We start from the raw sequence: 72089 nt of genomic DNA, 5'->3' as shown, positions 1-72089 counted from the left end.
TTCAATTTTAAGGGACTTTTAGTTGGCTGACCCACTAGACGTCTTAGGCGTCGAGTTGGACGCTTAACTCTGCCTAGTTGGGCACAACTAAGTTAAGTCAATGCCCAACTAGGTCCAATGATATTTTTTGTATGTTCAATAGTTTATTTTCTATATTCCTCCAGTTATATACTCAATTAACCAACTAACAGGTCTAGTCTCTGTGGTTCATATTCAGTTGAGTTACCATGATTTACATCCTCTCAAATGTTCTGTCAGGTCGGGGTGTGGGAGCCCTTAAGGTTGGGGTTCAACCTTTTGGAAGAATTAACCAACTAACATATATAATTGATTAATTTGTGTTATTATAATAGTCTAACAATTGATAACCTTGAATGAGAAAAGTTGGGATCATATACTCAATTACACTGTCTAAGAGGCGCCTAGGCACTCGACTAGTGCCTAGCGCCTTATCCCTTCTGCAACATTGCTTTCTGCTATTATTATTATTGTTTCGTGTTCATGTTAATTTCAACAGGTACTTAAAAGACCCAGAAGGAACCTCAAAATGCATGAAAGAAGATGGGTGGTTCTATACCGGCGATGTTGGAGTAATCCACCCTGACGGGTATATAGAAGTGAAAGATAGATTGAAAGATGTAATCATTTCCGGGGGCGAAAATTTGAGCAGCGTGGAGGTGGAGTCCGTTCTGTACATGCATCCGGCGGTTGACGAGGCGGCGGTGGTGGCGCGGCCGGACAAGTTCTGGGGGGAAACGCCGTGCGCTTTTGTGAGTTTAAAGAAAGGGATCATAGCGAAACCGACGGAGAAAGAGATGAGGGAATTCTGCAAGGAGCGTCTGCCGCTTTTCATGGTGCCAAGAAAGGTGGTTTTCATGGCGGCGCTTCCGAAGACGTCAACCGGCAAGATTCAGAAGTTTTTGCTTAGGGATATAGCGAGGGATTTAAGCTCGGCAGACGCCATCAATGCTAATCAGAATGGCATTGGGCATGAAATAAATCAAGCTTAGACATCATTTCCATTAATTCCGGCCTCCGAGTTTGTTTTATTTAGACCTTGTAATAATATACTCAGTAATAATAATAATGTGAACAATCACTTATAATCGTTTGGTTGTATATAGATTAGAGAGTGATTCATTGTGCGCAAAGTCAATGATAAGGACTAACTGAGAGGTTATTTGCAGCAATTCTTGGGTAGGGGTTTTGATTTACCTCTCCTAACTATTCTTGGGTAGGGGTTCTGAGGGCCGGGTTTAAGATTAGTCTGGCATAAGTTGAGAAACTCAATTTATCTAAAAAAAAAAAAAACTAAAGGTTATCATTTTGAATCATGCTACAATGCAAGGTGAACTCTAGTCTAAGATATAATTTACTCTCTGCCAGAGAGTAGGGCTTTGAAATTGTACTAGATTTTGATTTATGACCTTCCTTCAAGGGGAGCTACAGAGGTGCCATCCGCTTGGGGTATCTTAATAACTTAATTAAGTGCATATGAATATTTCAAATTGAATGTAATACTATGAAGGCCATATAAATATTATTCCATATAAAAAGTATAATTAACCAGGTTTCCAAAAAAAAAAAACCAGGTTTAATTTACACAAATAATGTCACACTACATTGATACGGTGGCGTATCTTAACAACTTAATTAAGTGCATATGAATATTTCAAATTGAATGTAATACTATGAAGGCCATATAAATATTATTCAATATAAAAAGTATAATTAACCAGGTTTAATTAACACAAATAATGTCACACTACACTGATACCAACGATGTGTCTAATACAATACCGGGACAACACTATAAACTTTGCAAGCATTATTTTATAGACCATGGATAAAACGTACATTTCTACACCACCCGAGAGCTAGCGCAAAGAGAATCTTCACTTGTGGAGATCGAACTCGAGTTATTCCAAAATTCTTCCCCATAAAGAGAGTTTGTTTTCCACTTGAGCTACCCTATTAGGTTACATGAGTTTTGTTATGCATATTTCCAAATGAGCAAATTTCAATTTTGGTCCACATGTTTAATTCATACTAATTTTCATTCACGACTATTATTTCAGTACCAAATTAAATCCACGACTATTATTTTAGTGCCAAAATTCATCATGCCGGTCACCCATCCATTTAAGACATGCCAAAATCTAAAAATTTTAAGGGTATTTTCATCCTTTTCAACTTAAGATCCAAATTTGAGCATGAATAAAGATATTTAAGTCCTAAGATCCATCCCAATTCGCAATTTTCCTCATCATCCTACCTCAATTTGAGAAGGGGAACTGCGAATTGAGATCAATCTTAGGGCTGAAATTAATTTATTCATGCTCAAATTGAGATCTTAATTTGAAAATGACGAAAATACCCGTCATAATTTCATATTTTGACATGTCTTAAACGAAGTGGTGACTGGCGTGATGAATTTTGGCACTAAAACAATAGTCGTGAATGAAAATTGGTAGTAAAACAATAGTCGTGGATGAAAATTGGTAGGAATTAAACATGTAGATCACCAAAACTGTCATTTTACTAATACTCGCGGGACCAAAATTGGTATTTGCTAATTTCCAAATTCTAATCCCTTATTTTTACTCCCTAATGTGAGAAGGAGTAAAAGTTTGGAGTATAAAGGAAAATTATACATGTACTCTCATGGAGTATAACTCTTGCCACGTGTATGAATTTTATTGGGTAAATAAAAGTGCATGAATTAAAACAATGATCAACTTTGTTATTTAAATCAATCAAAGGATGACACCTCAGCAGTGTAACAAAAAAATGGAGTAGAAAGTGAGAGTACATCTACAAAAAAAATGGAGTGTAAAATGGAGTCCATCAAGTATTTTCCTTTCTACATCTACATCTGCATCTACAAACCTACATCTACAAACCTAATAAGAGCCAAGAAAGTTAGACCCCTAACGGGAACTAAAAAAATATTGGTCTAATTGTTTGTTGAAATTAATGGTTCATATTATTTTGATTTTAGTTTTTTTTTTTAAATTATTTTTCCTACTTTACCCTTTATTATATCATTTACTTTTCCTAAACACCCTTGCATTCCGTCAGTCTAAACTTTAGTAATCGAATATTTCATTAACTATTTATATGGAATGTCTTATGTTACGTTCAAACCTCATCCTAATCAAAATTGACATAATTTTTAAACATAACTATGAATATGTTAGAGTATAGTGTATTAAAAAAATACAACATAATAGCCAATGTGATTGCTCACTCTTTGACCAGAGCTTCTTGCTCGTATACTGGTCGGGAGGTATGGGACGCAGATATCCCTCATTGTATTCGTGATTTGATTTTGCAATAATAGTTCGCTTTTATAGTTGTTTTCAAAAAAAAAAATACAATTTAAAATTTAATATGAACTTTGGTCAATTATGGGCATTTATGAAATGGTACACCTAATTTATAATATATAATCAACACAGATGAGAAACTTTGTCTATTATCATTGTCTTTTTGGGGAGGAGGATTTGATTTTTTTTTTTTTTTTTTTTTTGGAATGTGCATTGCGCCAAAGCACTAAAATTGCAATGAAGCACACCAGGAGACTATATCAAATCAAGAATTCATTTCTGGCGGAATTGGCAACTAGAGGAAGCATGGATCACACCAATTAATAGAGTTTTGTGTTGCAAAAACTATGTTTAGAGTACTATCCAGTGAGAGTGCTTCCCTCTAAAATTGTTATTGTACCAATTAATCCAACATTTCTGCAACATGGCATTGTTATGCATTTTTGAAATGTTTACTTTTATGAAAAACTTGATAATCTTGCATTAATATACTTGACCGAATGATACTTTGATAAATTCTGAAACACTAATTTAAAAGTATGCATTGGACTATTCGCACAATGCGCGCGTGGTAACTAGTTTTTAATATACTAAAGGTATATTATTTATGTATTGAATGTACATTTTTTTTAAAGGAAACGTACATTATTTGAGTACTGAATGTACATTATTTTGTACACTATCAAATATGTATATAGTATATAAATAATATATATTTATTATATTAAAAATGTACCATTTTATTCATGGTTCATACGTGCACCGTGGTCCACTAAAAAAAAAAATTGCCATAAGACTTGACATACCAAGTGATGTCAATCGTTATATTGTGCATTGTGCGCCCCGCCCTGCACAAAACGACGTCGTTTTGTTAAGTTGTGTGGGGAGTTGACACGACGGAATTTATGTATATTCTGTTATACAATTATGTACATTCGAAATAGAGGATTTTTTTTTAAGAGTTAAGAGTTTATGTGTATTATGTATTATGTAAGATGATGTGTATTATCCTTTTAAAAAAGACTGTGTATTCTGTTATATAATTATGTATATTCCATTATACAATTATGTACATTCGAAACATGTGCTTTTTTTTTTTAAAGAAGTTAACAGAAGACACGAGAATTTTTTTTTTTTTTTAAAAGTACAAAACGACGTCGTTTTGGCCCAGTGCGCAAAATGCATTGTTCACCCTGGTGCACGATATAATTTGCCAAGTGATGTGAAGTGGGCCAATTTAGTCTAGCCTAACTCAAGCCTACATGGGCTTGAGACTATTTTGGGTTATTTATCGTTGGCCCATATTAGAATGTAGATGGGTCAACCCAATCTAAACCTTCGTAATGTTGGTTTGGCTTGACCTACATAATTTATTAAAAATATTTAAAAACTGTTTAAATTTAAAAAACATTATATATATATATATATATATATATATATATATATATATATATATATACTTTTAAAATTTTTAACTAAAATTATTAATTCTTATTTTTATTGTGTATTTTTACAATGGTTAAATGGTACGGACTACGGAGTATATTATTTATACATTTATTATTTTTTTAAAAAAAAATAAAGAGCTAATTTATTAATCATAAGTTGAAACAGTTACAATAAAGATTCATAGAATCATAAAACATTCTTTACAGTCAGACATAGAAATAACTTTCTTAGCAATGTTAAAAGAAACTTGAATCGCAAACTGTGTTACAAGATTGAAACTAAATTCATTGGAGGAACCTGAAGCTTCTTTGATGTTGTTAATAATCTGGCTATCCAAGACTGACTCTGTTTGAGAAATCTTGCATACCACCTGAGTAACTATTGCAGCTCTTATGTCCGTAGATAATATCTTCATTAATCTGAACTGCATATCATGGTTCAGATCTTCTTCGTCGCTCAGTATGAGATAAACATACGCCATGATCAATTAAATCGTTTCACCTTAAGAAAAAAGAACTCGCCAAAGAAACGAGAGGGAATAACTTGCCAAAGAAGCGAGAGGAAATAACTTGTCAAAATAACTGATGGAAAAAGTGAAAAACACAGATCTTTAGATAAAAAAACAGAACTCCACGCCTTATTTTGTCAAGAAAACACCACGCCTTCTTGTCCTTGATCAAAGCACAGAACTTCTTGACCTTTTTCAGAACTCAAAGCCTTCCTTACCTAGATTCAAGAAAAGAACACTGACACAACCTTCTTTTCCCTTTTTGTTGAAAAATAAGCGTTGACAATGGTGAGGGGCTTCTTGATTAGATTTGATGGTGAAAGTTGTGAAACTAAAAAACAAATTACAAAGGAACTACGAAAGTATGAAATCGCCGGCCAAAGACAGAATCGGCGTTTATAAAATTAAAATTTACTTTAAAAATTAGAAATTTACAATATTAATTTTAAAATTTTCAACTTTGGAAGTTAAAAACAATTACAACTTGCAGACTCACACGTTAAAACATGAAATTTTAAATTACTACATTAAGAACAATGTTGTTCAAGACATAAGTGTAACTGTCTCTTTTCTATAATTGGTTGCAGGGTCATGTGCCCTTTAAATGTGTTTTCTTTTTAAACAGGTCATACTTGTGTAAGATCGTATCACGAATTTTTTAACTTACAATTTTAGCTTACAAGTAAAAAAAAAAAAAAAAAAAAAAAAAAAAAAGTTGATGTGGCCTAGGTTGGAGTGGTATCAAATTCATTTATCACATTATATATTAAAAAAATTTAAAGCAATTAAATAGTATTAACGTGATCCTTGTGTATATGAGCTGAGATTAATGCGAATCGTCAAAACACATGGATACAACTGTGTATGTTCAATTTAAAATTGCTGATCGAGGAGAATCACACCTTAATTTTTCAATTATATTTAATTTGGGGTTCCAATACATGTTTGGGCACGTAATCTGTGTTTAACTCTGAATATATAGGTAGATTAATATACAGTGTGATACACACCTAATAAAATATCAAACCAAATAATCTTATATATAAATGGTTGGTTGACTGCCTTACAATAATGTCATCAGTTTTGTGGCATATTATTGTATAGTGCGTGGGAGACACATCTGTGAGATTTGTCTCACAGATCCTTATTCCTGAGACGGGTAGAGTCGCGTCAATATGAAAATGTAATACTTTTACAGAAAAATGTAATACTAATCAAGAATAAAATGTTTATTACATATAAGGAAAAGTGTAATACTTTTGAGTAAAAATGTAATACATTATTGGATGTTGGATGGAAATTTCAACTAACTTTCAGTCCATTTCTCATTAGTAATGGAAAATTGTGATTTTTAACAAATTAAAGTACCGACCAGACTTTTTGTTGTACGGAAATGTTGGTTAGAAATGGCGAGCATTCCCGCAATGAAGTGGAAAGGAGAAGAGTGAAATAATTGAGAAATCACATCATCCTCAAACTGCTATAAAAATTCTTATTTACTTTATACATTTCAATTTATTAATATCATACTTTTTTTTTTTTAACAGAGTGAGTCTTTTGTGAGATCATATCACGGATCATTATCTGCGAGACGAGTCGGGTAATGATAGAAATGTAATACTTATGTTGGAAAATCTAATACTAATCAAGAATAAATTGTTTGTTACTTATAAGAAAAAATATAATATTTTTGAGAAAAAATGTAATACTTTAAAATCAAAATGTAATATTTAGGGTTGAATAGTTCTTTTAAAAAAAATGTAATACTTATGATGAAATTAAAATGTGATACTTTTGATAAAAAAAAAATGTAATACTTTTAAATCAAAGTAATATTAAGAGTTGAAGGGTTACTTATGATGAAAAATTATAATATTTATGTGGAAAAATGTAATACTTATAAAAAACAAGACCTTATCGTCTCATGAATAAGTTAAGGTTATGTGAGATGGTCTCATAAAAGAAGTTTTCTTTTGAACATTTTCAAGTTTTTATTTTTTAAGGTGTACCCTCACGGAATCGTAGGTACTTCTCTTTGATGAGATAGCTGGCATGGAGATTTTCAAGTTGTTATAAGTACTAAGCGTGCTAACAAATATTTCCAACCTGCAACCAAAAGTTTTCTTGACTAATTAGTTAAACTTTCAACATAGCTTTTCAGATAATGTTGAGAAATTAACTTGTGAAGTCAACCTATGAACTTTTGGTTTACTTTATTTTGAAAATTTTTTAATATCCAAATAAGTCAATTCACACTCTCCACCACTACCACAACCACACAACCACTAATAATAATAATAATAATAATAATAATAATAATAATAATAATAATAATAATAATAATAATAACAATAATAAAAATAATAATAATAATAATAATAATAATAATAATAGGGAAAATGGCACTTTTTCCCCCTATGTTGTTTACTAATAGCACATTTTCCCCCTGTGTTGTTTATGTAACCACTTTATCCCCCTCAATTGTTTTTGAAGTGGCTATTTTTCTCCCTCTCCGTTAAGTAAGTGTTAGGGCTGTTAAATATGAGGGTAAAAATGACATTTCACTTATTATTATTATTATTATTATTATTATCATTATAATAATAATAATAATAATAATAATAATAATAATAATAATAATAATAATAAGTCACACCCAACGCCCGAATATATTGCAGTACTCCACGTCTAAAATGCACATTTATATTGCAAACCAAATTCATTACTAATAATAATAATAATAATAATAATAATAATAATAATAATAATAATAATAATAATAATAATAATAATAATAAGTGAAATGCCATTTTTACCCTCATATTTAACATCCCTAACACTTATTTAATGGAGAGGGGAGAAAATAGCCACTTCAAAAACAATTGAGGGGGATAAAGTGATTACATAAACAACACAGGGGGGAAAAGTGCTATTAGTAAACAACACAGGGGAAAAAGTGCCATTTTCCCATAATAATAATAATAATAATAATAATAATAATAATAATAATAATAATAATAATAATAATAATAATTATTATTATTATTATTATTATTATTATTATTATTATTATTATTATTATTATTATTACCAGGAAAATAAATCAAACAGAAAAAATGAATAAAATTTCTTAACTTTCAACTAAACAGAAAAATATAGTTTTCTGACATTCAACTAAACATTAGAAAATAAAATTATTTTTCAGATAAGAAGTCATTCTCTGAAAATCATTTTCCAAAAAATATTTTTTAAATTTTTTAAACGGACCATAAGTATTGTTTAAAGTAGCAAGATCTAGTCATTCAAAAACTCAAAAGCTTCATATATAGCTAATCCAATTCATTCATAGTCTTTAGTTGGAGGAAAATTCAACATTGGGTTGATTATTGTAGTATATCTCTACAAGGAGTTGTAGAAAGAGACATAATAGTAAGCTTGTTGAAGTGTTGCATGCGAAAACATTGCAAACTATGTGCTATCTTTGTCGTTAAAGCATAAATTTGTTTTCACTTGTGTTATAAGGCGAACAAAGTTACTAGTGAAAGATACTCCTAATGGTAAGGAGAAGAGTGGGATACAGAAATTATACCATCATCAAACCACTATAAAAATTCTTTATCTAATTTTCTTTATGCATTTCAATTTATCACATATCATACTTATTACTCCATCGTCCGTCCTATTTTGTTTATCTTATTCAGTTAATGATACTTGATTAAAGTTATTTTTAATTCAATTTTTTATAATATTAAATTTATAAGTATTAGTATATAATTAAAATTTATATATTTTGAAACTACATAAAAATAACTATTAAACACAAAAAAAAAAAATTTAAAAATAATTAAAAATTACTAAAGAAAATAAGCAATGAAGAAAGAGTTGATTTAATCAATGAATAGTAAACATGATATGCAAAATGTGACAAAGGGAATATTTTTTTAACATTTTCAAATTTTTATAAGCGCTAAGTGTGATAACAAATATTTCTGATGTGCATTAATTTTGACCAAATTTTGTCTTGACTAATTAGTTAAACTTTCACTATAGCCTTTCTAGGTATTGTTAAGAAATTAACTTGTGAAGTCAACCTATAAACTTTTAGCTTACTTTATTTCATAAAGTCTTTAAAATCCAAATCATCCCCTCCCCCCTCCCCTTCTTCGCACGTACTCAATTTAACCGGGACCATCAATATCCCATTCTCTTTTTTAAAAATATATTAAACGGGTTTTAGGATGATTTTGAGCTAGTACCATATGAGTTGTGTCAAATGTGTTTGAAATAAGTTTAATTGGGTAATATTTATTTATGTTTGGTAATAATTCTAAATTTATTTAGTAGGTTTGGATTCCGAAATAGCGAAATAAGCAACAACCTACTTTTTATTATCCCTAATAACGTGCAAGGTAAGAAAATATTATATTTTATGTAATTATAGTAGTGTCAAAAAAAAAAAAAAAAACTTGGCATTTAGCAACTTATAATAGTTAGTGGTGGTTATTTTAACAAATGAAACTTAAATCATGATATGTTAGCGACGGTTGTGTCAAATAAACTGTATTAAACAAAATCATATAATACAAAGATATTATAGGCAATTTAACCTACATTATTTTTTTTAATCAAAAAAAAGTCCGAGTTGACCCAGGAAGCCTAAGAGAGCGTGGCTCCACCCTAATAGACACGATTCTTCGAAAAAATTTTGAGTCACATTGATCTTTCCACATCATATTCTAAATATTTGCGGAGACATTCATCAAGATCCTGAGCCTCGTACCATGTGAAAGGGAGCAAGTAGCCAAAAAATTTGCTGCCTTGGTTTACATTTTTTTGAATGCTACTGACTCTGATCTATTACATTGTAGTACACTTTGGTTTACATTAATTTTATTCAAAACCATAAATTTATGGGGGTAGAGTATAAAATAATCTTTAACACAAATAATTATTTTTGATATTAATTACCCGATAGCATAACAATTTTTATTTTTTTTTAAAAAAGAATTTGATTAGTAAGGCCTAAACTTGGGAGGATCCTCTCCAAGCAAAAGTGCCCTGAATATGGCTTCACAAACATCGCCGTCGTAGACAAGACAGTGGCCGCCTTCTGGGACTTCATAGTACCGAATCCAACGTAGTTTTCTTGCAACATATCTCTGTAAATCCACGCTTATGAACCTGTCCTGGCAACCCTGCCATATCTGTACCGACCCTTTCTTCTCCGGGAACGGATCGCTCATCTCCAATGGATCAAATTCCCATTTACTGAAAAACGCCAAGAAATCCGAGCATAGGTTGTCAAAAACTCTTTTGTCCTTCAGCTTTTCCTGCATTTTTCAATTCAATTATATTCTATTCAATTATATATATTATGTTAAGAGTATGTATGTATATATTACTGCAGTGGGGGTTTCATGGCCGTTGGGTGAATTCTTGATAAGTTCCAGATCCCTGTCGCTATAATTCTTGTTATTTCTTGAAGGGTTTAGAGTTGCCCACCATTGCCCCAAACTGGGAACATATTTTCCGATCCAGATTATGGCCCGGTAGATCATCTTCTTCCTCTGCTCGTTCTTGGTGAGGATGTCATCGGGGATGGAGGGCCACTGGTAGTTCACCGGTGGAACCACCATGGCCACCCCTAGTAGCTTCTGGGGAATCCGTTTAAGGCAGCCCCATGTGGGGTAAGATCCCATGGAATTGCTGATCAGATAAAACTTGGGTCCTAAGTTTAGCAGCTCCGCTACTTCCTCCACATCCAAACATTCTCTGCTCTGCGTGCGTTTGGGGTTGGGGTCACTCTCTCCATATCCGGCTCTATCGAATAGGACTAAGTACACCCCCAGCTCCTTCATCAACTCCTACTTCAATCAAACAATAAGATTAGATTATATTAGACTAGATTTGTTGGGCAGAGACCGCTGAAGCACTGCTGAAAATCTCGCTATTTCCGTCCAACAAAAGTATTGGTCGGAAATTTGTAAAAAATCACATGGAATGACGGAAAGTTGGACGGAATTTCCGTCCAACGCGCGAGTGTTTGGACGGAAATTTCATCCAATGCGAGTGTTTGGACAGAATTTTTTAACCGATACTAAAATATTCGACGGAGACTGAAAGGGTCAAGTGTATCATGCCATTAAAAAATGTGACTGTATAAAGAAATAAAGTGACCTAATGGTACGTGTTTGATCTAACAAATTGTATCGGAAACAGGACAAATTGTGTTAGAAAAATTATTGAGTAGATGTTTGAAAGACCTGTAAATCCACTAAATTGGATCTTCCCTATATTTTTGGTGCAGTAATAAGTGCTTGATTCTAACAGAAATACAAAACAAAATATACTAACTTGAGGTGCCATGAAGTTCATGTCTTTGGAGCTGTCGAAGCCATGAACCACAAGAACTTTGTAGCTGGCCTCATCTCTGGGAACACCTTTTTCTATGTAAGCTATACATCTTCCGTCGCTCAATCTCAACTTTTTTGATGAACCATGAAGCTTCCGGTTGTCATCGGCGGCACGTTCCGGCTGGTGGTCGGAGGAGTTGCAGCTCGGAGCTTCGGAAGCCGACATCACCTGATTTCTTGGAACCCTTAAATTAGCTTTATTTACTCCACCTCAATTAAAAGATTGGTTGCTTTTGTAGTTGTCTATTACACCCAACCAAAATAAATAAATGAATTAATTAAATAATAAACGTGAATCACAATCGACAATTTCACATTTCTTTCTTGTTTTTGGCTACAAATTGGACTTAAAAAATTTGTCATGTACATCAAGCTTTCTGTAAATGAAAATGCATTGATTATTCAAGTTTTTTTTTTCTTTTTAAATTATAGTATTTAAGGTAGAGATTTTAAAACGTGGGGTGATTGAGTAGAAGAGACTTATTCATCATTAACTAAAATTTAAGGATTCAATCTTTGACTTTAAGTATGAAACAACCCTAAAAGAGGTGACTACAATTTAGGGAAGAGATTAGTTGGATGGTGAAAACCTTGGGTTCACTCAACCAGGGCATACTATATATATACATATACATGTAATTAATTGTACGTAAAGCCAAACTGGCAATATGTTTAAAATAAAATTTGACATTATACACGAAAAAAGTAAAAAGTTTTTACGATCATCACTATCCCCTTCTCCTTTTCTGTTTTCTTTGTTTCTCTATTTTGTTTTTCTCTCTTCTTTGGCTTCTCTTCATTTTGTTGTTTCTTCATTTCTTTCTATTGTTTCTCCCTGTTCCTCTTTGTTCTCTGATTTCTCCTCTTTGTTGTTTCTCCTTTCTTTCTCTGTTCCTTGTTTAAATTTCTGTCACTTCCCTCTTTGCTATTCCCCTTTCTTTGTCTGATTTCTTGTGACGGATGATGCATCTTTTAGCAGACTTAATTGAGGTTTTGGTTGTGAAAGCTAAGGTTGGAGTTTCAGTTGAGTAGACGTCAAAGGAAGAGCACGCTTATGTGAGTGCTGGCAGTGTTCCAAAATGAACAAGGGTATTTGCATTCGGGCCTTTATTGGTTTGGGTTAATTTAATGGTCAACCATTATATCGTACACCAGGACAATGCATTATGCGTCCGCGTTGGGACGTTGTTTTGTTAAGTTGTGTAGGGAGTTGACTCAACCAACACAGTTTTAGGTGTATTATGTTAAGAGTTGATGTGTAATATGTTAATGGCCCGTTTGGTTCACCGAATATGTCGGGAATGGCATAACATTCCCAGTAATGGGCCTATTCATTTGTTTGGTAACCGTTTCTATTACCAGGAATAATATTCCTAGTAATAGCCCATTTCTCCAAATAAGGTAATAGTTATTACCTGGTGCGGATAGTTATGTTGTGCATCCGTATGCACCATGCATGGTGCATACAGATGCCAAAACGACGTCGTTTTATTAAAAAACGCGCGTCCCCCCTTTAAAAAAAATTCAGGTTCGATTCCCAGCAACAACATTATATTGTTCATTCATTCTGGAATTTTAGTTCATAGATTATAGAATTATAGTTCATTGATTATGGAATTATAGTTCATCGATTATGGAATTGTAGTTCGTCGATTCTGAAATTTTAGTTTATAGATTATGGAATTTTAGTTCGTTCATTCTGGAATTTTTAGTTCATAGATTAGATTATGGAATTATAGTTCATCGATTATGGAATTATAGTTCATCGATTATGGAATTTTAGTTCATATGTTGTTGCTGGGAATCGAACCTGATTTTTTTTTTTAAGGGGAGACGCGCGTTTTATTAAAACGACGTCGTTTTTGCATCCGTATGCACCATGCATGGTGCATACGGATGCACAGCATAATTTGTCACCTGGTGCCCCCTGGAATAGCCTAAAGTTTCTATTTCCTATTTTACTTCCCAAATAAATTTATTTCTTATTTCACCATCATCACCACCGCCATCCCACCACCCCATTGCCACCAACACCACCACCCCACCAGCACCGCCGCCACCACCACCGCCACCATTGCCACCACCACATATTTTTATAAAGGTATTTATGTGTTTTAAAAAATATTTCATTTCTATTCCTTAAACCAACCAAACACTGTAATATAATTCCTAAAGTCTATTCCTTTCGCGAACCAAACAATAGAATACAATTCTTATTCTATTCCTTGCCTATTCCATTCCTTATGGAATAGCATTCCTACTACCTCAAAATTCATTCCGTGAACTAAACGTGCTGTATGAGTTAAGAGTTTGGCTATGTTTGGCAAACCTAGCTGAAAAGGTAGCTGAAAACTTAAAAGGAGCTAAAAGCTGAAAAGCTATAAGCTAGGAGCTGAAAAGTGAAGATCAACTGTTAAACTAGTTATGCTTGAAAGTGTTTGGTAAAATTAGCTTTTTGATAAGTTGATAAATATAAAAAGACAAAAAAGGACATCTTCATAAAATTTAAATTAATTTGTTTACATATTAAAATTTAACATTTTGTCTTCAAAATAAAATTAACATTATTTTGAAATAAAATTATTAGCATAATAATGATTTAGCATCCCAGAATGAAGTAACAATATTATTGTTACGAATCTCCTTCATCTAATAATAATAATAATAATAACAATAATAATAATAATAATAATAACTTTCAAAAAATAATAATAATAATAATAATAATAATAATAATAATAATAATAAAATAAATCAATAAAATATACACATGGCTTATTTGCGAAACATGTTGTTAACCTGCTAAAAATGATAATTATTTTTTTTTTCCGGTTCAAAGATGAATTTAGAGCGTATTTGAGTTCGATGGTTTAATTGTTATCCCCAAATAATTTAATGGCCTATTTGTACCTTTTCTTAATTTAATTAAAAATTGAATTTGTCTTGATACCATTTAAAAATATATAACCCCACAAATGATTATTTCCTGATGCGCGTTTTTAGTTTTTCATTCATTAATAATTACAACCATAATAGTTTGAGGTACAAAATTGCATTATAAAAAGAGTTCTACTACATAGACTCCCAAAATTTTACTATCTCATTTATACTTTCTAAAGTGACAAACTAAGATTAGTTATTTTTATCATATAGATCCATATAAAAATGTCTATATCAAGAGCATGTAAGAAAACATATAAGTTGAGAGTTTAAAATGTGAGTACACCAAGTATTTTCCTTATAAAAATATGAAAAGTTAACCGGAAAGTGGAACTTGTCCTTTATATCATTTTTGAAGTATAAAATCTCACACGCAATATTGAAATGGACAGCGTTGGTTTCAATCAAAATTTGTGTGAGACCCGCTCACGAATCTTTATTCTTGAGATTTGTTAGGTTGTAGACAACTTATTAAGATACTTAATGAACGTACACTTTGTAAATATCACAATTTCAATTATATATAGGTACTATTTTTTTACGCGCATGAGATAATGCCCAATGATTATTTTTAAATAAGTATTTCAAAGTATATCAATGCAATATTATATAAGAGATGTTTATACATAGGTAAATAAATGTTGAATTTGTTTATTTAAATCGGTAATTTAAAGTATATAAATTCAAGATAATATATGAGAGATTGATTATAATTGTCAATAAAATAAATGTTTGCTACTTTTTAATAACGCTAGTCTAAATACTTAGTCTTAAAGCGATAGTCTAAATAAATACTACTTTTGGTTTAAATTTCTCTAATTCTTCTTAATTCTCTTTTGGGTTGCATTGTCATTGTTTTCATCTTCATTACATGTCCTCTCTGTTTTTTTTTTTTTTTTTATTGGTAGTGTGTCATGTGCAATTAGCTAGATATTACTGGTGGCAGCATAGATGGATTCATCATGCAATAAGATTATGGTGTAGAAAGCTTTAGATTTGTCTTGCTGTGTATATGACTGATATTTTAGTTGCAATATGAACTTTTTATTATCTTACAAACACCTATTGATATTTAGTAGTGGTAGTTTTTCCCTTACAAGTTTCATGTGTTGTGAGATGTGTGTCGTAGGTTATTATGTGAAAGTATTGAACAAAATATTAATATTTATTATATTTGTATAAAATACTTGGTAAATAAATATATATAACATATTTTGTATTATAACATTGATATTTAATTACAAGATAATGTAAAAAGTAGACAATGAACAATATAATAAATATAATAAATTAATAAATTTGAAGGTAAGGAATTTTTGAATTGTAGAAAACTAAAGATAATATAACTAATGAAATTATATTTTTTTAAAAATTTTTTATAATGAATAATATTTTTAAATATAGCATTATAGACATCTAATTCTAAATTAATTAAATGCACATGTATTATTTTTTGTTGTATCTATTAATTTATTTAATTTAATAAGAGTAATAAAGTGCCCACATAGTTTTCATGAACAATAATGAAATCAATGATTTTTTTTAAATTTCCATTCCTTGTTGAGACAAATTGTGTTGAGAGTTTGTCAATGACAATTGCTACACTTGTTGTCAATAGAGGATGATAATAAATAATTCAAAATATATGGTTACAATAGATATCGTTATAATGATATAGTAAAAATTAACTTACAAATTTCTTTAGAAGTTTTCATGCATTGATAAAATTTGATGTGTAAACTTGTTCAATTGGAGCTAGTAGGATGTTAACATTGTCAATTATCCTACCGTTTTAGAGTCCATGTGTAATTGTATTTATTATCAACAACTTTGTAGTTAGGCCGCACAGATCTGACAATGATGTAAGAACAATTTTGTCCGATAAAAAAATAAGAGTATAATATTTTTAAAGTAATGTACAATTGTACCATTATAAAAAAAATTACAAAAAATATTAATGTCATAATGACCTAAATCATTCCAATAATGCAAAAACATAATTGAAATATTAAGTTTTGTTCTAAATAATCAAAAGAAGATTAATTAAACATAATAAAAAAACAACTTAACCTAAATTTGTTTTTAAAAAAAAAAGAGTAAATACCCAAAATAGTCCCTCGACTATAGCTAAATTCACAAATTGGTCCTTGACTTTCAATTTCAACCAATTAAGTCCTTAACTTTGTAATTTTAACACAATTTGGTCCTCTGTCTATTTGACCGTTTGTTGACTGTGATTTTTAAGGATATATATGTAATTTCATGGTCCATCGTCGGTTTTTTAAGGTTCTGGTTGCATTTCCAGACCGCACTATTACATTTGAATCCACTGCCGAAAGCAATCTACCAAATCCGGTCGCCTTTCTTCATCCTCCCTTTGGATTCAATGTAGTTGAGTTCGTACCAGAGCGAAGAAGACGACGTGTTTCCGAACCAGTGCAATGTCATCCTGGAGGCCTCTACGTGCTCCGACGAGAGCTGAAGGTTCTTCTGGAGATCGTCGATCACGGTCAACAAACGGTCAAATAGATGGAGGACCAAATCGTGTCAACATTACAAAGTTAAGGACTTAATTGGTTGAAATTGAAAGTCAATGACCAATTTGTGAATTTAGCTATAGTCGAGGGACTATTTTGAGTATTTACTCTAAAAAAAATTCAAGAAAATCAAATAATTTTTAAAGTAGTTCCTGATTTAGAATCTTTGAATGCTATATATTTAGTTGGTCTAATTATTTGACCAAAGTTTATGTTAAAGTTTATAGGAATAAGTTTATGTTCCGGCCATGGAGACGAAGAAACCGGCCGAAAACAAAGAAGGTTTCTTCGTATCCGGCCGGAGTCCTTTTTTTAAAAAAATTTAAATAATTAATCTTCAAACTTTATTTTTTTAAAAGTAATTAATTTGGGAGGATCACCCGTTGACTTGTTGGAAACCTTCAAATTGGAAGAATTATTTGAAATTAGTTAGTTTATGGACCTAATTGTTTATTTTTTAAGTTCAGTGGCCGCCTAATTGCATTATCGTGTGAAGTTCAATGGCCTATATGACCCTTATTCCAATTATATATATATATATATATATATATATATATAAAATACATTTTAACATATTCATAATATTTTTTTAACAATTATGTCAACTCTAATTGGGATGAGGTTCGAGCCTAAGACCTTTCTTATATAAATTAATGAGTATGTTAAGAATAATAAATAGTTAACAGAATATTCCGTTACTAAAGTTTATACTAACGGAATTTATGGTTATTTAACAGAAGAAAATAATATAATAGAGGGTAAATAAGGAAAATCATTAAAAGATACTAAAATCAAAATAATATGAACCATTCATTTTAAGAAACAACTACTACTGACATTTTTGTATTCCAGTTAAGGGCCTAACATTATTGGCTCTTATTAAGTTTGTAGATGTAGATGTAGATTTCAATATTTGAGACAAAGGGGACCGTTTCTGGCTAGCCATGGAGACGAAAAGGAACCCATTCGTCTTCGGCCAGCCACGAAGACGAAGGGCCGGCCATGGAGACAAAGGGGTCCCCTTCGTCTCCGGCCAGGCTGTTTTTTTTTTTTTTTTTTTTTTTTTTTCAAAATAATTATTTTATTCGAAATTATTAAAATAAAATTTTAAAAATTATTTTTAAATACAGTAACCAACACATTAGGAAATAAAATCGAAAGCATGACATCTAGGAAGAGGGTCAACTGCTTAGTTGGATAATAATAATAATAATAATAATAATAATAATAATAATAATAATAATAATAATAATAATAAAATATAAAATAAAACATACACATAGCATTTCAATTTGCGCAAGCCTGTTGTTAACTTGCTAAAAATGCTAATTGCTATTTTTTCTGAGTTTATGGATAAATTTGGAGCTTATTCGAATTCGATAGTTTAATTATTATCCCAAATAATTCAATGACCTATTTGTACATGTTCCCTAATTTAATTAAAAATTGAATTTGTCTTGATACCAAAAATATATAACCCCACAAACGATTATTTCGTGATGCGCGTTTTTAGTTTATCATTCATTAATAATTACAACCATAATAGTTTAAGGTACAAAATTGCATTATAAAAATATGAAAAGTTTAACCTAAAAGTGGAACTTGTCCTTTATATCATTTTTGAAGTATATATAAAATCTCTCACGCAATATTGAAATGGACAGCGTTGGTTTCAACAAAAATTTGTGTTAGACCAGCTCACGAATCTTTATTCTTGAGATGTGTTAGGTTGTAGACAATTGACTAAGATACTCAATGAAAGTACACTTTGTAAATATCACAGTTACAATTTTATTTAAGTATTACAATAATTATCATAAGTAACGATTTAGTTTTAGTTTAAATTGGTATTAAATTTTGGAAAAAGGGTCAAATAGACCATTAAACTTTACACCAAAAGTTAATAAGACACCTGAACTTTAAAAATGTGTAATTAAATCCTCAAACATGTTATTTTTGTGCAACGTAATCCATCATATCAATCAGCAACAAACGTGTTATAGGCAGTCATTCTCATTCCAACAAAAATTCGGTGAATCTCCGATCACAATAATTTCAAGTTGCCTTTTCTGGGAATGTTCGCCTTCTCCAGGAGTAGGTGACCTTTTCTGGTCGCTTATCTCTGAAAACGGCGACATTTTCTGGTTGCCATAATAATAATAATAATAATAATAATAATAATAATAATAATAATAATAATAATAATAATAATAATAATAATAATAATAATAATAATAATAATAATAATGTAAAATATATTAAATATAATATATCTAAATGTTTGAGAAAAGAGAGAGGGCGGAATAATAATATTTATTTTAGTTCAAACTCTCACTATTAAAAAGACTTTGCAACATAACCTATTTAGTAGACTTTGCAACATAACCTATTTATTATACTTAAAAGGATAAACTAACAAAGCTAAAAAGTAGGAAATGGACTAAAGCACTAACCCCATCACCCCCAGTAACTTTAATTTAACAACCCATTAACCCATTAACTTAATCCCACTAATTAAAAATAACTAACCACTAACTTAGTTTAATATTTTAATATTATTATTATTATTATTATTATTATTATTATTATTATTATTATTATTATTATTATTATTATTATAATATCGCCTCCTTAAATCAAGTTGGATATATTGGTCATTTAAATATCCTTCTTCAATTTTAAGAAATGTCTCCGTCTTCAATGGCTTCGTAAAGATATCTACAACTTGACATTCACTTGTGTAGCACAATTTGCTGCTACAATATATTCTGCTTGTGCGGTTGAAAGTGCTACAATATGATGCTTCTTTGAAGACCAAGAACATATAGCTGAACCAAGATAGAAGGCATATCCTGACGTGCTTTTTCTAGTATCAATATTTCCAGCCCAATCACTGTCTATATATCCAATAAGTTTCACAACTTCATTAGTAGAGTAAAAATTCCATCATCATTACTCATACCTTTGACATATTTCAGAATTCGCTTTAATTTGTTGTAACCGAATGTGATTCTTTTGGTTCTTCCATGAATTTGTTAAGTATTTCAACTCCAAAAGAAATATCTGGCCTTGTTGCCATCAGATACCTCAAACTCCCAATTAAGCTTTTATAAGCTGTAACATTCACATTCTTACCATACTCATCTTTGGACACCTTTAACTTTTCAGCTACCGGAGTTGAAACTGATTAGGAGTTTTTCATTTTGAACTTTTTCAAAATATGAGCAACATACTTATTTTGTGAAATAAAGATGCCACCATCCATCTGTATAACCTCAAGGCCAAGAAAGTAACACATAAGGCCCATATCAGTCATTTCAAATCTTAATGAGTGCCTCCCTGAATTGTGAGATTAACTTCAAATTATTTCCAGTAAAAACCAAATCATCAACATATAGACAGATTATAACAATATCACTAGAATCTTTGCATTTGACATACAAAGTGTGCTCATTAGGACATCTTAAAAAGTCATTTTCAACAAAATATGAGCCAATGCAACCATACCATGCCCTAGGCACTTGTTTCAAGCCATATAGAGCTTTTCTCAACCTATAAACTTTATGTTCCTCCCCTTTCTTCACAAATCATGCAGGTTGCTCAACATATATTTCTTCTTCAAGAAAACGGTTCAAAAAAGCAGACTTGACATCCATTTGAAGCAATTTCCTATCATTTTGAGCAGTAAGAGAAATAACCATTCGAACTGTATCAAGTCTACTTACTGGAGCAAAATCCTCAAAATAATCAATACCTGGTTTCTGCTTATAACCCGTTGCTACCAACCGTGCCTTAAAACGGTCAATTTCTGCATTTGACTTGTATTCCGTTCTGTAAACCACTTTACTCCAATTGGCTTCTTTCTATGAGGTAATTCTGTTAACTCCCAAGTACTATTCTTTTCAATGTCACGTATCTCCTCATCCATCGCCTTTAAGTCAATGAGTTTTTGTAGCAGCACCCTCAAAGGATAGAGGGTCACAATCTGCAAAAAGAGAAAATTGAACAATCTCTTCATCAGACAACAAAATGTTGTAAGCGAGCTGGTAAGTGGCCACTTAATAATAATTTTATTAAGTTTTTTGATATCCAAAATAATGAGTTTGTAAGAGCTCTATGAAATGCATGTATTTTATTTATTCCACATCAAACACATCAGATGCAAGAAGCAACATGATTTTGGCATCCCTACAGTTCCCTGGCTGTAGGCACAATTTTTTTAATAACATAACACGTCGGTTTTTAACAAAAAACCGACGTGTTATGTTAATTTTTTTAAAAAATTAAATACATTAAACGTCGGTTATTTCATAATAACCGACGTTGTAAGTTGTATTAATTAAATAAAAAAATATACGACGTCGGTTTTTATTTAACCGACGTGGTATGTTTACTATACAACGTCGCCCAGAACAACATCGCTTTTTAGCCGACGTTAAAGGTCCTAAATAGTCGACATTAAACGCCTTTTGTGTAGTAGTGTGGCACTCGCGTTGAGATCGTCGAACTGATGACTCTTGCTGTGAAGGAGACTGAGCATTATCTGGAATCGGTTGCTCATCAACAATATTTTCAACAACAGGAATAACAACTGACATTTCATCTTTAGCTAACCAATCACAAGCACCATATTCATCAAAAGTGACATCACGACTTATAACAATCTTTTTAGTTTCAGGATTGTATATTTTATAATTAAGCCTTTGAAGCGTCACTATAACCAATGAATATACACTTCTCACCTTTATCATCCAACTTCTTTCTCAATTGATCAGGCACATGTGTATATGCCAAACATCCAAAAACCTTAAGATCTCTTATAAAGGATTTTTTTTTCTCACTCTAAGCTTCCTCAGGTGTCTTATCACAGACACTCTTAATTGGACACCTATTTAACACATAAACAGCACAAGCAACAGCTTCTACCCAAAAAGGCTTAAGCAAATTTTTAGATTTCAACATGCACCTCACCATATCTATGATAGAACTATTCTTCCTCCCAGCCACTCCATTTTGTTGTGTAGTGTATCTAGCTGTCATTTGGTTCTGAATACCCTTCTCTTTCAGAAAATCATCACAAGCAATATATTATGTACCTCTATCAGTTCTCAAGATTTTAATTTCATAACCACTCTTCTTTTCAACAAAAGCCTTAAATTGTTTGAAAACAACACATGCATCAGACTTTTGCTTCAGAAAGTAAACTCATGTTTTCCTACTGAAATCATCAATGAAAGTAACAAAGTACTTACAACCTCCATGTGAGGGAAGCTCCAACGAACACAGGTCTGAGTGAACAATCTCCAACTATTTTGTGGCTCTCCTTGACTTTCCCACAGGTAAGGGATCTCTATGTTTCTTCCCAATCAAACAAATCTCACAAATACGATTAGGGACATTCACAATAGGTAAATCATAAACAAGTTCCTTTCTCGCAAGATAGTTTAATCCAGAGAAATGGAAATGCTCAAACTGCATATACCATAACCAATTAGCATCACAAATTTCAGAATTAAAGCAAGCAAGAAGTGTGTGCTTAATTTTCAATGAAATAGTCGATCTTGGGACATATTTACCTTTGCAATCAAAACTCCCTTAACATCTGCAATGGTACAACACCCTTGAGAAATATTTATCTTATTCTTTTTTCTGACAACTGTCCCATACTCAACAAATTTTGGTGTAGTTCAAGAACATACAACACGTCGGTGGTATAAAATTGTGAGTACCATCCTTCAACTCAATAGAATTTTGGCCCTGTTTGGTAAATGGCTGTTAGCTGATAGCTGATTAGGTTAATTATAGGGTATAACTAGTTAATAACAATAGCTGATTGTAGAAAAGTGTTTGGTAAATTAGCTGTTTAATTTCTTTTCTCAAAAAGGTAATTGAAAAAGTTTCTTTGAGCAACTTTTTGAATTTTATCATTTTGGAGTTACAAAAAGATAATTAACAAACACTTATGTTGATTTTTAACCAAGTTAAACAATTAATAATGGCCAAATAAGCTAAAATTGACTGATAAGCTAACTATTTTACCAAACAGGACCTACCTTTTCCCAAAATTGGCACTTTTGACTTATTGCCAAATGTCACCTCAGACCGGACTGATTTATCTAGTTCGAAAAACAATTATTTCTTCCCACACATATAGTTACTACACCCAATATCCAAGAACCATATGTTTTTATCTGCAGAAAAACTATCACTGGGCAAAAGTAAAGTTTCAGAACTCTCACCATACTTTTCAACAATGTTTGCTTGATTTCCACGATTGTCCTCATTATACCAGCAATATGCAATCTTGTGTCCATACTTGCCACAATTGTAGCAATGAAACGGAAATTTAATTTGTTTTGTATTACCTCCACCTCTTCCTTAGTTGCTGTTGGGCGTCGGTCGGGTTGGCGAGTCCAGCCCCTGATCGATTCGAGACGTGGCGCTGTAGCTTACCATGGAGGGATGTGGTTAAATGGTTAATGTCCACCTACTTATCACCAATTGGTTTTAAGTAGGATATGGCAACCAGGTACTATAGAACTCTGGACCCCTTAGGAAGTAAGCATAGTGCATCGCTGAGATCCAACAGTTGGAGCTACCACGACCTCTTCCTCTTCCACGACTTCTACTAGATATTCCACCTCTTTGATTAGTGCTAGTCATATTAAGGGTGACTTGGCTCTTCAAAGCTTCTTCTGCTAGTGGTTCCGATTTTGACGCAATCATGTCAATATGACTTTCTTTTGCTAGCAATCATGTCAATATGACTTTCTATCATACCTTTTAGCTTTGCAATTGATAAGAGCTCGGTATTGTGCGACTCTATTATTAAAGCCACCACATGGTCATACTTCATAGGCTTAGTTTGAAGGAATATTTCAACCACTGCGCCATCTTCAATCGTATCTCCATATACCCTCATCTTATTCACCATATCAATAAGACAAGTGAAATACATATCTACTATTTCTGTAGAGGTCATCTCACAATTATCATACAACATTCTCAACGACTGCAACTTAGACTTCTGTTCCCAATCGACTCATTTGTGTGACACCTTTAAGATGCCCCAAGCTTTCTTTGCCGTTTGAGCACGACCTAATTGCCCAAAAATGGAGTAATAAACACCTTTGTGAATATGTCTCAAGGCCAATTGATCTTGCCGTATAGCGGCTGCATCAGCTCCTTCAGGTAGACGGGATCAACAAAGCTCCAAAGATTTCGAGCTTTCAAATGTGTGGTCATCATAATTTGCCAATAATAGTAATCGAGCTTCCCATCCAATTTGGGACCCGAACATACAATATTGAAATTTGTTGCTATATTTCACTATGAGAAATATCTTGATGTTGAAAGGTTGATTAGCTCTGATACCAAATGTAAGATATATTAAATATAAAATATCTATTTTTAATATATATATATATATATATATATATATATATATATATGTTTGAGATGAGAGAGGAATAAAAATATTTATTTTACTTCAAACTCTCACAACTTAATGTATTAAAAAGACTTTGCAACATAACCTATTTATACTTAAAAGATAAACTAACTCCCATTACCCACACTAACTTTAATTTAACAACCCATTAACCCACTAACTTAATCCCACTAATTAAAAATAACTAACCACTAACTTGATTTAATTTTATAATAATAATAATAATAATAATAATAATAATAATAATAATAATAATAATAATAATAATATTATTATTATTATTATTATTATTATTATTATTATTGCTGTTGTTGTTGTTGTTTTTGTTGGTATAAAATTTTGATTTAATTTTTGTATTAATGTTAATTGACCTATGTTGATTATGTTGATCATGAATCAAAGCAAATTGTAGTGACTAAATGATAAGTGCTTATTTGTTTATATTTTCCCATTTTTCACTAAGTCATTTTGCCTATAGATCATTCTAAATTTCATGAGATTATGATTAAATTGTGTTATTTTGCTAGGAGTTTTGTTTGGAAACAAAGATGTGTATTTTCAGGCATTTTGGTGGACATTGGAGTCAAATGGAGCATTTTGGATGCATTAGGAGTCCATGGGAGCCAATGAGAAGTTAAGAGGATGGACAAAATACTTTCAAGGGAGCCTAAGAGTGGTGTATTCAATGGTCTTAGTCATTTGGGCAAATCAAAACAAAAGAGGAGCAAAAGATCAAGACATTGTAATTTTCGCTCATTTCGGACACTGTTTGGTTTTTTGACCATATCTCGGCCTAGGAATGTCCAAATGAAGTGATTCTTGCACCATTGGAAACCTAAATTAAAGGGATACAACTTTGTTGAAGACCATAAGTGCCAATAAAATGGTTTTAGATGAGAAAAATAGCCTAAAAGTCAAGACAAGTGCACAGAATTCTGTTTTCAGCAGCCTCGTACGCCCTGCCGTACGCCCGTACGCATGCCAGTACGCATCTCTTCTCCCTGATCTAGTTTTCACTGGAAATGCACCAAAAAGCGTACCCTTGGCGTACGCCCATCCCTGAGGGCGTCCCAATCTGCTCTGCTCTATTTAGGCACATTTTTGTGTCATTTCAACTTGGTTTTGACTCTTGTTAGAACCCTAGACACTCTCATTTACTTCCCTTCATATTTTTAGGTTAGATTAGGCTTAGATTTATGTTTCTTAATACTTTTGAAGCTTGTAATCTTGGATTTGAAGCTTGGATTCCAACATTTCAAGATTCCACCATCCATTTTCAATAGAGAAGTTTTCCTTCCTTTTATCTCTTTCTTTTGCAAGATTTATGTTTATTACTTATGCTTTTATGTTCTTTATGCTATTTAATCATGAGTAGTTAGTTTATGGACTTGAGTTAGGGTTGTATTATCTATCTTGATGCTTGATTTGTGATTATTGAAAAAAGGGGAAGAACTCCAACCTAGGGTTCATGTGTTTGTGAAGGTTTTGTATTTATATCTTGTTAATGTTTGATGTACACTTTCATTAGCTTGTTTTTGGAGGATTCCTTGCCTCAACGAGAGTTGGGTGATGATTCCAAGCCACCCCTTCAATAGACCCGATTTCTTCCTACGAAAATAGGGGAAATTGGGGGCTTTAGATGCTTTGTGTGCTTGATGGACTTGGAATTGATTCACCACGAAAGTGGGCAATTCCTTGTTCTAATCCTTGTTTATTAATCACGAGAATGGTTTGTAGACTAGGATACCTATGTGCATTCCCGCTTGTTTCCTTAGTTACTTGTTCTCCCTAATCCCTTAGGTTGTTAAAGCATCTAGATGATAATGCTCCCTAACTTGAGTCCCATTTCTTTATTTCGTATTTATCTCTTGTTCATATGTGTTTTTGGTATTTTGTTTAGTTACCGTTGTCTCATCCTTGTTATGGTTTGCTTAGCTTCTTGTTGATTGCCTAGTGCTAGTGCCTAGTTTCTTGTGATTGCGTATTGCGTGCCATATCCCCCAATCCTCTGAGGACGACATAACACACCCGAGCTCACATCTTATTTTTGCTACAATCACTAAAGTGGGAAAGATTTGAAAGAAATAATTTGGAGAGGTGAATAGCATTGATCTATTTTAATGGAAGAACTAGTAATTGTCTCGTGTAATGCACAGACTTAATATTTGAAATATTAAAGTTATGCTATGTTAAAAAAAATTATTTGTGTTATTAAATTTCATATATAAATATGAAATATGAGGGTTATTCATTTATAAAATTTTGTTATTTAATAACAAAAATTAAATTCGACCATAAAATAAAATAAATATTTTTATATACGGTCATTTTTATTACGGAACACTATTTTTAATATATATATATATATATATATAATTAATGATGTACGTACTGTTGATATTTGATCAAGATTTATTACGGTCTTCACATTGAACATAGGGATGCACTTGGCTATCAATAATTTTTCTACATCAATTGATTATAAATAAATTTCATTAAATTAAATGATATAGTAAAAACCGCAAAACATTCTTAATTGACATTTTTAAATATAAGTATTACAATAAAGCATAAAAATTAAAAACATATACATTGGTGTATATACTAACACCTTAACAACTACTTATTTATTTAAAATAAAAAAATTTTGCATTTAAAAATAACACAGAATCTTGACCCACCAAGACATGAACATATAAAGTCATAACTTGCCTGCAACTTTAAATTGTTATGAAATAGGGGTATACATTTGGATTTTACCTCTATTTGCAGCAATGTGTTTTCTCTTGCACTACATTGCAACCAAGTTTCTTTGTTCATTGCATTTACTCGTAAAAAATAAAGGTACATACTGTAAAAAAGCACAACATATAACCAAAATATGTAGAATAGAACTGATTTATATTGTCTTTTACTTGTCAATACATGAAGTAAATTATTTGTCTGTTTTACTTTTAATTGAATAATAATATTATATCTTTCTAATCTATTTATTATACAAAATTGAGTAGAATATAACTGATTTATACAACTGAAAGCATTATTGGAAGGTCTGATTTTCATATTTTTTAGAACTAGTATTTGCACCCGTGCGATGCACGGAATGAATTTGTTGTAATATAGTAAGAATATATGAATCGATATATAATTATTTAAATTAGAACATCAAATATTATATAGTGCAATTAAAGATATGGTTTGCATCGTTTATATATTTTGATGTTATTATTGCTTAAATTTGTGCAAATAATTGCTCAAATTAATAGCTAATGTCTAGATGTACACATACGGTGCTATAACTTTGAAGATTTTATTTATCATTATTTAGTATTTTCATAAATTAGGCAAATGTGCTCGTTCTCTAACAACTCAGTTATAGAAATGAATTGGTATCGTTATTCATTTGTATGGAAGATATATTTTTTTGTCAAGATATATAACAATTTTTTCATTTAAAAAATAACTTAATATCACCGATTATATTTACGCATTATTGAAACCTCTTTGTAGACGACATTGGTAGTGACAACGCAATCTTGTTCATCTTCATCTAGAGCTAACACCTTCAATCCATCAGGACAGGTTACTTGGGTTAAAATATATAATGGTACAATATTACTCAATTAGTTATCCTTTTATATTTTCAGTCAATTAGTGATATCAGATTCATTTTCAGCAAATTATTCTTTTTTATTTTCAGTCAATTAGTCAATTAGAATATCAAATGCAGTGATATTTTTACCTAATTTTCGTTCCATTTTTAATTGATGATGTAGATATTATTATTGAAATATTTCGGTTCCATTTTTAATTTACCTTTACTATTGTTTAAAAATATGCATTTACTATTGATAATGTAGAATATTATTATTGAAATATTTTTTCCTCAAATTTTTAATTTTCATTCCATTTTTAATTAAAATGCAATGATCTGACCATTTATTTTTCTTTTTTTTTTTATGTCAATTATGGATCATTTTTTATTTCCAATCAATTATTAATATCCATTTCATTTTATATTTTCAGTCAATTAGTAATATTAGATTCATTTTCGGTCAATTATTTTTTTTTTATTTTCAGTCAATTAGAATATATTAAAATATGTCTTTACTACTTGATGATGTAAAATATTATTACTGAAATATTTCCTTTCCATTTTTAATTTTCCTTTACTTCTAAAAAAAAAAAAAAAATCTTTGGACTTCTCACTACTTGCCCACCGTGATGGGCAAGCAATTATGTTTGTAAACATTTTCAAGAGCTCATCTTTCCAAACATTTTCAATGTGAGATTAAAATGATCCCACATCATTCTTCTTATTTTTTTCTAATTTTAATTTTAGTTTGTATATCATTTTGTTTGGATGATGATGATGATGATGATTATTATTATTATTATTATTATTATTATTATTATTATTATTATTATTATTATTTGATTATTGACGATTTAAAAAAAAAATTGAGATTGACAAATTCACCAATATTTTAACAAATTCGTCATTTTAACAATTTATCTTTAAGCAAAACACCAAAAATGTTATTTAATAACTCAATATATTTGTTCTAAACTGCTAAAAACTAAAACAACACATACATTTTGGGTTAATCTTTCCCAACACCCACTAATAATAAATAATAAATAATAAATAAATAATAAATAATGAATAAAAACTAAAATAAGAAGACAAAGCTAAGGTTTCTTAAATAAGAACCTTTTGACTTCTCAATACTTGCAACATTGATGGACAAACAATTATGTTTGTACCTCTTATATAGAGGAGCTTAAGAGCACATCTTTTCAAACATTTTCAATGTGGGATCAAAATAATCTCATATCATTTACAAAGGGAGCATGTAGCTCCCCTTTGTCTTTCTTTTTTTTTTTTTTTTTTTTTTTTTTTTGGTTAATTTTAATTTTATTTTGTATATAGTTTTGTTTGGATTATTATTATTATTATTATTATTATTATTGTTGTTGTTGTTGTCGTGTGGTTGTAATTTGATTATTTGGCAAATTCGATAAAATTTTAACAAATTCGCAGGTTTAACATTTTATATTTAATCAAAACACCAAAAATATTATTTAATAACTTAGCAATTTGCTCCAAACTGTTAAAAACTAAAACAATACATATACATTTTGGGTTAATCTTTCCCAAACCCCCTAATGAATTAAAACAATTAAAAAAAAAACTAAAATAAGAAACCACACTAAGATAAGGTTCATTAAATAAGGGATAGTTATGCTATGTATCCGTATGCACCATGCATGGTGCATACGGGCGTGCGTACGGGCGTACGGCAGGGCGTACGCCACCTGCTTCTTTTTTGAGATCTTGGACGAGCTGATGGATGGGCGTACGCAAGGGGCTACGAGCTGCTGAAAATTCCTAAATGCATTCCAAACTCTTTGATTGATCTCTTGTTCCCAAAATTGCTCGTATCTTCCCACAAATCATTGAATTCCTCACTTGTTGTGAATGATTGCACCTTGAAATAAAACCAACATAACTTAGTCACAATTCACACAAGTTTTTAGGCAATTCACAAATAAAAAGGGTTCAAGAAGAGGTAAAAATATAGACAAAAATGCATTTATCAATATATATATATATATATATATATATATATATATATATATATAGAGATATTTGACAAAATACTTCAATTTCTACCCAAAAAAAAAAAAAAAAAAACATGTGGGCACGGAGTATATATAAATGTTTCACAATTTGACAAGCATAAAATATATACTCCGTATTACTTTATTGGTGTCACTTAACAAAACGAAATTCTTAAATGAGATATATAGTCAACATACATATAGAGCTCAATACGTTACAATATATTGTTGAGTGACTCCTTTGGGACTTTCTCATGAATATTTATTTGTGAGACGAGTCGAGTCAAGATGAAAAATAATATTTATACTTAAAAATATAATACTAATTAGGAATAGAGTATTTGTTACTTATAAGAAAAAATGTATTATTTTTGAGTAAAGATGTAATACTTTTAAATTAAAATGTAAAAATATTACGGAGTACATTTTTTCTTTAAAGTAGTACACTTTCCTTTATAAGTAACAAACACTTTATTCCCAATTAGTATAACATTTCTATCTACATCTACATCTACAATCTACATCTACAAATCTATCATATTGTTTTGATTCTAGTATTTTTTTAATGACTTTCCTTATTTACCCTCAATTATATTATTTTCTTCCCTTAAATAACCCTAAATTCCGTTAGTATAAACTTTAGTAATAGAATATTCCGTTAACTATTTATTATTCTTAACATACTCATTAATTTATATATGAAAGGTCTTAGGTTCGAACATCATCCCAATTAGAGTTGACATAATTGTTAAACATATATTATGAATATGCTAAAATGTATTAAAATATATAAAATTTAACATAAACTTTGGTCAAATAATTAGCTTGGCTAAATACATAGCATTCAAAGTTGAGTATCAAAGATTATAAATCAGGAACTTTAAAAATCATTTGATTTTCTTGAATTAAAAAAAAAAAAATAGGTTAAGTTTTTTTTTTTTTTTTTTTTTTTTTGTGTTTTTTTGTTTTTTTTTATTACGTTTAATTAATCTTCTTTTGATTATTTAGAACAAAACTTAATATTTCAATTATGCTTTTGCATTATTGGAATGATTTAAGTCATTATAGTATTAATAATTTTTGTATTTTTTTATGATGGTACAGTTGTACATTACTTTACAAATATTATATTATTATTTTTTTTATCGGACAAAATTATTCTTACATCATTGTCAGACTTGTGTGGCCTAACTACAAAGTTGTTGATCATAAATACAATTACACATGGACTCTAAAACGGTAGGACCATTTTCCAAATAATTGACAATGTTAACATCCTACTAGCTCCAATTGAACAAGTTTACACATCAGATCGAAAATTGTTCTTACATCATTGTCAGACTTGCGCGGCCTAACTACAAAGTTGTTGATCATAAATACAATTACACGTGAACTCTAAAACGGTAGAACATTTTCCAAATAATTGACAATGTTAACATCCTACTAGCTCCAATTGAACAAGTTTATACATCAGAATTTTATCAATGCATGAAAACTTCTAAAGAAATTTGTAAGTTAATTTTTACTATGTCATTATAACAATATCTATTGTAACTATATATTTTGAATTATTTATTATCATCCACTATTGACAACAATTGTAGCAATTGTCATTGGCAAACTCTCAAAACAATTTGTCTCAACAAGGAATTGAAATTAAAAAAAATCATCGATTTCATTATTGTTGATGAAAAGTATGTACGACACTTTATTACTCTTATTAAATTAAATAAATTAGTAGCTACAATAAAAAATAATACATATGCATTTAATTAATTTAGAATTAGATGTCTATAATGCTTTATTTAAAAAAAAAAATTATTCATTATAAAAAAATTTAAAAGAAATATAATTTCATTAGTTATATTATTTTTATTATCGACAATTCAAAGATTCCTTACCTTCAAATTTATTAATGAGAAAATTATACTTTTGGTCCTGTGACTATAGGGGGTGTGTTAATTTGGGTACGTGACTTTTAAAACTAACAATTTAGTCCTTTAACTATCATTTTTTTTAGCAGATTTGGTCCTCCCGGCCAAATTGCCGGTGTAATTTGGCCGGAAAGACGTTCGACGTTTTAAATCAAATATTGGTGGGGGTAATTCGGTTCAACAATTAAAAAGACCGAATTACCCCCACCAATATTTGATTTAAAAAGTCGAACGTCTTTCCGATCAAATTCCACCAGCAATTTGGCCGGGAGGACCAAATCTGCTAAAAAAATGATAGTTAAAGGACTAAATTGTCAGTTTTAAAAATTCACGTACCCAAATTAATACACCCTCTATAGTCACAGGACCAAAAGTGTAATTTGCTCTTTATTAATTTATTATATTCACTACATTGTCCATTATCTTCTTTTTACATTATCTTGCAGTTAAATATCAAAGTTATAATACAAAACATGTTATATATATATATATATATATATATATATATATATATATATATACACCAAGTATTTTATACAAATATAATAAATATTAATATTTTGTTCAATACTTTCACATGATAACCTACAACACATATCTCACAACACATGAAACATGTAGGGAAAAAAACTATCACTACTAAATATCAATAGGTGTTTGTAAGATAAAGAGTTCATATTACAACTAAAATTTCAGTCAAAGGCAAATCTAAAGCTTCCTACATGCACCCTAATCTCATTGCATGATGAATCCTTCTATGCTGCCACCAGTAACTTAATTGCACATGGCACACTACCAATAAAAAAAAAAAAAAAAAAAAAAAAAACAGAGGACATGTACTGAAAATGAAAATAATGACAATGCTACCCAAAAGAGAATTAAGAAGAATTAGAGAAATTTAAACCAAAAGTAGTATTTATTTAGACTATTGCTTTAAGACTAAGTATTTAGACTAGCGTTATTACAAAGTTGCAAACATTTATTTTAGTGACAATTATAATCAATCTCTTATATATTATCTTGAATTTATGTATAATTTAAATTACCGATTTAAATACACAAATTCAACATTTATTTACCTATGCATAAACATCTCCTATATAATATTGCATTGATATACTTTAAAATACTTATATAAAATAATCATTGGACATTATCTCATTCGCGTAAAGCGCGTAAAAAAAAAGTAGTTCTAATATAAATATTATATTTCCATCCTGACCCATATATATATTAAAGCAAAATGAAGCAGTGAAATGGGTTGGGTCAGTCTTACACAAGTTTTTGCATATATTGTTTATATTTTTAGGGTGTGTTTAATGGTAATAGAAATCAAATATTTGGTAATGGTAATAAATTTGAATAGATATAGTTTTTTTTTTTTTTTTTTTTAATTTGTAATAAATAGAAACTGAAATCAAATTAATTAATAAATAATATAAAAATAAAAATAAATAAAATTATACACACGTGTATATATATATATATATATATATATATATATATTAAAATTTAATATTTAATATGTAGACAATTACCTTTTTTTATTTGTTTTATTATTTTCTTTCTCACTTTTTATTTCATTGTTCAAAAGTATGAGAACTAAGAAGATCAGAGAAGGGCAATGAATTTTATAATTACCAAAACACTTGAAACAAACTTAATAATAGTGGGCAAATTATGTTGTGCATCCTTATGCACCATGCATGGTGCATACCGTTGCAAAAACGACATCGTTTTGCATCAAAACGCGCGTTCTATTTTTTTTTTTTTTTAAAGATCAGTTTCGATTCCCATCAATAACAATATGTTGTTCATTTTTAATTCATTCATTCTGGATTTTTAGTTATGAAATTATGGATGTATAGGTATGCAATTCTGGATGTGTAGTTATTAAGTTATGGATGTGTAGTTATGCAATTCTGGATTTATAGTTATGAAGTTATGGATGTGTAGTTATGCAATTCTGGATGTATAGTTATGAAGTTATGCAATTCTGATGTGTAGTTATGTAATTATGGATGTGTAGTTATATAATTCTGGAAGTAAAGTTATGCACTTCTGAATTTTATTTTTTTAAGTTAGACATTAAAATGACGTCGTTTTTGCATCCGTATGCACCATACATAGTGCATACGGATGCACAACACAACGATTGATAATAGTGAATATTGATTTAGATCAGACATAGATTCCGGGAGCCCATTTTATTGGGAAAGTGTTGGCGGTGTCAATTCTTATTGCCAAGGAATGAAGAAATCATGGAATAAAAAAAACAAAGGAAAAATTACAATGGAGAATCAAACCCCAAACCTCAAACATAACAATATATACAAGTTCTAAACCACCAAGCTACCATACATCTTCTGTATTAAAAGAAAGATACTCTATTTAGCCGTATGGAGATCGTTGGCATCCAGGTAGTGGGGGACACGTGTACGGCTAAGATTGATGGCAAGCCGATGCCCTATATTTGTTAGCCATCTGGAGGGACCTCTACACTATAAATAGGCACCTTTTCCTCCCCTTAAGAATGATCCATTGGTTCACTTAACCCCCTGGTGCAATGGTATAAGTTATTAACCTTCAACCCATACACCGGGGTTCGTCTGTGGAGACGAAGGGGCGGCTTCGTCTTGGGCCATCTCTCCGGCCATGGAGACGGCCTAAGGCAAAGCCACCTTTGTCTCAGGCCGTCTCACGTCACTTCGTCTCCACAGAGTTTTTTTTTTATAATTATTTTATTTAAAATTATTTTTAATATTAATTCGGTAACCGCCATGTTAGCATGTTTTCAGGTAAACATGTCATTTTTGAGTTAAATTGTATGAGTTTGCATTGTTCAGGGACCCAATTGCATTCCTTTTTAGTTCGATGACTCAATTGCAATTTGTTGTGCAGTTAAATGACCTATTTAACCCTCATTTATTTATTTATCATTTGAGCCGCCGTTTTGAAACAATATCTTGAGTTTTGTACGTATTATTTTAGGTCTAGAGTCCCCTAATAAAGCTACTATTTTCTTACCCGTATACTATACTTCTATACCCGATTTATTAATGAACTTGATTCCAACAAAACCATTAAATATCAAATCTTATATTAGGGTATAAAAGTCTCTAACTAAACGCCACCTTAATTTATCTTAAGGTATATACTTAAATTAAATAAATGGAACACTTAAATTAAATAAATGGAAGTCTGTTTTATTAATTTTGGTGTGGTTCACATGATCAACCACCTATCTAAACTAATAGTTTATCGCTGTACATAGCAATGCAAGTTACCATTTGCATGAAGAAGAAAGAATAAATTAATTAGTACCTTCTGCATTTTTTTTTTCGATCTTCGTGTTGATGGCGAGAGATCCAGGATATTAGATCTGTAGTTTTCTGTATAATATTAATACATATTTTTATATTTCTCATATATATATATATATATATATATATATATATATATATATATATATATATATATATAACCCTACGATCTTATAAAAGTGTGCATTGGAAGACACAACAATGTGCACTGGAAGGCATAATAATGTGCACTGCAATGCATAACAATGTGTTCTAAAAGGCTCAACAATATGCACACTACGACAAAACAATATACAATTCGAAGACACAACAATTTGCTCTGGAAGACACAACAATGTGCTCAGGAAGGCACAACATTGTACTCTGAAAGGCTCAACAATATGCACACTAAAGCAAAACAATATACATTTCAAAGGCACAACAATATGCTTTGGTAGAAACAACAATGTGCTTAGGAAGGCACAATAATATGCTTTGGAAGTGTGCTCTGTATGGCAAAACAATGTGCATTTGGAAGGCATATCAGTGTGCTTTAGACAGGGCTGGATTTTAGGTTTTTGTGACCCTGTTCTGGTAAATAACTGAGACCCTCCAAAATCTTAATTTTTAAAAGTAACATATGCAAGTTTTAAACCTTTGACCTCCAAGTTAAAATACAATAAATACACATTTCTACCATTTCTTCATAGAACCTTTTTATCTTAAATGTAAACTTTTAATTTTTATTTCTAAACTAGTTAGGTAAATATTAAAAATTGGACCTCTAAAATTTGGGGTCCCTCTAAAATTGGGAGCCCTGTGCGGTAGCCCAGCTTGCACAGCCTAAAATCCGGCTCTGGCTTTAGAAGGCACGACATTATGCTCTTGAAGGCATAACATTGTTTTCTTCGGCAAATTATGCTGTGCATCCGTATGCACCATGCATGGTGCATACGGATGCAAAAACGACGTCGTTTTATTAAAAACGCGCGTTTCCCCTTAAAAAAAATTCAGGTTCGATTCCCAGTAACAACAATGAACTAAAATTCCAGAATCGATGAACTATAATTCCATAATCGATGAACTAAAATTCCATAATCTAATCTATGAACTAAAAATTTCAGAATTAATGAACTAAAATTCCAGAATCTATGAACTAAAATTTCAGAATCGATGAACTACAATTCCAGAATCGATGAACTATAATTCCAGAATCAATGAACTAAAATTCCATAATCTATGAACTAAAATTCCAGAATGAATGAACAACATAATGATGTTGCTGGGAATCGAACCTGAATTTTTTTTTAAGGGGAGACGCGCGTTTTTAATAAAACGACGTCGTTTTTGCATCCGTATGCACCATGCATGATGCATACGGATGCACAGCATAACAACTCGTTTTCTTTAAGAAAGAAAGAAATGCACTGAAAGACCAAAAAAAAAAAAAAAAAAACTAACTTATATACACAAAATTATCGTAATGTCATTGTTTTTTTTTTTTAATTACATTTTTACATATATCTATTTTAGACCCTTAATTTTAGACTAAATCAACGGATAAAATTAAACCATATTTTTCACTTACAGCTCGTTTGGTTCGCTGGAAAATATTTGAAGGGAAATGGAATTGAAATTACATGGAAAATGAATTCTAGGAAAATTGATTCAATTGTTTGGTTGGTGGAAATGAAATTACTGGGAATATGGATTCCATTGTTTGGTTGGATTTAGAAAGATAAGGAATAATGAATATAAAGACCAATATGTCCTTAAAAAGATGAATGAATAAATAGGTGTCTATGTAATTAAGAAATTTTCATAAGGGTAAAATGGTCCACTCATGTTATTTTTCTTCCCAATCCTTGTGGAAAACAAAATCCCACCCCTTTGCAAAGAATTCATTTTCCTCCACTTTGAGGAATCCATTTTCCAATGGAAAATGTTTTTCATCCAACCAAACAACATAAACCAACATTTTCCTTCACTTTGAAGAAAACATTTTCCATGAAAAATATTTTTCATCCAACCAAACACCCCCTTAATAATTCATTCACACCATATTAACAAGACTTTTAGTCCGGCGGCTTTGTCTTAATGAATACTCCTCCGATTACCAAGACTTTTCAGTCCGGCAGCTTTATGTACTCCTCCGTTAGTCCATTTAGCGAAAAACCTCCTTAATTATAAATTTCAATATAATTTTCTCTAGAACAACATTAAGGTGCATTTATTATTCGTAAAAACATTTACTTTTCTTTTTTGGCTAAATGAAAATTTGAATAAAGAAAAACGAAAAATATGTTTACTTGTACCAACAATATAATTAATGAAGAATGTAAAAAAATAAATTAATTAATTAAAAAAAAAATAAACACAATCTTAATCTCTAAAAAACGTGCACGCGCCAGAGAGTGAACACGCGCACATACGCGCGCGCGCGCACACACACACACACACATATATAGTGTGTGTGTGTGTCGGAAAAATTAGCTTAAAATGGCATATTAAGTGACTATTTTGTGGTACAATTATCAGTGGGGTCCACTTCCGATTTGGGTCGGGTCAAAGTGGATTCGGATTCTTCGTAGTAAGACGAAGCGATTGATATATTGTACGCTCAAAACGGATAATGGGTGAATGAGATATTGATTCTCAAAGTAGACCCATTTAAGTTGGGAAATGAAGGGAAAATGTAGGACTTTGTCCCACATTGGTTTGGAAACAAGATTTGCCCCCCTTATATACATGAGCTCTTTTGAAGCTTGTAGAATTGTATAACATAGAGGCTCTCTCGCGGGGAGGGGGGGGGGGGGTTTGCAAATCAAAATCCAACTAGAGGACATCAAAAAGGCTTAATTCAAGCCCGAGCTCGCGTGCGCCGGCACCTGCGGGCACGAATGTCGTCCGGCAATTGGCTGGCCTTGCGAGCTAAGTTATGCCAAACTTCGGTATCATTTGTGGTGCACCGAGAGCAAAACTCTCGTGCAACGGTGAACACGAGAGGTGTACTCTCGTATTGCACCATAGCACGAGAGGTGTACTCTCGTATTGCACCAACGGTCTGAAACCCGAAAGTGCAGAAGATTAAACTCATCTGTTACGGAATTAATACTGTTTTAATTCCAATTTTAAAATTCTGAGTTTAATCCTACTTAGTGGTGACCGTTACAGGTGTTACACAATTGGTTTTAACACCAATTTAATGGCCATGTTGAACGCTATCACTCCAACATCCCTATATAAAGAGAGGTAGAAGCAGTAGCATTTTACACAGTGAGAAAACAAAGGAATTCCAGTAGTTTTTCATCTCAAAACTCTGCTTCTACTCTCTTCTTTTAGCCAACCAGTGTTCTAAGCTTTGCTTTGTTTGCCGGGTTCCTTGTTTAGGTGCTTAAACAAGGAATCGTAGCACGTTTTATCCTGGGAAACCTAGGCTACAACGCTCCTAGCACTTGTGGGAGGTAGCAAATAAGGTTTTAAGGAAAAGAGCTTTGTGTTCGAACTCGTGCTAAACCTATACCCAAACACTCAACCTTTTCCTTCCCAGTTTTTCTTTTTCCCATATAATATTAATCTTTTCGTAGGATTATTATTTTTGAGATTTTTCCACCATATTACCCAACAGTGTGTGTGTGTGTGTGTGTGTGGGCAGATCGCGATCATTGGATAAGCTCCTATCAACGGCTTAATTTTTTTTTTTTTTGAATGTTACTGGCCCTATTACATTGCAGTATCAACGGCTTAAAATGAATGAAAAAGAAAAAAATTGCAATGACATTTTGATAATTTTTTGTACCAAGTATATTTTTGTGGTGCACACGAAAATGCTTAATTGTGTAATGGGCTTATAGTGCTACCAAACATATCTAAAATGCACCATTATATTGTTGAAATTATGAAAATATCACCATATATATTTTTTTTATTTTTCTAGCCGTTAATATGAATTAATCCAACGGTCGCGATCTGTCGTACATCCGCACAGGAGTCGTGTGTGTATGTGTTTTCTTTACATCCAGCACGTGTTACATGAAAGACCGGACAAAGAAAAGAGAAAAAGAAAAGAAAACTGAGCTAACTGCTAGGCTGCTACCACTAATAATATATTGAAAAGTCAATAGGAATATAGTAAAACTCTTTTTGGTGATGAGGTTTGGTTAATTAGATTCTTCTATTCAATTCTTTACTATTAGATTATGTTTGTTTATGTAATTTGACTACCTTTCAAATTCTTTAATTATATATATATATATATATATATATATATATATATATATAGAGGACTATTTTCAAATATAAACCACCATTAAAATACAAACCCCCCTTACAAATTATGTGCATGTAAGTATGTTAATGTGTGCACGAGCTAATCCCAGATATTGTTGGCAGTGTGCCCAGTGTGCATGTAAGTATGTTAATGTGTGCACGAGCTCAAGTTTTTATTTTAAGGGGGGTTTGTATTTGAATGCAACCCTATATATATATATATATATATATATATATATATATATATATATATATATATATATATATATATATATATACATATATATAGAGAGAGAGAGAGAGAGAGAGAGAGAGATAGAGAGTTGGGTTCAAATGAAAACAACAGGTCATGTAAAAAGAGGATTTATCTTAGTCACCCATTAAAGTTTATCAATGGTTGAATGATTTGGTAAAAGTAATACATCTTTTAGATTTTAACATCAAGAGATATTAAATATCTCTCCCTACTACGTCTAGGGTTTTCTTTCTCTACTCTCCCTAATCTTTTAGGGTTTCGGTCGTTTTTCCCGCTTGTTTCACGGTGGTTTTGGTTCCATATGACGTCGGGAATTGTCGACTTCTACCTGTGATTACCAGTTTGGTTACGGTAGGTTATGCATGAGTAGCATGGACGGAGGACAGAATAAGGATGGGGTAACGTGGGTCACAGCACGTTGGGCAGACATGGTGCTAGAAGACAAGGAAGAAGGCGTGGAGTGTGTTGAGGCCGCCCAGGTTGCGGAATCCGCAGAGGCTGCGACAGAGAGTCTGGTTGGTCGTTTTCTAACTAATAAGCTTGTCAAAGTTGAATATATGCGGCAGGTTAAGGCTTCGGTCTAGAAACCGATGAACGGGGTGCAGATTTTTGAGCTCGAACTGAATCTCTTCTTGTTTGTTTTCTACCATAAGACGGACATCCAGCGGGTTCTTGACGAGGGGCCATGGTCCTTTGAGAATTGCACGTTGGTTTGCAGGCAGGTGGAGGACGGGCAGCTTCCGGGAGGGGTTGTTTTGGATTCTGTGGACATGTGGATCCATGTTTACGACCTCCCGATCGGTTATAATATGGAGACGGTGTTTGAACAAGTGGAGAATTTCGTTGGAATGCTGATTCGTTGCGTTGATAGGCATTTGTACGGATCGTGGAAGGCTTTCTACCGTATTCGTGTGTCTGTCCCGATAGCCAAACATTTGAAGAGACGGATGAAGCTGATCTAGCGTGACAAATCCTGGGGTGGGTTAATCTAAAGTACGAACGGCTGGACACGTTCTGCTTCTTCTACGGTATTCTTGGTCACTCGGAGAAGTTCTGTCTCAAAGCTCGCGATTCGGACTTGCCCCAGACCTTTATTCGTTTGGTACGTGGATGTGGGCTGGACATAATAAGGGCCCTAGGCCGGTTGGGGAATCGTGGTTGATTCCCCCTTCTGGACCTATTCGAAAGGATGGTGTCGCGGAACAGCAGGCAGCTTCGAATTTTGCCTCAAGTAATGTGCGAATGGAGCAGCAAGGTAGAGAGTCGCATGTTGGGGTGGTAGTGGTCTCTAAACATCGCAGGGCTGCCGGTAGTGGAGGTGGAAGGGTTAGGTCACCGGCGGTATCGGATGTTGCTATGGTTGACAGTTCAAAAAACTTGCATTCTGCGGGTCCTGGTTCCTAGACCCGCCCGTCCCAATTAGTACTCTAAGCTGGAACTGTCGTGGCTTGGGCAATTCACGTACAGTTCGTGAGATGGTGGACATGGTGTCCTATAAGAAGCCCGACTTCGTATTCTTAATGGAAACTAAGGTTGGACGTGGCCATGCGGAGCAGCTGCAAATCAATGTTGGATTCGAGGGTTATTTCTATGTGGATAGTGTAGGTCTGAGCAGAGGATTAGCGTTGCTTTGAAGGAAAAATAATACTGCTAGTTTGATTAGTTATTCGAGGAATCATGTTGATGTGACTGTTATGTTAATATGGGTTTCCCGAGCGCAGTAGAAGGACGGATGCGTGGGATTTGCTTAGGTCCCTGCCCCCCGCTCTCCTCTCCCTTGGGTTGTGATAGGAGATTCAATGATCTTCTATTTCAGTCTAAGAAGCGTGGGGAACCCTGCAACCTGAGAATTTCCTACGCGGCTTTAGGGAGGTTCTTGATGATTGTGGTTTATTGTAGTTTCCTACGGAGGGGTACCCATATATTTGGGAGCGAGGTAGTGGTACGGAGGCGTGGATGGAGGAGAGGTTGGATAGGGTTGTGGCTTGCAAGGATTGGTGTGACTTGGTGGAGGGGGCGAAGGTGATAAATATGCTTACGCGCACGTCTGATCATTCTGCTCTCTTTCTTGAGGTGTGTAGCTCCGAGACTAGAGGGGAGGGTGGTAAGCAGGGCTTCCGGTTTGAGATGGCATGACTACTTGATGCGGGGTATTGGGGGGTGGTAGAGAAGGCTTGGACTGGTGGCGGTAATGGTGGCTTGCAGACGTGCTTCAGTTGTGTGGGGAGTGCCTACAAGGTTGAGGAGGGGATCACTTTCATTTGTTTGGCAAACATATAAAGCTTTTGCAGTCTAAGCTGCTTGGTTTGCGATGATAGTCTAACCCAGCTGCATTGGCCGAATACCAGGAGGTAGAGGCACGGTTGAGCCAGCTAAGGCATAGGAAGATGTTTACTGGAGACAGAGAGCGAAGCAGCACTGGCTACGGGGATCGGATGCCAACACCAAATTCTTTCCTAGGTATGCATATTCCCGTAAGCGTAAGAATACTCTATCTAGATTGAAAAACTCTCATGGTGGTTGGGTTGTGGGGAATGCAATGGGTTTTCTGATTCTAGAGTATTTTGTGGATATCTTTAATTCTAGAATTGAAGCACCCCGATTAGTGCTGAGTCCCTCCCTAATTTTTTCACGCCTAAAATATCGCAAGGCCAGAATGATGGTCTCCTTTGCCCTTTTGAGGTCGAGGAGGTCAAAGCTGCTCTCTTTTCTATGTTCCTTGATAAAGTTCCGGGGCCAGACGGGATGAACCCGGGTTTCTATTAGCATTTTTGGATGTGGTGGGTGGGGATGTGACTACCTTTGTGCTTAATTGTCTGCATGCGGGTGTTTTACATGAGGGTTTGAATGATACTAACATTGTCTTGATCCCGAAAGTAAAGGAACCGAGAATGTGTCTGATCTGAGGCCTATTGCTTTGTGTAATGTCATCTATAAGATTATGGCCAAGATGATATCTAATAGAATAAAACCCTTACTTGGTACTGTGATTTCGGAGTCTCAACTTGCTTTTATCCCCAATAGACTCATAAATGATAATATTTTAGTTGCTGCTGAGATTGGTCACTATTTGAATACAAAGCAGTGTGGGAAGGTTGGTTGGGGTGCCCTAAAGCTAGATATGGCTAAAGCTTACGACAAAATGGAGTGGCCTTTCCTGCAGGTTTCTCTCCAACCCACCAATCTAATTAGAAGTCTATCGTGCGCCCATCTCCTACTCTCCAGCAAGCCCCTAGCTCAATAATAGGTCTGGCCTTGGCAATGCTTTGCCAGATCCATGAAGTATTATTCAAGGGAGCCGCCTTGAAGAAGTTACCATTCTTGATATACTTGCTCCACACAGCTTGAACCCACAACTTTTCAGGGTTATTAACCGTTTGCCAGGATAATTTTGCAGTGAAGGCCATGTTAGCGTCCTTAGCCGACCTAAGACCCAGACCGCCCATGTTACGTGGAGTGCAAACCTCTCTCCAGTTGACCAGGTGCGTCTTTTTATTGGTGTCGTACAGAAAGTCCCTGCATAATTTGTCAATGTCCTCACAAATAGTTGCCGGAAGCGCCAAACATTACATGGTGTAAAAAGTGATCGTGGCCAGGGTGGATTGAACGAGAGTTCTTCTGCCTGCAAGACTCAGAGAACTAGCCTGCCAATTGTTTAGCCTTTTTTGCATTTTGTCTAAAATATAATAAAAATTACCTTACCCGGGATTGAAGAATAGGAATTCTCAGGTAACGATCATGAGATTCTGTTTTATATCTATGACTATCCATCTGGAATGACAACCGAGATGCCATCATATTATGATAGTTTACCTAAGTTATCACTTTTAAATATACATGACATTAAACGCACACATATACTAGACTACTAGTCCCTCTATTTCAATTATATATGATTTTGATTCAAATGTTCTACAGAATGATGAGCATTAGTTGTGTCGTTACTATCGTAAGTTGTTTTCAAAAAAAAAAAAAAGTTTGTGTCGTAGGTTGAAAATGAGAGCATGGAGATTTTTCACCAAATGAAACCAATTAAATTAAGATTCGTATACCAACTCTAAATTTCACCACGCACTCCAACGTAGTCCCCCAACTCTAAATTTCACCACGCACTCCAACGTAGCCCCCCTGCATGAAACATCCAACCCAACATGTTTATAAAGGAAAAGGAAAATGATATATATAGTATTATTTTGTATTCTCACCCACAAAATTTTGATGTAAACATTTCTATTGAAATTCGTATTAAAAACAAAACATTTATCATCGTCACATTAAAAAGTAAAATTTAAGAAATAAAATTAGGGAGTATTGTATTGGGCTCACATAAAATAAAATAAAATAAAATAAAATAAAATAAAAAACAGTTTATCAAAATCGGTCACATGAAAGAGTAAGATTTGAGAGAATATGTCATATAACTAGATTATAAATACATACACTACAATAATAGAATCGTAAGTTGAAGCTTGGGAATCCGGCCGGCCTGCCTCCATGTCTCCTCCGCTTTCTGATGCCCAAAATGTTGAGTCGTCGTCGTCTTCGTCCAATGTGATAGTGGTGATGGTGCCATATCTGGCACAAGGTCACCTCAACCAGCTCCTCCATTTGTCTCGCCTCATCGCGTCTTATGACCTGCCCGTTTATTACACCGGTTTTACCGTCGATATTAGCTTGGCACGGCAGCGAGTCCACGGTTGGGATCCACTCGCCTACCCAAATCTTCGTTTCCATAGCTTTCCCACTCCTCCTTCCTACCTCTCCGGCGCCAGTTCCGGCCACCAATCGGAATCCTTCTCCGACATCGTGACTTCCGTGGTGAATGGGCCCAAACATTTACGCGGCCCCATCGCGGAGCTCCTCGACGACCTCTCGCCCAAATGCGGGAGGCTAGTGGTTGTTTATGACTCCCTCATGGCCACTGCCGTTCAGGAGGTGGCTTTCATTCCCAACGCCGAGGCCTACAGCTTCCACGCAGCCTCGGCCTTCACCAACGCCACCATCGCCTGGGAAGTCGTGGCCAAAATCCTCCGCCTCCCGTCTTTCCTTTCCAAGCTCGCCGGAAAATTCCTTCTCCCCGCCGGGGCTATAATTCCCGACGATCTCCCGTCCTTGGAGAGCTGCTTCTTGCCTGAGTTCTTGAAGTTCTTGTCGGTGCAACGGGCAAGTGCAAAATTCTGCTCCGGCAATCTTTACGACACATGTCGACCCATGGAAGGGCCGTATCTAGACATTCTTGCCAAACTCTATAGATTTACCGGTAAAGGAAAGCTCTGGGCTATTGGTCCCCTTAACCCGGTAATAGTAAAACGTTGTTTGCTAGAGTTTATTTTAGAACTTATAATTTATTTTAAGTTACAAATAACTTGTTAAAGCATGTGAAACTTATTTTGAAAGTGATAACACTATTGGATATTATGAAATTTTTCAATTATCTGGGGTGAGACTTAATTTAAAATCAATTTCAGGTGGTCGAAAATACTTGATTTAAGATCAATTTCATATAGTCAAAAATTTCATAATTTCCAGCAGTGTAATACTCCAAAAAACGTTTTAAAATAAAGAATTTAATTTTAATTAGTTTGAATATTAATTATATTAGTAACTTTTCAACTTTCAGCTTTCAACGAATCCAGCGAAACAGAGACATAGATGCCTGGAATGGCTGGACAAACAGCCTCCAAAGTCCGTGGTTTTGGTCTCCTTCGGAACTCTGACTTCTCTCTCCGACGAACAAATCTCAGAGCTGGCCAAAGGACTAGAACAAAGCCAGCAAAAGTTCATCTGGGTAGTGAGAGATGTACTCAAAGGAGAAAACGGGAGAATCGGGCTGCCGGAAGGGTACCAAGACAGGGTAGAAGGGAGGGGCCTTATTCTCCGCGATTGGGCGCCGCAACTGGAAATCTTGGATCACCCTTCAACGGGTGCGTTCCTGACTCATTGTGGATGGAATTCATGCATGGAGAGCATTAGCAGGGGGGTGCCGCTAGCCACCTGGCCCATCCATTTCGATCAGCCCAGAAACGCCTTGCTGATGACGGAGGTGCTGAAAATCGGGATCGCGGTGAAGGATTGGGCGCGTAGGAATGAAGTCATACCGTCGGAAACTGTCCGGAAAGCCGTCGAGAAATTAATGGCGTCGCCTGAAGGAGAGAAGCTGAGGACAAGGGCGGCGGCGTTGGGCAAAGATGTGAAGCAGTCTGTAATGGACGGCGGCGGTTCTCGCCTGGAGATGGCCAACTTCATTACCCACATTACAAGACAGAATTATGCCTAGTCTGATTCTGTTTATTAGTTTGTATTATGTCTGTTCATTTTATTCTGTGTTGGTCTGTTTTAGCATATTTTTATTTAATCGTTGCACATAATAAGCCATCTTCAAGTACAATGGTCTTGAATTCAATAGAAGTTGCAAATATAATTGGGTATGATTTATTAGCTAATACTCTTATAGAGTTAGAAGCACCTGTAGATTGTTTAGAAGCATTTTCGGTTTTCTCTCTCTAACACCTCCAAAGGTAGCGAATAGATTTTAAGGATTATACATGACTTGGATCTTTCCTTATTTTTGTTGGGTTAAAACTAGGTATGGCAAGACTTGAATCTTTCCTTGTTTTCGTTGGGTTAAAACTAGGTGTGACAATGGGTCGGGAAGAGTTACATCCATCACTCAGGCGACTCCAACCCGTATTCGGTAGACTTTTTCAAAACACACCTCACGCCCACCGGATGCAGGTGCCCACTATAGGTATCCACCATTCATCAGCTTATTATTTTTTTAAAAAAAATTTAAATTACTTATACATAATAAAATAGTAAAATTCATTAATTATACTAAAACATAAAACAATAGAAATATTCAAATATATTAACTAAATTGTTAATTTTAAAAATAAACTTAAGCTCTAAGGAATGGGTATCAAAGTGATTGGTATTTTTTTATTGATAAATTTTTAAAACACTACTATAGGTTTCAAATACCCCTTAAAGATTCATACCCAAATAAAATAAGGGTATCACCTCTTTTCATTCCCTTATTCCTTTTCAGCCCTTTTGATTAGTGCTTTTAGATTTTTGTTTTTATTTTTTTGTTCATATTGATGTTTTGGATATCTTTATATTAAAATCAATTCTCTTGATTTTGTGTTCTTGTATTTTTAAAATCTTTATTCCCATTATTGATCACACAACCAAACAACATTATTGATAATCATTCTCATTCCACCCTATTACTAAACATGCAAAATACTTTTCACTAAAACTCATCATTACCATTACAAATTAAAGTATTTGATACCCATTCTGATTCCGACTCCCATGCGCGAACCATACACACGCTTATAACAATTGGAACCAAACACAACCTTAGTAATTTAGATATAAAAATAGTAAAAAGTAACCCAAGGTTATTGAAACTTTTATAATTAACTTTGTACTAGTACAATTGTACCGTGATTTGATTTAAAAAAAAAAAAAAAAAAACCTTTGTACTAGTACAACTTATTTTACTATTATATATATATATATATATATATATATATATATATATATATATATTTTGGAGAAAATGCTTCTAATCTGTAATACATTTGAAATACAACAAAATACAGAAAACAACAGGGAATAAAAACTGGATCATTTAATATCTTCAGGCGTGTAATCACTTTCCTATAAGCTTTAAATCTCCCTCTATAAAAGCATCAAGGTTCAAGATTTAATCTTATGGGATACAAGATGATGAATGGAATTCTTAAGTTGCTTTGTTTAAGTATTTCCTGTAGAATTGTAGAACTGTGAAATATCAAGATATGCAACAAAATAATTTTGTATCTGTTAACTTTTCTCTGTATTCTTCAGATGTCTCTCCAAATATTTATATAAAATATTTTGATGATTAAGAGAAGTTACTGGTAGTTTAATACTCCAACTTCCACAAGATATATCTTTAATGACATATTAGTCATGAGAAATAAAAATACTTAAACTATGTACATCATGTTACGTACTGCATGCAAATAGATTAGTATATGTAATATATATATATATATATATATGATATATATATATATTTATAACTTCCATGCATGTAACATGCAAAGAGTAAATAAATAATATATATTTATATATTGTAACTCATGTATGCAGTAAGGAAAACACAAAGCAAAGCTTCCACCGAGAGTTTTGAACACCATTTGTACATAGTTTTTAACAAATTAGATCGTTACACGAAGCAATAAGCACGAGTCAATACCAAAATTAAACAGTACATTGGACTCTTGGTAAACGAATCAATCAGCACGATTCGTTAAGCAATCGTTAAGCACGACTCAATAAGCATCAATGATTCGTTAACGACGAATCATTGAAACCAGCAAATTGCATATATCAAACTTGGTGTAGTTTTCGGTTCCAACCGTACGAAATATCTATATTTCCCAATTTACTTTTCTACCAAACTAAAATAATATTTATAACTCCACAACTCCAAATGTTATTTTAAGCTTCCATGGTAGTCTATCTGAAACATTAATCTTCATTACTATATAAATTTCCAACAATAAATATATATATATATATATATATATATATATATATATATATATATATATATATATATATATATATATATATATATATATATATATATACACACACACACACACACACACATAGTGGGGTTCTAGACGGGTTTTGTACATAGAACTTGAATCTAACCCGACAAACCGCGGGTTCACTTTTTTAAGACCTACCCCCTACCCACCACTCATTATGACTCAAAAAAATTCGACTCATACGGGATAAATTCGGGTGGATATTCACGGGACGGATTGAAATTGCCATCCTTAGTTAAAATCTCAAGTTTATGAAACTTTTTTTTTTCTCGTCTTTGTATATATTACTATATATACATATATACATATAAAAATATATATATATATATATATATATATATATATATATATATATATATATATATTGTTTTGGTTTCGTACCAAATTATGGTGAGATTAATTTTCTTAAAAATTAAATCTTTTGTACTAGTTTCGTACTAGTTTATGATTGAAATTATTTTTCTATAAATTATAAATCACATTGTTTTCGAATTATATATATATATATATATATATATATATATATATATATATATATATATATATATATATATATATATTTTCGAAATTACTATTTTCTGTATCGACTTATTCACCGCTACCAATAGTTTATGCGTTACTCCCAAGCAGTAACGAATAGGTAATTAGCTAAAGTGAATAAAAAGAGTTCTATTATATGGACTCCCGAATTCTATTAATTCAATTATACTTCCTGATGTAGCATATGAATATGACATTTTCATATGTGGTTTTGAGCATATATAATATATAAACATAAATGTGCAATTCAACTATCAACTTAGACTTTTAGTTGATATGGTGTACATGGTTCAATTTGTGGATCTAGACAAAATTATTTATATTAAAGACTTGAGCTGGAGCACAGGATTCAATTTGTGAGTCTAGAAAAAATTGTCTACATTAAAGACTTGAGAATAAAGAATAAAAATTGAGAGTAGACTTGGGAGAAGATATAATAAAAAATGAATTTGTAAAAATTTATAAAAAGTCGGTACAATATCTTCTCGGAAAGTGCTTGACCGATAGAAACCCAATTACTTCTAGAAATTTGTAGAAATGAAGTTGTGAGTCAATTTTCGTTTACAATTTGTGGAAATTTATTTTTCTTTTACTAATTGATGGAACCATAGGGTCTGGGCCTAAGTCTAGCTAGGCTCAGGAGTAGAAAACTAGGGGTTAATTGGTTGAGTTATATTACATGTATTCTTAAATTTTACTCTTTTAAATTTACTTCTTGATGTGGCGGATTTTGAAATATCATTTTTTGTCATATGAGCCCTTTTAAAAGTGTGTATATCAATATTTTAAGTGTGAGAGTACACGTTAGGAGTATAGAATGGGAGTAATACATTTAGTATTTTCTAATTGTTTTTTGGAAATAATCATAGTCCTAGGCAAGTTTTTGGGTATATAATTTGGATTGACAAATATAGTTAGGAGGGTCAGACTAAGAGGTAATACCATATGAGATCCTCCGAGTATAGTGGTTTTGCCACGTTTAGTTCTAAGCTTTCAAATTGATCATATGTGGTCCTTCGACTTTTAAATTTAACTATTCATGGTCCAAGTTAACCACCCATGGTCCTTAAACTATTAAATTTTAATCAACCATGGTCCTTTCAAGAGGACCATAGCTGGTTAAATTTCGAAACTTGAAGGATCATGGGTGGTTAACTTGGACCGTGAATTGTTAAATTTGAAAGTTGAAGGACCACAGATGGTCAATTTGAAAGTTTAAAACTAAACGTGGCAAAACCACTATACTCGGAGGATCTCAAATGGTATTAACTCGTCAGACTAACAACAGACTGAAATTGGAGCAATGGAGAAAAACTACACAAGGCAAAGAGAGGCTAGCAAGTTTCGCCCCCACCCGCCTGGTTGGGATGTGGACGGTGTGGCCGACTGTGGCGGAAGTTGGGTGACTAGCACCGGTGGCCAGCTGGGTGACTTTTGGGCAGGGCTCTAGTTTTCCCCTCATTCATCATCCAACAGGTCGGCTAGCTAATCAACTAATCCACCTTCCATCTTAGTGTAGCAAGCCACCTTGGTCTCGACCAAACCATAGCAAAATATGAGAAAAGTAAATGATGTCATTTATTTAAACAAATAAGGATTAAAAAAAAAGTTAAGAAATTTCTAGCTTATTTTTGAAAATTAGCGTTTCAAAATTAATTTTTATTTTAAGTTATTAGTTTATTTTGAAAACATTATCAAACAGAACTTATAACTTATTAGTAACTTAAAATAAGTTATTAATACATAAATAAACTCTGCCAAACAGAGCATTGATAGGACAGATAGATGTGGTCCCTATACTACTTATGTAGGCTGTATATATATGTTGTAGTAGAATGGTGATTTTCGTGGCCTGGGAATTAATAATTCTAGTGTACAATATGTTTTACGTACTGCTTTGGGAGCACTTGTAATTTAATATAGTTAATTGGGAAAATGACAGTATTAATTTATTAGTAAAATTTTTTATAAAAATCACGCCTAGACACTAGGCTGCGGTTGACATTTTAGAAATTATAATCGGTGATTTATGTGGTCGGCCGCCTAGGTTGTGGCGGACTAGGTGGTGGTTTAGGCAGCCAACGATTAGCTATTGTTTCATTTTTTTAAAAAAATTGGTTATTTTACTCAAAACGACGTTATTTTAAACGAAATAATCCTAAATCGTTCAAATCGGTCGACGCAAACCAAAAAAATTAAAAAAAAAAAAAAATCGAAATCAGCTACTCTAATATTGATACTTTGTGAGTTATGACTTTGTGGAATTAAGTTTTGATTCTTTAAATCTTTAACTATTTAATACTTTAGTATTAACTATTAAAGTATTAAATATTTTATAATTATCATATCTTTAAAAATTTTAACAAAAAATTTAAAAATTATATTAAAAAGGGAGCTTAGGCGCTAGGCGCCCCCGGGTGCATAAGGAACACCTAGCGATTTTTGCAACATTGATTAGTTATATATAAATTGTAGACTCGATCCATTAATTATTAGTCTATACAAATTTTCTCATTTAATTATGTTGAAAGTGACAATTTCAATCCATTAATTATAGATCTTGTTTATATTAAAAATTTATTTTGAATTTCAAATTACTAAAGGACAAATACGTCATTTTATAAATTTTTTCAAAATTTTCTCTCCCTGAAGCTTTTATAATTACTTTGCACTAGTACAATTGTACCATGATTTGAGTTTTCTTCTTCTTTTTTTAAAAAAAAAAAAAACTTTGTACTAGTACTATACAACTTATTTTACTATTATATATATATATATATATATATATATATATATATATATATATATATATATATATATATATATATATTCACACACACACACATGGTGGGGTTCTAGGCGTGTTATGTACATAGAACTCGAATTCAACCCGACCATCCGCGGGTTCATTTTATTAAGACCTACCCCCTACCCACCATCCACTATCACCCAAAAAACTCGATCCATGCGGGTGGATTCGGGTGGATATCCGCGGGACGAATTGAAATTGTCATCCTTAATTAAAACCTCATATTTATGAAACCTTTTTTTTTCTCGTCTTTATATATTTTACTATATATATATATATATATATATATATATATTGTTTTGGTTTCTTATCAAATTGTGGTGAGATTAATTTTCTTAAAAATTAAATCCTTTGTACTTCGTACTAGTTTATGGTTAGAATTATTTTTCTATAAATTATAAATCCCATTGTTTTCAAATTATATATATTTATAAATTTTTGAAATTACTATTTTTTGTAACGACTTATTTACCGCTACCAACAGTTTAAATGTTACTCCCAAGCGGTAAAGAATAGGTAATTAGCTTAAGTGAATAAAAAGAGTTCTGTTATACGAACTCCCAAATTCTATTAATTGTTAGCTCACACAGTTGACAAGTGAGATCAAAGAAGTAAAAGTCAGTTAAAGTTAGTTAGGAAGTTAGAATAGCAGTTTGTTATCTTCTTCTTCTTTCCTGCTCACTCTTGTACTGGCACATATAAGCCTTCTTCTTTGTTCTTGATTCATTTTTTGTATTCATTCTTCAATCAATACAGAGTCTCTCTTCTTCCCCATTACATGTTACTCAACATGGTATCAGAGCTTTGAAGGAATGGCTTGGCGCACAGTCGGAAACACAATTCGACCAACAATGGCTGCCAACTTCAGTGAGAACGGAGCTAATCCAGTTCCAAATCCAAATCCAGCCTCTCCTAACCCTACCTTATACATTCCCAAAGACAGAATAGACCCTCTCTATCTTCATCCGAATGAAAGCCCCTCACTACAACTCGTTACAGCACAGTTGGAGGGGAGATCCAATTACCATCCCTGGGCCAGAGCCATGGAAATGGCCTTGAGGTCAAAGAACAAAATGGCTCTGGTGGATGGATCCATGGAAATTCCGAGCAGCACAGACCCTAGATACTTCTATTGGGATCAAGGTAACACCATGGTCCTGTCATGGATCTTGAGAGTGGTTTCGCCCACCATTGCCAGAAGTGTGCTCTGGATCAGCACTGCAGAAGGAATCTGGAAAGATTTGAAGAAAAGATTCAGTCAGCAAGACATCTTTCGGATTGCTGAGATTCAATCAGAAATATACCAAGTCAAGCAAGGTAATTCGTCTGTCAATGAGTATTTCACTCATTTAAAACTGCTCTGGGATGAATTGCTTGTGTTAAGGCCACCACCTGCTTGTAGTTGTTCACCAAGTTGTAATTGTGGTAGACAATTATCTGAGAAAATTAGAACAGATCTGGAAAGTGATATGTTGTCAGCTTTCCTTATTGGATTGAATGAAAACTTTGCTAATACCAAGAGGCAGATAATGTTAATGAAGCCCTTACCAGACGTTGGGGAAGCTTTTGCCATGGTGTCTCAGCAAGAAAGACAAACCACTGATGAACCAATTGGATTGGGAGAGAGCCAAGCAGGTGCAAGTGCCTTCTTTGTCAATTCTGGCAAGAAGTTTTTCTCTGGACAAAAGCAGAAGCCTATATGCAGTTATTGTGGCTATACTGGGCACACTATTGACAAGTGTTACAAGAAGCATGGCTATCCACCTGGGTGGAAGCCAAGAAACAAGAACCTAGGTGCTGCCAATCAAGTTCAGACTACCTTGTCAGGAGATGACACCTCACAGAACATTCCATCCTTTCACCAAGAGGATTTCATGAGGTTCCTGAAGTTTATGCAACATGAGAAGGCAGGTAGCTCCCTTCTCAGTGTTACTCCTCAAGCCAATGCCATTGCTGCAAGCTTTTCCCCTGACAGCAGACTAGAAGGTAACACCATCATTCCTAGTTGCAATCTTTTCAGCTCAAGTACACTGTGGATTCTTGATAGTGGTGCCACACACCATATAGTCTGTGATGTGAATCTTCTGCACAACCCCAAAGAGGTGAAGGGAATTCTAGTTGATCTACCTAATGGAAACCAAGCTCAGGTTTCCCACATTGGGACAGCTCAATTGTCCTCTGATCTGGTGCTCTTTAATGTATTCTGTGTGCCCATTTTTCACTGTAATTTAGTCTCCTTGGGAGAGCTTACAACAAGGTTAGGATGCAATATCTTATTCCACTCTAATCAGTGTGTTATACAGGGTCAACACCATGGGAAGATGATTGGTATGGCTAGACTGGAGAAGGGCCTCTATCAGCTTGTGTTTCCTGCTTTTAATTCCTGCAAGCCTACTGTCAACATGTGTAGTCACTGGCATGCTAGGCTAGGGCACCCCTCTGATGGGAAAGTTAGATTGTTGCACAATTTAGACAACACAATTTGTAATGACAAGCCAAAGGCCTGTGAATATTGTCATTTTGCAAAGCAAAGAAAACTTTCTTTTCAGCCCAGTTCTTCCATTTCTGATAATTGTTTTGATTTAGTCCATGCTGACATATGGGGGCCATACCACACTCCTACAATTTATGGACATCAATACTTCCTCACATTGTTAGATGACCACAGTAGGGCCACATGGGTCTACCTAATGAGGAACAAAAGTGAAGTCAGACAGATCATGCAAACCTTTTATGAACTGATCAATACACAGTTTTGTAGGAAAATAAAATGCATAAGATCAGACAATGGCAAGGAGTTTATCATGGAAGATTTCTTTCAAAGCAAAGGTATTTTACATCAAGTATCTTGTGTGTACACCCCTCAACAAAACAGTGTTGTTGAGAGGAAACATGGACATATTCTAGCAGTAGCAAGGGCTCTAAAGTTCCAAGCTAACCTTCCAGAGAATCTATGGGGAGATTGCATACTCCATGCAGTCTATTTAATTAATAGATTCCCATCAGCTGCCTTGGAGAATAAAATCCCATATCAAGTCCTATTCAACAAAGCCCCCCAGTATCAACATCTCAAAGTGCTTGGTTGCCTAGCTTTTGCTGTCATTCCTAATTGCAAGAGAGACAAATTATCTCCAAGAGCCAAGAAGTGCATTTTTTTGGGCTTTGCTAATGGAGTAAAATGATATAAACTCCTTGATTTACAATCTAATGAGGTTTTTTTGTCCAGGGATGTTTGTTTTTATGAAGGCATATTCCCTTTTCATGGCTCACAACACAAGCAGTGCAGTGATATAATTCTACCTCTTGAGAAGTCAGATAATTCAGACCTTGATGAAGGTCCTGCACAGCCACAATCTCCAACTCATCAGCTTATTAATCCTCAGCCACACTTACCTACCATTGACCAATCTCAACATCAGCCACAACCACCTACAACAGATCACCATATAGACCCTATTGCAGAACCTACAAATACTTGCCAACCAAGAAAGTCAACCAGAAAAAAGGTCCCTCCTACATATCTAAATGATTATACTTGCCATAATACCTCTGCCAAAAGAACATCTCCTCATACCATCACTAAGGTCCTTTCTTATGATCATCTATCACATGGTTTCAAAGCCTTTACTGTCAATTCCTTACAGGCCAAAGAACCAAAAACCTACAATGAAGCCATCAAAGAAGACTGTTGGAGGAAAGCAATGGAGGCTGAGATCTGTGCCTTGCAAACAAATAATACATGGATAGTGACAGATTTACCTCCAAATAAAGAGCCTATAGGCTGCAAATGGGTGTACAAGACTAAGCTCAAGGCAGATGGAACCATAGAAAGGCACAAGGCCAGGCTAGTAGCAAAAGGGTACACCCAAACTCCTGGTCTAGACTACCTGGAAACCTTTAGCCCAGTTGCAAAAATCACTACCATTAGAATGTTGCTGGCAGTGGTTGCAATAAAGGGATAGTCCCTTCATCAATTGGATGTTAACAATGCTTTCTTGCATGGTAATCTGAATGAAGAAGTGTACATGAAGCTACCACCTGGTTTTGTCCCTCTGAAACCTGGACAAGTATGCAAGCTAGTAAAGTCCCTTTATGGGTTGAAACAAGCAAGTAGGCAGTGGAACATCAAGTTAACTCAAGAACTGTTGCATATAGGCTTCAAGCAGGCAGTTTCTGATTCATCTTTGTTCACCAGAGGGAATGGAGAAGACTTTGTGGCCTTACTCATCTATGTTGATGATGTGGTGGTAGCAAGCCCCAACATAAGCCTGGTCCAAGAAATTAAGAAGCATCTGGATAATGTCTTTCATATCAAAGATCTAGGACCATTGAGGTTCTTTCTGGGGTTAGAAGTTGCAAGAAGTAGCAGTGGGATTGCCATGACACAAAGAAAATATGCACTGGAGCTACTTGAAGAAGCAAATTTTCTATTGTGTAAACCAGCAAAAACTCCCATGGTTACCTCCATCAAATTCAGTAAAGGCAGTGGTGACAAACTTGAGGATGCTACTCCTTATAGAAGGCTAGTTGGTAAACTACTGTATCTTACCATTACTAGACCTGACATCAGTTATGCCACTCAACAATTGTCTCAGTTTTTGGATTGCCCTACCACCATCCACATGCAAGCAGCTCACAGAGTTCTGAGATATATCAAGGCTTCCCCAGGACAAGGGCTCTTCTTCTCAGCAAACTCCTCTCTACATCTAAAAGGATTTACTGATTCTGATTGGGCTGCTTGCCCAGATACTAGAAGGTCTATTACAGGTTTCTGCATTTTCCTTGGAGCATCCCTAGTCTCATGGAAATCCAAGAAACAAGTCACAATCTCTAGGAGTTCTTCTGAGGCAGAATATAGGGCCTTGGCTACAACAACTTGTGAGCTACAATGGATATTGTATCTTCTGCAGGATTTGGGCATACCTGACATCACTTCTGCTACTCTATATTGTGACAACAAGTCAGCAATTGCTATAGCTGAGAATCCAGTTTTCTATGAAAGGACTAAACATATAGAGATTGATTGTCATTTGGTTAGAGAGAAGCTGCAGAATGGAGTCCTAAAGCTACTACATGTCTCCACCACCAATCAAATAGCAGATGTGTTCACTAAGCCACATGCTCACACTACCTTCCATAACTTCATCTCCAAGCTGAAATTACATGACATGTATATTCCAGCTTGCGGGAGGGGGGGGGGGGGGGGGGGGGGGTGTTAGCTCACACAGTTGACAAGTGAGATCAAAGAAGTAAAAGTCAGTTAAAGTTAGTTAGGAAGTTAGAATAGCAGTTTGTTATCTTCTTCTTCTTTCCCGTCACTCTTGTACTGGCACATATAAGTCTTCTTCTTTGTTCTTGATTCATTTTTTGTATTCATTCTTCAATCAATACAGAGTCTCTCTTCTTCCCCATTACATGTTACTCAACATTAATTCAATTATACTTCCGATGTAGCATATGAATATGACGTTTTCATATGTGGTGTTTAGCATATAATATACATAAATATAAATGTGCAATTGAACTATCAGTTTATGCCTTTAGTTGAGATGGAGCACATGGTTCAATATTGTGAGTTTAAAAAAAATTGTTTACATTAAAGACTTGAAATGAAACACATGATTCAATTTAAGGTCTAGAAAAATTGGTTTCCATTAAAAACTTGAGAATAAGGAATAAAAATTGAGAGTAGATTTGGGAGCAGGATATAATAACAAATGAATTTGTAAAAATTGATAAAAAGTCGGTACAATATCTTCTCGTAAAGTGCTTGACCGATAGAAACCCAAGTACGTTTAGAAATTTGTAGAAATGAAGTTGTGAGTCAATTTTCCTTTACAATTTGTAGAAATTTATTTTTCTTTTACTAATTGATGGTACCATAGGGTCTAGGCCTAAGTCCAGCTAGGCTAAGAAGTAGAGAACTAGGGGTTAATTGGTTTTTGGAAATAATCATAGTCCTGGGCAAGTTTTTGGGTATATAATTTTGATTGACAAATAGAGTTAGGAGGGTCAGCTGCAAAGATCGATGGGATGTGTATAAAATAAAGAGGATGAGAGAGTTTGGAGGTTAAAGTGTGCCAAATATAAAGTATAAGGTGCTAAAACTCAAAAACAGAAAAATCAATACTAACGACGTGTTTGGCAGACTGAAATTGGAGCAATGGTGAAAAGCTTCACAAGGCAAAGAGGGGCTAGCAAGTTTTGCCCCCACACGCCTGGTTGGGATGTCGATATTGTGGCGGAAGTTGGGTGATTGGCACCGGTAGCCAGCCGGGTGGCTTTTCAATCGTTATGCCATGTAACCGTGTTCACCATTCATGGTGAACACGGTTCCAACGGTGTTAGTACATCATTATCTTTTTTTTTTCCTTAATTAATTGCGTGACTTTTCTTCTTTATTTTCACATTTCACGGTTTCACTTTAATTTGAGGTGAGCAATGATTTCAGACATTCATAAATTATGAATTCATGCCTGCAGATTCACTTTGGAGTCATGCCTACACATTCCTGTCCGAAATCACGGACATTCATAAATTATGAATCCATGCCTGCACATTCACTTTGGAACCATGCCTACACATTCACTTTGGAACCATGAGATTATGAATTTTCTGTTATGAGATTATGAATTTTCTGTTATGAGATTATGAATTTTCTGTTATGAAATTATGAATTTTCTGTTATGAGATTATGAATCTACATTACATTCATAATCTCATAACAGAAAATTCATAATTTAATAAATATTTTACTTTTATGCGATTATGAATTTTATGTTATGAGATTATGAATTTTCATTACATTCATAATCTCATAACAGAAAATTCATAATTTGATCAAACGCGCGCCGTTAACTCCACATCCGCGATTTTTTTTTTTTTTTTGCCTAAAAACAACGTCGTTTGGACTTGTGTTCACCATTCACGGTGAATAGGTTTCCAGAGCATAATTTGCGGTGGCTTTTGGGCAGGGCTCTAGTTTTCCCCTCACCCATCAGCCAACAGGCCGGCTAGCTAATCAACTGACCCACGCTCCGCCTTAGTGTAACAAGCCACCTTGGTCCCGACCAAACCATGGTGAAATATGGAAGGCTACTCGATGAGGGTGGTTTGGCCTATTGGTTGGTCCATGGGCAGTTTGGTTGTAGGCTAGTTTGTTGGTCCAGTTGATTGTCTTTTAACTTTCTTGCGAGACGTAGTAGTTTGGCGAGATATGTGACGTTTAAAAGGGGGACACGTGTGGCTATGGTTGGTGGACACTTTATTCCACTAGTTTTCACTCCCAAGAACAATGTAAAACATGGAAGGCTTTGTGAAAAACTGAAAATACCACTCTTTGACTCTCTAATAGGTGTTGCATCCATCTCCTTAGCTTCATATTTGGCTCTTGTTGATTCAAATGCATTCAAAATGCTTCAATATTCATCACTTCTATTCAAAGATGATGAATTGTGCCTAATAGATCAAATGAATAAATTAAAGATCATTTTGAACACCATTATAACACTTCATAAGCAAAATAAGGTTAAGAAGAATTCTTCACTTCTACTAAAAGCTTCATGCTCGGTATTTGACTTTGAAAGGGATGATTTTGAAGAGAAGAGAAGAAGCAAAAGACAAATTTGCCCTCATCATTTTAGCCATTAAAATTTCTAGCTATTTCTCGCTGGTAATTTTAGCCGGAGGGACATCAATTGAGAAAGATTAATGAAAAGTTGTGAATTCAAATTGACAATTTTGAAAACCGGGAACTCCAATTAACAATACCCAATAGTCAAATGACCAAAAGTGAAATTTTCTCTATATACATATATATTAAAGTTCCATAAAGCATGGCAATGACATTTTTTTTCTTCTTCTCTGATCTCATTTTTAATTCTATTGTTAAAAAGTAGGGGAGGAAAGGAGAATATATATATGTTTTATGATTACTAAAAAGTTTGAATCCAATAATAAGCGCGTGGACAAATATGGTGAGGAATATCAAATCCAATAATATAATAGAGTACAAAAGTCACTAACCAAATGCGACCCTAGTTTTAAATTATTTGGTACACTAATTCAAATCATCATTTGAGTTATTGAGGATAGATGGAAATAGAGTTTAATAGGTCCAACAATTAACTTATAAGATGTCCATGAATGCATGCTTGCAAATTAATTGCAGAGTTTTTCCAACTCTTGAACAGCTGCATCTATCTCTTCCTCCCTCATTAACTTCAAATCCTCACTCGTCTTCTTCATATTCCTCTTCAATGTCTCCCCACGTTTCCCTGCACCCATCACCTCTCCCACAACGCGGGCCAATTCTTCCCCCCGGAGCTTACCGCCGTTGTCTCTCTCGATCTCGACAGCCACTCCCTTGTCAACCAGACACCGCGCGTTCAACGGCTGCTCGAGGAACCCCGGCAGGGCGATGATCGGAACGCCGAAATTGATGCTTTCCAGAGCGGAATTCCAACCGCACTGGCTAACAAATCCGCCGATACTAGGATGGTTAAGGATCTTAGCCTGCGGCGCCCATCCTTCTATTACTCTTCCTTTTTCCTTAACCCTGTCGAGGTAGCCATGAGGGAGCGCCTTCTCGGCGGTTAGCTCTTCTCCTTTTCGGAATCTCAGCACCCATATGAAGTTCACGTTGCTGAGCTCAAGCCCGTGCGCGATCTCTGCAATTTCTTCCTCGCTCAGAAAGTATTCGCTTCCGAACGAGACTAGTACCGTGGACCTCTCGCTCTTCTTCCCGAGCCAATCCAGGATCTCGGCGTCGTCGTCGCCGCCGCCGGGAACTTCGACTATGGAGGCTACCGGCACCGGCACCACCTTGCAGTTGATCAGCTCCGACATATAGCCGATGTACTTCGCCTCGATTTCACTTGAAGTACTCACCAGCACCGCTTTCTGTGGCGCCGTCCAGTTTTCATCGGGATCTTTCTCGTCGCCCTTAACGTTGCCCTTCATTTCGTGCATTAACGATAACTCGTGGGGCTTGAAATAGACCGCCGGGAAGGGGAATGCGACGCCGGGAGCGTTTCTGACGAAATGAGAGAAAAACGAGAAAGAAGCGGCGCTGGAGATGTAGAAACGGACGGCGGGGATATCAAGCGAGTGCGCTATACCTTCCGCCCAGAGATTCATGTAATCGTATATCAGCAAATTGGGGGCGAGGGTTTTCATGACGTTAGCGAAATAGGGTTTGGACTTTCTGAAGGCATCTCGGAGAGTGCCGTAGAGATGAGACGGGAGGCCGTTGGCGGTGTGATAGTGAGGGGGGAGCTCCGGGAAGTCTGCCGCCGGCAGAAGGAGTTTCGTAAGTGTAATGGAATTGGAGTAGTTTTCAGGGATCATTTTCTTGATGGATACAAGGTTAATTTCGGTGGAACAAATGTGAACTATGAAACCTTTGTCTGAAAGCTTCTTGGCTAGTCCGACAAATGGTACGATGTGCCCATAAGCCAACCATGGAAACATAAGAACATTAGGTCTTCTTTCTAGTGACACCATGATGATTAGTCGCTTCTTTTTGCCACACTCTTTGAGCTATGAAGGATTGACATTTATACCGGATAATACTCTTGGCTTCATTTATTTATGAGAGTGTGATTGGCGTGGGTGTTTTATTTATTCAAAACTTTCTCTGCTAAATTACTTATTCTTCTGGCTTCATTTATTTATGAGAGTGTGATTGCTGTGGGTGTTTTATTTATTCAAAACTTTCTCTGCTAAATTATTTATTCTTCTGGCTTCATTTATTTATGTGTGATTGGTGTGGGTGTTTTATTTATTCTAAACTTCCTTATGCTAAATTAGGGTATCCCAAATTTGCCAGAATAATTAATCCTAAGCTTACTGGACCTGTCCCTAGAGCATTATAGAGGTAAATTGCAAGTTGTCGCACAATAAGCTCACATGTCAGATCCTAATCTTTGTGTGTACAAGTAAGGGATTCAATTTAGACCTTCAATTATCTTTGGGCCTTTTTTCCCATACATGTTTCCAGTGGGATTCTAATGTAGCAAAGTAGTTGTGATGGTGAGTGTACGGGTGTACAATGTCGTCCTCAGGAGATATGGGGTTATGACACGTAATATGCAACAACAATAAACTAGGCACTATCACTAGGAAATCAACAAAAAGTTAAGCAAATACATAGTTTCAAGGTTACGGTAACTAAACAAGATAACCAAGTAATCAAGTTCATGAAGGTATCCTAGTCTAAGCTACTTTCATGAGCAAATAAACAAGGATTAGAATAATGAATTGCTTCACTCTCGTGATGCATCAACTCCAAAAATATCAAAGCCCCTAATTTCCCCTATTTTTATAGGAGCAAATTGGGCTTATGCTAAGGGTGGCTCAAATCTTTAATCCAACTCTCATTGTAACCAAGAATTCTCTAAAAGCAGGCTAATGAATGTGTAATCAAACATTAACTATATTCACAACACCATCTTAGACACATGAACCTTAGGTTAGAATTCTACTCATTATGCAACTCTAACTCAAGCCATAAACTAACTAGTTATGATTCAATAGTATAAAGAACACAAAAGCATAAGTGTAAAACATAAACATTGGCGAGATAAAGAGATAAAAGGGAAATAAAGCTTATCTATTAAAATGGAAGGTAGAATCTTGAAATCCAAGTGTAGATCCTTCAATAATACAAGCTTCAAAAGTGTAAAGGAACCTAAATCTACACCTATTCTAACCTAAAAATATGAAGAGAAAGAGTAGGAAATAGTTAGGGTTCGTGTATTGTTTGAAACCAAGTAAAAATGGGTAAAATCGTGCTTAAATACTAACAGAGCATAGTGGCACGGCCGTGCCAAAATCAGCCCAAAAACTTATGCTTACGGCCTCAATGCATGGCACGGCCGTGCCTTTTGACCTTCAAAACTTTGAATTTTGGATTGATGGTCTTCATGAAAGTTCTAACCCTTCTAGTTTATTTCTAATGGATCAAAAAACACCTCATTTGGACATTACTAGACTGAAATATGGTCAAAATACCAAAGAGTGGTCGAGATGAACGAAAATTCTAATGCCTTGATCTTTTGCTCATCTTTTTCCTTAGTTTGCCCAAATGATCAAGACCATTGAAAACTCCACACTATGGCTCTCCAAGAGGTGCTGCATTCATCTCCTTAACTTCATATTTGGTTCTCATTGACTCCAAATGCATCCAAAATGCCTCAAAAGCACACAATTGTCTTCAACTCAACAATTTATACACTTGATTGAATATATAAACAAATGAATTACTACACTTTTTTTGCATAAAAATAAAGTATTTATCACTCAGAATAAGTTTAAATATGAAGTAAAATTATCAAATTTAAACTCCACACTGTGGTTCCCTATCATGGCCTTTAAGTCAGACAACAAACTAATTACGTTAAGCCTCGAGACCATCTAAATTAGTTATTAATTGGACAGATAGATGTTATGTTGTCTATACTTCTTCTCTCTGTATGATCACCACATGATTATTTTTTAAATTTTGGATCTCAAGATCAGAGATCAAGATAGATGTTATGTTGTCTATATATACTTCTTCTCTCTGTATGATCACCACATGATTATTTTTTAAATTTTGAATCTCATCAAGATCAGAGATCAATTCGCTTGTTTTCATAAAGGGAAATAAATATTGTCTATATATACTTCTTCTCTCCGTATGATCACCACATGATTATTTTTTAAATTTTGAATCTCATCAAGATCAGAGATCAATTCGCTTGTTTTCATAAAGGGAAATAAATATTGTCTATATATACTTCTTCTCTCCGTATGATCACCACATGATTATTTTTTAAATTTTGAATCTCAAGATCAGAGATCAATTCGTTTGTTTTCATAAAGGGAAATAAATACCGTGGACAGATATCCATGTAGAGCATATTTAGGAGTTTATAGCTTATTTTAAGTTACTACTAAGCTATAAACTTTATTTGATAATGTTCTCAAAATAAGTTAGTACTTCTTAACTTTTTTTTTTTTTTTTCCATTTTTATCTTTATTATTTTAAAGAAATGATATCATTTAATCTTTTCAATTAAAACCTTCCACTTCTCCTTTATCCGCATGACAAATCGATTAAACATTTTAAAGAAATGACAAATCCTTTATCTGCACCTTTATCCATTATTATTATTATTATTATTATTATTATTATTATTATTATTATTATTATTTTAAGATTGATTATTTAATATATATGATGAATAAAATGAAGATGTTATAGGATGTTAGATCGTGATTATGTTAATAGTTTTATTTCAAATTGTTATATTTAATTTGTTTTAAGACAAAATGTTAAATTTTAATATGTAAACAAATTAATTTAAATTTTATGAAAATGTCCTTTTTAGTCTTTCCACATTTATCAACTTATCAAAACAGCTAATTTTATCAAACATTTTCAAGCATAACAGCTAGCTTAACAATTCTTCAGTTTTTCAGCTCCTAGCTTATAGTTTTTCACCTTTCAACTACCTTTTCAGCTAGGTTTACCAAACATGGCCGTAGATTTGGAGGGAGTAAATGGGATATGGCATGGAATTAGCTAAGATTATTGGGATGAGGGTCAAGTCATAGAAGTATTTAGAAAAATGTAACTAGGTCATACAATTACAAAGAGTACGTATTAACTAATGAGGTGTTTGGTTGGGAGGAATGAATTAAAAAGAAAAGTAATTGTAATTTGGTGAGAAAATAATAATGTAGGAATAATAATAACAATCGCCAATGATACTTTTGTTATTTTTTCTATTTTTTTCCTACAAGCATTGAATTGCAATTCATGGGGGTACCCCATGAATTTCAATACCCCCATGAATTGAGGAATTTCAATTCAGCAAAAGGAGGGAATTGTAATTCGGTGGAATTGCAATTCCCTCCACCCAAACAACGTAATTGAGGCATTCATTGACTTACAATTTAATTACAACTCAATTACATTCAACGAAACGCCTTATAATAAGCATTTAATTACGACTATTATTAAACCATTTCCATTAAAGATACAATTAAATTGTTTAAACCTTCCCCAAAAAAGGTTTTTGAATCTCCAACCCCAATGACTCCCATACCCCGATCCAATAGAACATATGGGAGGATATATATAAATCACGGTAATTCAATGACTCAACGGAAAAGGCAAAATGACTGTGTGCACTATCAAGTTTTGAACTTTGGTCTCTTCTCCTAAATATACGGCTTACTGCACCAGTAAGTTAAGTCCGTGCAAAAGCTACTTAAATTAGTTATTGGTTATGTTTGAAAAGGTAGCTGAAAGCTGAAAAGCTATAAGCTAGAAGCTGAAGAGTGAAGAGTTGTATGTTAAGCTAGCTGATTACGCTTAAAAGTGTTTGGTAAAATTAGTTTTTTGATAAGCTGATAAATGTAAAAAGACTAAAAAAGTATCTTCATAATATTTAAATAGTTTTAAATTTAAATGTTGTTTACATATTAAAATTGAACATTTTGAAATGGAACTATATTTAAAAATATAGAAGAAGAAAAATGTCAAATGTTTTAATTGGAAAGAGTAAATGATGTCATTTATTTAAAATAATAAGGATAAAAATAGAAAAAAAAATTAAAAAACTTCTAGCTTATTTTTAAAAAGTAAGAATTCAAAATAAGTTCTTATTCTAAGTTACTAACTTATTTTGAGATATTATCAAATAAAATTTATAACAATAATTTAAAATAAGTTATAAACAGCTAAATAAGCTCGATCTGACAAATAGAGCCATTGATAGGAGAGATAGATGTGGTCCCTATACTACTTCTGTAGGCTGTATATATTGTATTAGAATGGTGATTTTCGTGGGAATTATATTACTAATTCTAGTGTACAATATGTGGGAATTATATTAATAATTCTAGTGTACAATATGTTTTACGTACTGCTTTGGGATAGCACTTGTAATTTAATATAGTTAATTGGGAAAATGACAGTATGAATTTATTAGTTAAAATTTTATAAAAATCGCGCTTAGGTGCTAGGTAGTGGTTGATCGTTTAGAAATTATCGAAATCGGTTGATTTATGCGGTTGCCGGTCGGCTGCCTAGGTTGTGGCGGACCAGGCGGTGGTCTAGGCAGCCAATGATTAGCTATTGTTTCGTTTTTTTAATAGGTTATTTTACTCAAAACGTCGTCATTTTGAGCGAAATAATCTTAAATCATTCAAATCGGTCAACGTAAACCGAAAAAATGAAAAAAAAAATGAAATCAGTAGTGTTCTACATTAATACGTATTCACACGTATTTGAATGAATATTTAACAAATTTTGAAAGGATTAAAGAAATACTAACAATTTTATTATCTAAATATTTAATAAAACACGGATAGTTGGACAATTATTTGCTCGAATTCAAGCAAGGATAACATCAAAAAACATAATCAATACAACTCATTTCTTCAATTGCACTATATAATATTCGTTGTTATAATTTATATTTGTATATTAATCAAAATATTCTTAAAGATTATAACAAATTTATTCCGTGCAACTCACACGTAATGAAAAGAAATGATTCTGCAAATCCTTTTTTGCGGAATGGGGAACATAAAGATTATAACAAATTTATTCCGTGCAACGCATACGTAATAAAAAGAAATGATTCTGCAAATCCTTTTTTGCGGAACGGGGAACATAAAGATTATAACAAATTTATTAGAAATGATTCTGCAAATCCTTTTTTGCGGAACGGGGAACATAAAGATTATAACAAATTTATTTCGTGCAACGCACACGTAATGAAAAGAAATGATTCGCACACGTAATGAAAAGAAATGATTCGGAACGGGGAACAAATGTCGTTTCTTTTGAACTTTTTATGAAAGTTAGAACAGATGTCATTTATTTTGTTGAACTTTTTGCAGAGCTTCGTTTTTTTTTTATTTTTTTTTTCTTTAAATTATAAGGAAGGGGATACCCTACATACACACTACTTACCTCAATTGAGGTTCAAACCTATCACCTCCCACTTAGAGGAGCAATCAGGTACCAGTGGACCACAAGCCACTTGGTATGTTTTGATTCTTTAAATCTTTAACTATTTAATATTTTAGTATTAATTATTAAAGTATTAAATAGTTTATAATTAGAGAAAATTTCAATTTTGGTCCACTGACTATTAGGATTGTGTTAATTGCAACACTTGACTTTCAAAAATGTTCATTTAGTACCTTGACTATGCAATTTCTATCAATTTTAGTCACGCCGGCCAAATTACCGGTGAATTATGACCGAAAATCTAAAGTCAAAATTTAAACCTAATTAGAAGGGGTAAAATTGTCTTTTGTTGTTCCTTCCAATTTGGGAAAGTCAATTATTGACCAAAATTAAACCCCTCCTTTCTCTAATCACTCGGCAAGAACCTCTGGTACATCTGCGGCGGATTCGCACCGGCAGCGCCACCTCGCATGGGTCCAAAATTAAAATTGCTTCCCTGTTCCCGTCGGCGATGGCAGAGAAACTGATAGAGAACTTTCAAGCTGCTTAGCTTAGCTTGCTGCTCCTCATCGCCTTTCTTCATCATCACTCAACTCAATCTCTCCCTAGCTAGCTAGCTAGTAACATGATTTCAGTCCCAAACTGAATGTCTCTTAATTCTATCTATCCATCCATCCATTCAATTCGATCACAAACTTCTCTTTTCTTTAATTTTAATTTTCATTTTCCATCCCGCCCTCTCATCACTTAGCTAGCTAGCTTGTGTCTTTCTCTGTTGGTCACTACTATACACGTACAAACTGCGGGCACCATCCATGTATGTAGGCCGACTTCATGCAGCCATCAACGGAGGAGGCGACACCGACTTCAAATCTCTGTATTCATCTACGGCAATTTGAGTCCACAGAGGATATGGCAATTTGAGTCCACCGCTCAAATACGACTACTTGTACTGTGGATCGCTGATTACTGTAATTTGGGGCAAACAAATAATACCCGGAGTATTCGGGTTGTCGAACCACAGAGAGGTGGTGTACTAATCACTAGCTACTAGGTTACTCATATGAAACTAGTCCGAACAAAACTTGAAGGTTGATTGATTGCATAAAATAACAAGCAGAATAAAATAAGTAGCAAGGTTTTGTAGACAATAGAGCAAAATAGGATTCTTGGGATCACAATGTTTAATCACCTAGTGCCAATTAACGTTTGTAATATTTGGTTTGGAATTAAGATTTGTATGGGAATGCAAAGTGGAATCGAATTACTCCCGTAATCTCTATTCCTAGTGAATTTCCACTCCCATGGCTTAAACACCCAATAAGATCAAAGATCAGCATTCAATTATTCATAATTACTACCATCTCCCGATGAGCAATAATCTAGAATAAACTTCCCCTAATAAGTTCCCCTTTCCCAAGGACCAACCATTAGGTGCAATCGTGTGTGCCCTAATTTATGCCCCAACTCCCATTGGTGACACAAACATGAATGTGAAGCTAGTAATTTAGGCCTTTAACTACCAACTACAACAGATTAAAACAAGATTGCAACACAAATCATAAAACCAAACATAAATATATTAAGAAATTAACGAACTAGGCACATAGGTTCATAAACAAATTCACCCAAAAATCCCTAAGGAATTTAGCCGAGCATGGCTAAATTATACATAGCAAATATGAATAAAGGATTACAAATCATCAGAAGAGTACAAGAATTAACCAAGCGATTCTCCCAAATCTCCCTGGCTTCCTCCTTGCTTCCAAAGACGACTTGAGCCTCTTGATTTCTCTCTTTCTTGTCTACAAAGAACTCTAAAAATCTCTCGGTGTGTTTTTTAGGGTTGAGGAAGGAGGGATTTTATAGTAGGTATAAAGTTGAGACGAAATAGGAATCTGGTACAAAATTGGACTCAAATATCTCGCGACTTCGTGCTGCGCCCGACGCGTCGAGCCAATTCTCCACGCGTCGAGACTTGCTGGGCCCGACGCGTCGAGCCAATTCTCCACGCGTCGAGACCTGCTGGTCTCGATCATAAACCTTTCTGGAAATTCTCGACGCGTCGAGCCTTTGGCTCGACGCGTCGAGTCCTCTGGGTCCCGAACTTGTCCAAAATTGCTCCAAACTCATCCTTGAACTTCCCTTGCTCATAGAATTGACCTACAATGGTTCAAAAACACTAACAAACATCGTAAAACATTCAAAACAAGTGCGAACCATAATTAAATGATGATAGCAAGGAAAACATGTATTAAATAAGCAAAATGAAAGAGCTTAATTACTGTGATGATTCAAAATAACCATAAAAACAAGAACAGATGTACTAACATCAATCGCCCATCTACGGCAATTTGAGTCCACAGAGGATACGAGAATGGATAGCGCACCATGTCCGATTATTCAGCGAGAAGTCAGTTTTTGTGATCTACGACGCCGGCAGTGCACACCCCGCGGTAATGGAGGTTCTCCGGGCGTGGATGGAGAAGGGCTATGTCACATTACAAGACGTCAAGGAGGAAGAGCAATTCGACGGGTACTACCACAACCAATTCCTAATCGTAAACGATTGCCTTCATAGATACAAATTTCAGGCGAAATGGATGTTCTTCGATGTCGACGAGTTCTTCTTCTTCGATGTCGACGAGTTCATCTTCAAATCCATCATGGATTCCCTCTCCGCCTTCACCCAGTTCACGATCAAGCAAATGTCGATGTCCAACAAGCTTTGCCTCATGGAAGACGCCGGGAAAATGCACCGGAAAATGGGGGTTCGACATTGGAAGGAACAAGACGCCGGCCGTCTGGAACAGGAAAGGGGTTTTAATTTGGTCAATAAGTCAATTTTCCAAATTGGAAGGAACAGATAAAGACGATTTTGCCCCTTCTAATTCAGTTCAAATGTTGACTTCACATTTTTCGGTCACAATTCGCTGGTAATTTGGCCGGCGTGACCAAAATTGATAGAAATTACATAGTCAAGGTACTAAATGAACATTTTTGAAAGTCAAGTGTTGCAATTAACACAACCCCAATAGTCAGTGGACCAAAATTGAAATTTTCTCTTTATAATTATCATATCTTTATCAATTTTAACAAAAAATTTTAAAATTATATAAAAAAAAACGAGTGCCTAGGCGCTAGGCCCCCCCGGGTGCCTGAGGAACACCTAGCGATTTTTGCAATATTGATTAGTTATATATAAATTGTAGACTCGATCCATTAATTATTAGTCTATACAATTTTTCTCCTTTAATTATGTTGAAAGTGGCAATTTCAATCCATTAAGTATAGATTTTGTTTACATTAAAAATTTATTTTGAATTTCAAATTACTAAAGGACAAATTTGTCATTTTATAATTTTTTTCAAAATTCTTTCCCTGAGTCTTCATATATACGCTACTAGTATGCAAAATCTATGATAAATACTGTCGTGATTAGAAAGAATTTGAGAAGCAAAAATGACAAGCAGAAGATTACTTAGGACTGAAGATACACCAAATTAAAAATTTAATATGTTAGTTTATTACAACTTTTTATTTTGCTTTATGTAAATTACATTTTTTAATATCTCATTGAGTTCATATATTAATGAGTAATATATGTAATTTAGTGATTTTAATATCCTAATTGATTGGGTGTAGAGGTTTATACAAAAGGTAAATGCATTGGGTTACTGTTTTAATCTAAACAGTATTTGTGTGTATTATATATTTTATTTCGTTGAAGATGCAATCATTTTTTCATCATGACATATTGGTTATAGATTTAGTGTAAGTTGGCGGATGGGATAATTATATTTATTGGTCTTTAGATGAAGCAAAAATATTCAGACTATAATTATCTGGCTTGAAACATTGTAATTAGCATATATGCAGGGACGGAGCCAAAGGGGGGCGGGGGAGGGGGGGGGGGGGTCAGCTGCCCCCATCACGCCCACTCCCACCCCATATATAATTTTTATAGAGTTAATACCCAAAATCGTCCTCGACTATAGTGGTTTTTCTCAATTTCGTCCTAAACGACTTTGGTGACCTAATATCATCCCAGACTTTTGTGTTTCACTCAATTTAGTCCCAGACTTTTGTGTTTTTGCTCAATTTAGTCCATCATTTGTTATTCTGTCCATTAGGTGTTAAATAAATAGACAATTCAGTAATTTTAATATTGGCATCTCTTTACTCATATACATGTGAACTGTGAATTCCCTTTTTTTTTTTTACGAATTACTCTCAGAATTACTCCTAAAACTGCGAATATAAAATTTGATTTGTAGGTCCGGGAGTAATTCTGGGTGTAATTCGTACAAGAAAGAGGAATTTCGCACTTCACAAGTTGAAAGTAAAGAAAGATCAATATTGACGTTACTGAATCGTCCCTTTACTTAACACCAATTTGACGGAATAACAAATGGAGGACTAAATTGAGCGAAACACAAAAGTCTGAGACGATATTAGGTCACCAAAGTCGTTTAGGACGAAATTGAGAAAAACCACTGTAGTTGAGGACAATTTTGGGTATTAACTCAATTTTTATATGTATATATGTATATATGTATATATAGTATAGGTTTTAGTATTAGTATAAAAAAAAAAAAACTAGTAAATGTTAATGTGTAAAGAGTTAGGTTAGTTGGTAGGGTATGTGTTTATTAATGGGAAAGGTTTTGGGTTCAAATCCTAGCATTAACATAGTTTTACATATTTTTTAGTTCTTCTCCTATGGCTTCAACACAATCACTTATTTAATATGTGTAATTTATAATGTGTTTTCTATTCAAATTATTTTATCAAATTAATTATGTTTCATATTTTGTTATGAATATTTTTATAAAGTTTCGATGTGTTTTATTTTTCGCACATATCCAACAATATTTACAATTATATTTCTTAAGTAATGGTTATAAAAAAAAAATTCTTAGGTAATTTGTTTATTTATTTTAAATTATCTCTTTTGTTTTAATGTTTCGCTTTTACTGGAAAAAATTCTGAATCCGTCCTACTTCTTCGCCCCCCCTCAATCCAATTTCTGGCTCCGTCTCTGCATACATGCATGGAGAAATAATGGTTAAAGTATGAAATTGAAAGTACGAGTAGCACCCCTCAATGACAAATCGATCTCTTCCTAGGAAGCCCAGTTGAGGG

At 33.7% G+C, this 72089-nt stretch overlaps 4 protein-coding genes across 4 annotated transcripts in view; 2 read left to right on the top strand and 2 right to left on the bottom strand.

Moving 5' to 3' along the window:
• LOC109192784 (probable acyl-activating enzyme 6) overlaps positions 1 to 1108 on the top strand; it is a 2576-nt gene extending 1468 nt beyond the window's left edge. The window contains exon 2 of the mRNA XM_019343489.1: positions 518 to 1108. Coding sequence (XP_019199034.1) covers positions 518 to 1010 — 493 coding nt within the window. The 3' untranslated portion in view covers positions 1011 to 1108. The remainder of the gene's footprint in view (positions 1 to 517) is intronic.
• Positions 1109 to 9903: 8795 nt separating this feature from the next.
• Positions 9904 to 11906, bottom strand: LOC109192790. The gene is made up of 3 exons (XM_019343499.1): positions 11641 to 11906; positions 10689 to 11150; positions 9904 to 10616 (listed from the first exon to the last, which is right to left on the bottom strand). The coding sequence occupies exons 1-3, from the start codon at positions 11863 to 11865 to the stop codon at positions 10299 to 10301; spliced, it is 1005 nt and encodes a 334-aa protein (XP_019199044.1). The 5' UTR covers positions 11866 to 11906; the 3' UTR covers positions 9904 to 10298.
• Positions 11907 to 44475: 32569 nt separating this feature from the next.
• Positions 44476 to 46440, top strand: LOC109192796 (zeatin O-glucosyltransferase-like). The gene is made up of 2 exons (XM_019343506.1): positions 44476 to 45310; positions 45633 to 46440. The coding sequence occupies exons 1-2, from the start codon at positions 44507 to 44509 to the stop codon at positions 46287 to 46289; spliced, it is 1461 nt and encodes a 486-aa protein (XP_019199051.1). The 5' UTR covers positions 44476 to 44506; the 3' UTR covers positions 46290 to 46440.
• A 361-nt stretch (positions 46441 to 46801) lies between these two features.
• Positions 46802 to 61507, bottom strand: LOC109192789 (beta-D-glucosyl crocetin beta-1,6-glucosyltransferase-like). The gene is made up of 2 exons (XM_019343498.1): positions 60109 to 61507; positions 46802 to 46821 (listed from the first exon to the last, which is right to left on the bottom strand). The coding sequence occupies exon 1, from the start codon at positions 61475 to 61477 to the stop codon at positions 60134 to 60136; it is 1344 nt and encodes a 447-aa protein (XP_019199043.1). The 5' UTR covers positions 61478 to 61507; the 3' UTR covers positions 46802 to 46821; positions 60109 to 60133.
• Positions 61508 to 72089: the final 10582 nt, after the last annotated feature.

The sequence above is a fragment of the Ipomoea nil genome, unplaced genomic scaffold (assembly GCF_001879475.1).
Source record: "Ipomoea nil cultivar Tokyo-kokei standard unplaced genomic scaffold, Asagao_1.1 scaffold1834, whole genome shotgun sequence".
Taxonomy (NCBI): domain Eukaryota; kingdom Viridiplantae; phylum Streptophyta; class Magnoliopsida; order Solanales; family Convolvulaceae; genus Ipomoea; species Ipomoea nil.
The sequence above is the reverse complement of the archived record's forward strand: the minus strand, read 5'-3'. Positions and strand labels throughout refer to the sequence as shown.

Excerpts from the sequence above, each read along its gene's own strand:
- LOC109192790 (XM_019343499.1), bottom strand. The coding sequence starts at position 11,865 with ATGTCGGCTTCCGAAGCTCCGAGCTGCAACTCCTCCGACCACCAGCCG. Across the intron at positions 11,151-11,640 it reads TGAACTTCATGGCACCTCAA|GAGTTGATGAAGGAGCTGGG; the intron begins GTTAGTATATTT and ends TGATTGAAGTAG. Across the intron at positions 10,617-10,688 it reads GCCATGAAACCCCCACTGCA|GAAAAGCTGAAGGACAAAAG; the intron begins GTAATATATACA and ends TGAAAAATGCAG.
- LOC109192796 (XM_019343506.1), top strand. The coding sequence starts at position 44,507 with ATGTCTCCTCCGCTTTCTGATGCCCAAAATGTTGAGTCGTCGTCGTCT. Across the intron at positions 45,311-45,632 it reads CTATTGGTCCCCTTAACCCG|CTTTCAACGAATCCAGCGAA; the intron begins GTAATAGTAAAA and ends TTCAACTTTCAG.
- LOC109192789 (XM_019343498.1), bottom strand. The coding sequence starts at position 61,477 with ATGGTGTCACTAGAAAGAAGACCTAATGTTCTTATGTTTCCATGGTTG.